The sequence below is a fragment of the Emys orbicularis genome, chromosome 13 (genome assembly GCF_028017835.1).
Source record: "Emys orbicularis isolate rEmyOrb1 chromosome 13, rEmyOrb1.hap1, whole genome shotgun sequence".
Lineage (NCBI taxonomy): Eukaryota > Metazoa > Chordata > Testudines > Emydidae > Emys > Emys orbicularis.
Window position 1 is genome coordinate 12,089,903 of NC_088695.1, and position 60,948 is coordinate 12,150,850.

The following is a 60,948-nucleotide window of genomic DNA, read 5'->3' on the forward strand; positions in this document are numbered from 1 at the left end:
CACGGGGCAGGGGCCCGATGAAAAAGTCTGGAGGGCTCGGAGTGGAGGGTGGGCGGGGCGTGCCCTCTCGCAGGACCCGGTCGAGATAGTCCCGAGCAGCGGGCGGCAAAGCGGCCCTCACCTCCTGAAGTACGCGCCGGGGAGTACGAGGTCTGGAGAGCCCCATGCGCTGAGCGAGCGTCAGGGGATCCAGCCAGTCTCCCCGGTCGTAGTCCAGGAGGTCTCCGACTTTGGTGACTTCTGCCAGGACCAACCTCTGGCGCACCATGGGGGACTCCGCCACCTGCACACGAAGCTGGGGGTTGTGTAGCAGGGGCTCCGCGAGGAGATCTGCCCCCACGGTGGCCGCCACGGACCTGGTCACTGAAAACAGTTTCCAGGTCCGGAGGAGGTCCTGGTAGAAGACCGGCAGCTCGGAGAGGCCTCGCGGAAGACCTCTCGGATGGAGACAAAGGAGCTGCCGGTCATATCGGAGCCCTCGGAAGCGGCGCAGGAAGGCGTGCGCCAATACGCTCCATGCCGGACTACCTGCACCATAAAGGAGCCTCTGCAGGGCCTGGAGGCGGAAGACGTGGACCAGGGTGTTGAGCCGGTACCAGAGCATGGACAGGACTAGTTGATTGAGCACCAGTGCTCTCCCTCGAAGGGAGAGACACCGGAGCAGTCCTGTCCATTTCCGGAGCCGCTCCGACACCCCGCCCTCTAAACCTAGCCAGTTCTCCGGCGGAGACGGATGCGTGGCAGAAAGGTAAACGCCGAGATAGACCAGCGGACCCACGCTCCACCGGATGGCCTGAAGCGCGGGTGGGAGGGAGCTCGCCTGCCACCCGTCCCCTACCACCAGGCCAGAGCTCTTGACCCAGTTGACCCGGGCGGAGGAGGCCGCCGAATAGATGGTCTGGCAAGCCTCCACCCGCACCAAGTCGCCCGGGTCCTGGACCACGAGGAGCACGTCGTCGGCGTACGCTGACAGGACCAGCCGCAGCTCCGGCTCCTGCAGCACCAACCCTGCCAACCTCCTACGGAGGAGACGGAGGAAGGGCTCAATCGCCAGAGCATACAGCTGGCCCAAGAGGGGGAACCCTTGACGTACTCCTCGCCCGAAGCTGACCGGTTCGGTCAGGGTCCAGTTGAGCCTGACCAAACACTCTGCGGAGGCGTACAGCACCTGGAGAAAACCCACAAACTGGGGCCCGAAGCCAAACGCTCGCAGAGTGCCCAGGAGATACCCGTGGTCCACCCTGTCGAACGCTTTCTCCTGATCCAGGGACAGGAGGGCGAACGACAGATCATCCCTACACCCGAGTTCCAAGAGGTCCCGGACCAGATACAAGTTGTCGAAGATGGTGCGGCCCGGGACGGTGTAGGTCTGGTCTGGGTTGATCACGTCCGCCAGCACGGACCCTAGCCGCAGCGAGATGGCCTTCGCTACGATTTTATAGTCCGTGCTGAGGAGCGAGATGGGATGCCAATTCTGTAAATCGCGGAGGTCCCCCTTCTTCGGCAATAAGGTGAGCACAGCTCACCTGCACGAAAGAGGGAGGACCCCGCCCTGCAAGGACTCGGCCCAGACGGTGACAAGGTCCGGGCCGAGGATGTCCCAAAACACGCGGTAGAACTCCACGGTCAGCCCGTCCATGCCCGGAGATTTATTGGTGGGCATGCGGCGGAGGGCTTCCGAGAACTCGGCCAGAGTGAGAGGCAGCTCCAGCCGGTCTCGGTCGCCCGCGCTGACCGTCGGGAGTTCATCCCAGAGCATTCTGCAAGCGTTAGGATCGGTCGGATCCGGGGAGAAAAGGCCTGCGTAGAAGGCCCTGGCCCTCCCGCACATTTCCGCCGGATCCGTGAGGGGGGTGCCGTCCTCTGCTAGAAGGCAGGTGACGTGCTTCTTGGCCCCCCTCTTTTTCTCCAGGGCATAGAAGAAGCGGGAGCCGCGATCCATCTCCCGAAGGAGGCGGATGCGGGATCGAACAAAGGCACCTCGGGCCCGATGGTCCTCGAGGGTCCGGAGCTCTTCCCGCTTCTCCCGGCACGCTCCGCAGAGGGATGGATCACCGGGGCTGGCGGCCAGACGCCTCTCCAGCTCTAAGACCTCCCGTTCCAACTGCCCTATCGCCGCATCCCTCCGTCGGCTGGCGCCCCGGGTGTAGTCACGGCAGAAGAGCCGGGCGCGCACCTTCCCCAGGTCCCACCACCGCCGCGCCGAGGGAAAGGCACGCCGCTGCCCTCGCCAGGCCAGCCAGAACTCCCGGAAGGACGCCACGAAGCCCACATCCTCCAACAAGCTATAATTAAAGTGCCAATAGGCCGGCCCCGGCCTCTCCGCGCAGAGAGAGGCTGTCACGGTGGCTAGATGGTGATCTGAAAAAGGGGCCGGCCGGACGCTGGAGGAGTGGGCCCGGGAAAGATGGAAGCGTGACATATAGATGCGGTCCAACTGGGAGTAGTACGACCGATGGACCTCCACCCGGACAAAAGTGAATGTCGAAACGTCATCCGGGTGGTGGTCGCGCCAGACGTCCACCAGGGAGTGATGTTAGACGATCTCCCGGAGGACATCCGCGGCGGCCGGGTGCTGCTCGGTCCCCGAGCGGTCCCGTTCCTCAAGGGTGGCGTTAAAGTCCCCGCCCAGGACCAGGCACTCGCGAGGATCCAAGGTGCCGAGGAAGGCGGACGCCTGCTGATAAAAACACAAGCTCCTCGGGCCCAATGTCGGGGCGTAAACGTTTACTAGATTAACCACAAGCCCCTCCATGCGGACCCGGAGGTGCAGCAGGCGGCCTGGCACAGCCTCGGCGACCCCCAGCACCTCGGGCCGTAGGTCGGGGGAGAACAGGGTCGCCACTCCAGCCGTACGAACTGTGAGGTGGCTAAAATAGACCCTGTCCCCCCACTCCAGCCGCCAGCTAGCTTCAGCGGCCGGATCCGTATGGGTCTCCTGCAGGAAAATCACAGAGTACCCCCCCTCCCGAAGGAAGGAGAGCACCTGGCTCCTGCGGAGACCCATCCTACAGCCCCGGGTGTTCAATGTTGCGAAGATGATCGGTGCCATAAGGAGGGCTGGGGGGGATCCTCGCCGGCAGAGACGCTCACGGCCTCCGTCGGGCCGCGCAACAATCCATGACCTACCCCGTGGGCGATTAAGGAGTCACGGAAGAGGCGGACCCGTTGGTAGGCCGCAGCGGCCTGCCTCCCGGTTCTCTTACCCTCCCCGATGAGGGCCCTCGCGGCCCGGAGGATCTGATGAAAATCCTCCCATCGCTGGAGTGCAAGCTGTACCTTGTTGCGGGAGCCACGGACGTCCTCAAGGAACTCCCGTAGCTCCTCTCTCAGCGTATGGGGGGGGTGGGGTCACTGATCTATGGCTTTCCCCCAGTGGGGCCCCTGTCACAGCCCCGTGGCCCACCGAGACGGGCAAGCAGGGGGCAGACCCTCGACATGGCGTCCGATGGGCCGACGCCACGTGGCCCGCCACAGATCCTGGCTCAATGGGGGGCAGCGGAGGGAAAATAGCAGCCCCTGGTGGGTCGGGACAGGGAAAAACAAAGGCCGCTCCTTGGGGGTCATCCTCTGGGATATAGGAGACAGCCCCAGGGGCGGCAAAAGCATCACGGGAAGTGGAGGGGACAGGGACGGGGTCAGTGTCAGGGGTAGGGCTGGAATCAGGAATAGGGACAGGGGAAGGGGCGATATTGGGATCGGGGGTCCCAGCAGCCAGGCCACTGGGTGGGGGGGGGGGGGTAACACCCCGCAAATGGGCTCAGGGATTTGCGGGGAGGGAGGTGGGCCCTCGGCGATGCCAGGCTCGTGCTCCAAGGCAGATGGTAAGGCCATGGCATCTGTAGGTGGAAAATCAACGAGGGGGCCCCCACCCGGGTAGGAGGTTGGCTGCTCCTCAGCCACGAGGGAGTCCCCTGGTGACTCGGGTCCCGGCTGCGTGGCACTGGCCTTCGCCTCAAGAGGCTCGGCGGCTGCTAGCGGGGTGCCATCTGCGGCCTGGTTGGTGGAAGAGTCCAGGGGCTCCTCGGACGCGAGAACGGAGGCAGTGGATAAGGGGACGGAACACGGGGAAAGGGGGGCCGAGGCGAGGTCGTTCAAATCGAGGCCCACTGGCAGAGGGTCGTCCTCCCCCTGGGTAACCGGGGTCAGACCCAGGGCCTCGATCTCCTCATAAATGGAGGGGAGATCACCTTCCACCACCCCAGGGTTCTCCCCGCCAGCACCCAAAGCGACGCTCGCCTTGGTGCTTGCAGGGGCTTCAGATTGTAAGGGGGCGAGAGGGGCCCCAGCAGGGGCTTCCATAGGAAGGGACTCCGGAGGAGGGGCGATATTACCTTCCAGTGCTGCCACGGCATCCCCAGCCGGCACCATTGAATTGGAATCGGCAGGGGGCAAAGCGGAAGGCTCGGCATCGGTGCCCCCCTTCCTGGTCTTCCGGGGGGCTACCGCATCAGGTGGGAGGAGCGGAGCTCGAGCCTTCTGCTTGCCCCGCTTCCCCTGTACTAAGGACCAGCCCTCCATGGCATCATCCGGGGGTTGGCTAACAGGAGTCGGGTCAGGGAGCAAGGACGAAGGCTCAGGGACTCGGGGAGGCAATGGTGGGGCAGCATGTAGGAGGGAGGAGCCACCCTGGGGCATGCTCTTTTCTATGCCCGGCGGTATCCCTACCTCACCCTCCTCCACAGGCCCCGCCAGATCGCAGGCAGCAGAGGCGGGGCCCTCCCGCTTGTCTGGGCACACTAGTGGAGATACCCCTTGGGCCCGAGCGGGAGCGTTGTTGGGCCGGAAAGGAGGAGAGGCGGCTTCGGGCGCCGGGCAGCCAGGGGCACCAGCGATGACGGGGCCGGCACCCTGCCGGGGCTCGGGGGTCCCGGATGCCCCTCCGTGCCGGGCCAAGGGGCAGTCCCTCCGGACGTGCCCCATCGCCCGGCAGAGGTAGCACCGGGCCTCCCCCGTTGAATAATGCACCCGGTAGCGGGCCCCCTGGTAGGGGACCAAGAAGGACCCCTCGAGCGCCTCACCGTCACGTGCCGCCGGCGGCAGTTGTAACTGTACCTGCCGGCGGAACGAGAGGACATGACGGAGGGCGGGGTCTTTGCAGCCCAACGGGAGAGGGCTGACCACGGAGATCGGCCTCCCCAGGGTAGAGAGGGCAGGTAACAGGGCGGCATTAGGAAGGAAGGGAGGGACAGAAGTCAGGACCAGTCGGGCGCCCATGTCTTCTAGCGGCTCCAGGGGGACGAACACGCCCCCCACCGCCAGGCCCTTCTCCACCACCTCCTGGGCGGCGGCTTCCGATGCTAGGAAGAAGACGACCTTTCCGTACATCTTGGAGGCCGCCACAATGGCCGTGGGCCCCACCACCCTCGCCAACGCCCGCACGTAGGTTTCCACGTGGGGCGAGGCGGGTACCAGGAGGCAACGGACGCCGTGCTTCCTAGTCAAGGTGGGGAAGGGGCCCCGGCCACTATAGATGGTAGCAGAGGCGGTGGTTGATTGAGATGATGATGCAGCAGCAGGCGGGGGGGCCGCCGCTACCTGGGCATATGCCCTGGGGGCCGGGGGAGGGACACCTACAGAGCTGGTGGAGGGAACAGCGGGGAGGGATGCCGCGGCCGATGGCGGGGCCGTGGTAGTGGGGGCAGCCCCCGCCATGGAGGGCCTGGCCTTCTTGTCGGGGCCTTTACCTTTCTTTGTGCCCTGGCCCTTCCTGCCGGCTGGGGGGGCTCCCCCAGAGTCGGAGGGAGCGAGGGACGTGGTAGCAGCGGAGGTCACCTCGGTATCTGCCGCTGCCGGCGCTCCAACAGGGGCGTTAGCAGGTGGCACGGCAGCGGCGGTTGAGGTAGAGGCTAGGGGGGACGATGGTGGGGCGGGTGGAGGAGGGGCAGCAGGGTCTGCCCGAGAGGTCCCACTCGCCTCGTCCCCTGCCATAATGAGGACGGGGGCAGAACAAACACCAGAGGGGGCAGGGAGAGGGGAAGCAGGTCGACCACTTCTCCTCGCTAGGCTGCAGGCAGGGGAGGAGGGCGCCAAAAAGGGGTGGGCTGGATGGGAGCGGGACTATCAAGGGCTAGGGGTCAGTCACTGACTCGGGGAGGGTTTCCGGCTCCTCTAGTCGCACCAAGGAAGGGGGAATATAACAGCATTGGGGGGTGCAGTGAGACAAGATCAAACTAAAACAGGAAGCGGCACAAGCGCAAGGGAGGGGACATGGGCGCACGAGGGGAGGGGCTAATCAGGGCAAGGGGACCGCAGGGGGAAGGGAGCAACCAGGCGGGAAATGGGGCAGAGGAACCACGGGGCTAGCTTCAGAGGCTGGGGCGGGTCAAACAAACAAAGGCTGCAGAGGGAAAGGGCGGGGCAGGCAAACAAACTGGAGCTAGCAAGGGGCTGGGGCAAGGGGGAGGGGCAAAAGGCAGCAAGGGGCAAATGGGTAGGCAGCAGGGGCAAAGCTGGGGGCTTGCTGCAGGGGGGAGGGGGTCAGTCCAAAAGGGGGGGGAACGTGCACCCACGTGCGCTTGTAACAAAAGGAAAGTCTTTGGAAGCTGGCTGCCGTATCAGGCCCAATGGTGGCAACAGGGCATAGCAAGCCTAGGTGAGCAGCTGAAATCCCAGAGGCAGGAGCTCAAGGTAGATGGTAAGTAGCCAGTGGGGGTGGTGGAGGGGGCAACGATGATGGTGGTGGTGGGGATTGGGGGGGGGACACAGATGGACCAGGGGGCAGGCTCCACGCCACACCCTCTGTGTCCCCACAAACACAGTCTAGATCCCCACCACAAGAGCACAGTTCAAAAGTTACTCAGTCCGGGAGGGCCCCCTCCATGGTGGTCTGTAGAATTCCTACGCGCTCCCCCACTGGCAGATGGTCCTCTTCTTCTCCTCAGGGCTCCAGCAGCTCCCCAGCAGCAAACGCAGCAGCTCCAGGCGGCAGTCTGGTGGCCAGCAGGAAGGACCCTTCCCAGATGGAGGTGGTGGTGGCATCCCCAGCAGCAGGAGCAATGGCTGGGGTCTCTCCCTCCCCTCCTCTGGGGAGTGGGCCAGCAGGCCCCCCCCAAGGGGCTGTAGCTGTAGCAGCAGCAACCAAGGGTGTGGGTGGGTCTAGCAGCCAGCCAGCAAGCAGGTAGCAGAGAAAGAGGAGGAGCAGCCCCCTACCTCCCTCCCTCCCTCCAGGCCAGAGGGCTACAGGAGAGTGATCTATTAATCCCAGGTCAGACAGGGTTTCTGTTCCCTGAATGACCAGAACAGGGGCTGCACTAGAGTAATCAGGAACCTGCTAAGGCAGGCAGGCTAATTAGGACACCTGGAGCCAATTAAGAAGAATCAATTAAGATTGCTAGAATCAATTAAGGCAGGCTAATCAGGGCACCTGGGTTTTAAAAGGAGCTCACTTCAGTTTGTGGTGCGAGTGTGAGGCGCTGGGAGCAAGAGGCGCAAGGAGCTGAGAGTGAGAGGGTGTGCTGCTGGAGGACTGAGGAGCACAAGCGTTATCAGACACCAGGAGGAAGGTCCTGTGGTGAGACTAAGGAAGGTGTTTGGAGGAGGCCATGGGGAAGTAGCCCAGGGAGTTGTAGCTGTCATGCAGCTGTTACAGGAGGCACTAGAGACAGCTGCAGTCCACGGCCCTGGGCTGGAACCTGAAGTAGAGGGCAGGCCTGGGTTTCCCCCAAACCTCCCAATTGACCTGGACTGTGGGTTCTTCCAGAGGGGAAGGTCTCTGGGCTGTTCCCCAACCCACATGGTGAATCTCTGAGGCAAGAAAATCCGCCAATAAGCGCAGGACCCACCAAGATAGAGGAGGAACTTTGTCACAAATGGTACCAGAAGTGGGGATCTGATCCCTTGGCCCCTGTGAGAAGAGGCCTGAGGGGAAGAGACTCCCCAAGAGAATCATGGAGATGGAGAGACTGTTTAAGCTGCTGGCCGAGAGTCAAGAGCGACAGCAGGCCGCCCACATACAGCAGCAGCAGCAGGCCTCTGCCCAGCTGCAACATCAACAACAGCAGGCCGCTGCCCAACTCCAGCAGCAGCAGCATGCTGCTCAACTCCAGCAGCAGCTCATTCAGCAGCTTGGAGACCGGATGCAACAGCTCGTGACAGCGCTGCCGCACCCCATAGACCTGCAGCCATGGGATGGGGCTGGGTCGCCCTGCACCGCCGTCCCGGTGCGACTCACCAAGATGGGTCCCAACGATGAACCCGAGGCATTCTTAGTAACATTCGAATGGGTGGCGCTGGTCGCGGGGTGGCCCCAGGACCAATGGGCCACTGTTTTGGCCCCCTACCTAACGGGGACTGCCCAGACGGCATACAGGGGGCTGACTACAGAAGAGGCAAGGAATTATAGCCGGGTGAAGGCCGCCATCTTGGATGCCTTAGATGTCAGCCCTGAGATTTTCCGGCAGCGGTTCCGAAGACAGATGTACCCCACGGGCACCAGACCCAGGCTGGTGGCCCAAGCCCTGAAGGAGGCGTGTAGGCGGTGGCTACAGCCAGAAACGAGGACGGCGGAGGAGGTTACGGAACAAGTCATCCTCAAACAGTTTGTGCACATCCTCCCGACGCGAGGACGGGCCTGGGTGCTCCGCCATCGGCCGGCGATGTTAGCCACGGCCGTCACGCTGATGGAAAACTTCCTCGTGGCCGAAACACCAGTGGGGCCCGCCCTCCGAGCCCAAAACCTCGGGCCGGAATGCCCGAGCACGGAAAGGAAAGGGGACACCCCGACCGGACTGTGGAACCTTGGCCGCGGGCAAGAGGCCCGCCCGCGACCTTGGCACAGACGCCTGGAACCTCCCCCTTGGCCCGGACCATTCAACCCCGTGCCAAATGTCATGAGGGTTCCCCGGAGTCCCCCTAGGAATCCGAGAGGAGCCCCCACCCGCGGCGGTCGCCCTGAACTTGGGCCCTGCTTCCGTTGTGGGAAGTCGGGACACTTGCAGCGGGACTGCACGTAAATGGACTGCAGCTTCGGTCAGGTCTGTGCACGGGACACCAGGGCCCGGCTACCACAGGCTCCCAAGATCACGGTCCCGGTAGTTGTCGGCGACCACCCCACTCAGGCCTTGATTGACTCCGGCTGTGGCCAGACACTGGTTCGCCAGGCTTTGGGACCTCAGGCGGCCCCCCACTTCGGAACAATTCACCTGCAATGCATCCATGGGGATGTCCGGCCTTACCCTAGTGCCTGGGTCCGGTTAACAGTGGCTGGCATGACCCGACGAATCGTTGTTGGCTTAGGCCCTCGACTTGCGTACCCGGTAATCCTGGGGCAGGACTGGCTCGCATTTGAGGTGATCCTCCGGTCGACCCCGGCCTTGGAAGGAGAGTCCCAGGAGGCCCTACCGGAAGAGGAGCACGGGACTCCAGAACCCGAAGCAGGAACCGGAGAAGCCGGCAATATCCTGCCGGGGCCCGCGGTCAAGCCCGTTCTCCATATCGATTTCTGCCGTGACCAGAGAGCTGACCCTACCCTTAGTGGGGTCTATGAACAGCTAGCGGCAGTCGATGGGACCATCATCGACCCCCAACACGCAACCCAGTGGCCCCACTTCGAACTATGCCGGGACCGTCTGTACTGGATCGACCGTGACTCCCACACAAAGGAGCCTCAAACACAGCTGATGGTACCGCAGTGTCACCGGCGAGCCGTGATGAAGCTGGCACATGACATCCTGGCTGCTGGGCATCTGGGCCAGGAGAATACCCTGGCCCGGATTTTAACGCGGTTCTTCTGGCCCGGTGTTCACCAGGAGGTGAGGAACTATTGTAGCTCCTGCCCGGAGTGCCAGTTAGCCGCTCCGCAACAAGTACCCAGGGCACCCCTTGTTCCCATGCCTATAATAGAAACACCATTTGAACGAGTGACCATGGACCTGGTGGGGCCCCTCCCAAAAAGTGCTTCAGGGTTCCAGTATGTCCTGGTCATCGTGGACTACGCCACCCGTTTCCCAGAGGCCATTCCGTTGCGGAGCACCACTGCCCGGACCATCGCCGGGGAACTGGGGAAGGTCTTCGCTCGGGTGGGCCTGCCCCGAGAAATCCTAACAGATCAAGGCACTAATTTCACCTCACGACTGTTACAGCAGGTCTGCAAGCTTCTGGGGGTCAAACAGTTACGGACCTCTGTCTACCACCCGCAGATGGACGGACTGGTGGAACGATTCAACCGGACCCTCAAGGAGATGCTGTGGAAGTTCCCCCCGGAGGAGCTACGCCGGTGGGACCAGTTGCTCCATCCCCTGCTGTTAGCCATCCGCGAGGTACCCCAGTTCTCCACCAAGTTCTCCCCGTTTGAACTGTTGTATGGGCGCCGTCCACGGGGCCTGTTGGACTTAATGCGGGAAACTTGGGAGCAGTCCCCCTCTCCAACCCAGGGACTCCTGAAATATGTCCTCCAGTTGCAGGAGTACTTTGCTCACGCCGGGGCCCTGGCTCGTGAAAACTTAAAAGCTGCACAGGACAAGGAGGAACAAACTTATAACCAGGAGGCGCAGGTGCGTGACTTTGAACCTGGGGATCGGGTCCTGCTCCTCCTGCCCTCGAGCGAGTCGAAGCTGCTGGCACGTTGGCAGGGACCCTTCGAGGTAGCTCGGAAGGTTGGGCCCGTCACCTACGAGATCCACCAGCCCAACCGGCGCAAGAAGACTCAGTGATATCATGTGAATTTGTTGAAACCGTGGCGGGAGCGGGAGGGCCTGCTGATTAACCCATACCCGCCGGAGCCGGAGTTCGGTCCCCGCGCACACCAGACCAAGGACCCCGTGGCTCCCCTGCTCGGCAACACTCTCATGGAGGAGCAGTGCAAGCAGACCAAATGTCTCCTGCAGGCTTTCCAGGGAACCTTCACGGCCCTACCTAGCTACACGACCCTGGTCTACTACTCTGTCCAGACCGAGCCAGGGAAGGTAATCCGAGAAACGACCAGGCCACTGCTGTACCGAATGCGCCAGGAGGTGGAGGAAGAAGTCCAGGCCATGCTGGCCTTGGGGGTCATCGAGCCATCGCAGAGTGAGTGGCGTAGCCCGGTGGTCTTAGTACCCAAGCCCGACGGCACCCGACGCTTTTGTATAGACTTCCGACGGGTGAATGCCATATCACGATTCGACATCTACCCGATGCCCCGTGTGGACGAGTTGCTGGGCCGCCTAGGGGAGGCCCAGTTTATTACCACCCTCGACCTCAGTAAGGGGTACTGGCAGATCCCACTCGATGACCCCTCTAAGGAAAAGACAGCGTTTGCCACTCCTCCGGGACTTTACCAGTTCACATGGATGCCGTTCGGCCTCCATGGGGCCCCGGTGACGTTTCAGCGACTGATGGATCACCTGCTATGGCCCCACTGAGACTATGCGGCAGCTTATCTGGATGATGTCGTGATCTATAGCTGCCACTGGGAAGACCACCTGGAATGGTTAGCGGCGGTCCTAAGATCCCTGTGACGGGCAGGACTGATGGCCAACCCGAAAAAGCGCCGCATTGGATGGCAAGAAACCACGTACCTGGGGTACACTATAGGGGGAGGTCGAGTGAAGCCCCTCGTCGGGAAAGTACAAGCCCTGGCAGCCTGCCTGACACCAACCACGAAATGCCAAGTCCGACAGTTCCTGGGGCTCGTCGGGTGCTATCGGCGGTTCATTCCCCAGTTTGTGTCCATTGCAGCTCCCTTAACCGGACTATTGACAAAGAACAGCCCCCGGCAGGTGCGGTGGTCCCCAGACTCTGAAAACACCTTCCGGACACTCCAAACGTGTCTCTGCCAGGAACCGGTCCTATACAGCCCGGACTTCCACAGGGGGTTCATCCTGCAAACGGATGCCTCAGAGGTAGAGCTGGGGGCCGTCCTATCCCAAGAAATTGATGGAGAAGACCACCCGGTTCTATACCTAAGCCAAAAATTATTCCCCTGTGAAAAGAACTACGCTGTGGTCAAGAAAGAGCCACTCGCCATAAAATGGGCCTGTGACGCCCAAAGGGGGCGCCGTTCACGCTCGTCACGGACCATGCTCCCCTCCGATGGTTGATGAGAATGAAAAATAACAATGACCGATTACTGTGGTGGTATCTGGCCTTGCAACCCTACGCTTTCACCATCTAGCATAGGGCTGGTAAGGAACATGCAAACGCAGACTTCCTGTACCGCCTCGGGGGGATGGAAGAGCCTGGCCCCGACGAGCGGGAGTCAGACTTGAGGGGTGTGTGTGTGTGTGTATGTGTGTGTGTGTAGTGAGCCAGTGTGGTTCACCGCCGCCCCGGAGGGGGAAGAGCCCATCCGGAGGCCAGAATGGGTGGAGCTAGGGAGCTCAGAGCCCGCCCCCCAGAGGGTCCGGCGGTGACCCGGAAGTATAAAGGCTGGCCCTCAGAACTCAGTGAGGCCCCAGCCGCCAGAGAGACCAGACGCCTCCAGCCTAGCTTGTGGCTGGGAAAACTCCGCGGCCCGGAGTGGCCGCCAGGAGCCGCCAGGCCTGCCCTGCGTCCGCTATCCAGAGGAGCCACTGGGCCTGCCCTGCTCCCGATATCCGGAGGAGCCGCCGGGCCTGCTTACCAATCCCTGCCCTGACGAACCCATGGTCCTGGATCCCTCAGAGGCAGATACCAGCACCCAGGTAGGCCCCGAGGAGGAGTGTGGAAGTAGCCCGGGGGCAGCCGACCCCAGTCTGGCTGCAGCACTGCCAGAGCCGATGTCAGTGTGTTGTGGCCAGGATCCCCACTGACTAAGCAGCGGGTCTTCTGCTGCTGCTAGGGCCCCGGGCTGGGACGCAGTGGAGTGGGAGGGCCTGCGTCCCCCCTGCCACCCAACCTGTGGGTGGCAGTCTCCCCCTCTCCTATGCCGTTTGAGGCTTGGGCCTACTGGTGTCGCTCAGCCCTGACTGAGGGCCTGAGCCCCTGACTCAGCGTTTGTTGCCCCGCCCTGACCTAGGGCCCGGGATTAATACCTTGTACTATTGTTGCTCAGTCCTGACTGAGGGCCCGGGCTTAATACTTGGTACTCGTTTGGTGCTCAGTCCTGACTGAGGGCCTGAGCTCCAGACTTAGACTTATTGCCTGCCCTGAGCAGGGCCGGGCTTACCGTGTTCTTCCAGTTACAGCAAGAGTTGCCAAGGGAGACCTCACGGCCGGACGAGTTTCCCAAGCTCACCGGTGTGTAGTGAGCCGGTGTGGCTACCCGCCGCCCCGGAGAGGGTCGAGCCCCGGCAAACTCTTGTACAGACCCTTTAAGGCTTTAGCTGTCAATTAAGTCAGATAGCTAGAGCCAGTCAGAGAAAAAAATCAGTGCAAAGCTTTGACTTTGAATCAGATACCCAAAATCAGGATTTGGCAACGAAACATGTATTTGTTTTTAGCAAAATACTAGTGTTAAGTGAAGATGTTACGTTGCCAACAAAAAAAATGTGAGGTTTTCAGTTTAAAAAAAAATTGTTTCAAGTATAGCAGAAACTTTCCCTGGACATTTTTGTTTAGTTTTAAATCCCATTTTAAAAACAAAAATGGGCAGAAAACCTCCGACTGCCCCTAACTGGAAATTGAGCTTTAAACAAAGTTGGGAAACATTATTCTTATATTTAATGATAAAGCCATTTCAAACCTGTCTGTTCTATTGCAACCGTGTTTATTTCTGTCTCAAAGAAATAGTTATGGGAAGATTAAAAAAACAGTATAGCAGCAAAGCCTGCAGATTGTGTTTTATAGAAACTGACACCTGTAAACTCAGAATCAGCGTTGCACCAGCCACCTGAAGCCTGTATATCTCAACCCTGCCCAAGGACACAGAGGAAATGAAGGGGGACAGAATCAAGACCTCCTGCTCTATCCCCATATCCTCTGTCCCACACTGCTGCCAACTGAACACCAATGCTGTAAACAGGTGTACAAAACATACACATAGTAAAACACAGGCCCTCCCTAACTGAGATCACAGTCCTAGTAGGCAAGGCAGAGAAAAGGGGGGAGAGGAAACAGAGGCAACTTGCCCAAGATTATCCAGAAGGTCAGTGGCAGAGACAAGAACATAACCCAGGTCTCCTGATTTCCACTGACCTGCAAAGCACAGACATGAAGGTAGAGAGGGAAACGATAAACCATAGCAGTAGCAGAGGGATGCTCCTAGCCCATTATACACAGAGATACAGGTGCAGCAGGTATCAGGGGCCATGAATCAATCTGTAAGCAGGTAGCAGGCCATCTCTGCACAGAACTCGGTGTGGAATCATCACAGACGAGCTGGTGCTCAGGGCGCTGGGTATGTCAGTGTCGTGTTTCCCTGGGAAGAGGGGATCAGGCTGTGCCGCTGGTTTAGAAGTTTAGTTTCCTGTCCAAGTTGTTTGTCCAAAGGAGAAATGACTGGAAGGGACCTGGGTCACCGAGTCCAATCGCCTGTTCTCACTGGCAACCCAGTCATATAATCCCCACCCTAAACCTACACAGCTCTGTGTTAACACCAGTTAGGTTGTTTGTCCACAACGGCTCCTATTGGGAGGCTGTTCTAGATTGTCCCTCCTCTGATGGGGACAAACTTTCTTCTCATTTCCAAGCTGAATTTACTCCTGGACAATTTATCCCCATTCCTTCTTGTGCCAACATTGTCCTTTCGCATCAATAGCTCTTCTCCCTCCCTGGTGTTTACCCCCTCGATGTATTTATAGAGATATTCATAACCCCTCTCAGCCTAACCCTCTCAGCATTATGCTGGGTTAAATTACCCAAACTCTTTTAGGCTACATCCACTCAGCAAGCTAGGGCTGTGATTCACCAGCTTCCATACATGTACTCGTGTGCTAGCTTGGTGAGCATAAATAGCAGTATACCTGCACTAGCCATACTGAGTATAAACCCACCTGAACCCTGGGGCTATATACTCAGCACAGTTTCCCCTCCTGCTATGGCTATACTACTTCTCAGACTTGTGCTAACCATCCTCGAGCTATTGCAAGTAGTGTATGTGATCTGGGAATCACTCCCCTGGCTCGTAGTGTAGATGTAGCCTTACTCTTCTTTCCTAAACTAGCTCTCCATTGTTGCAATAGGATGACCATCATTCCTAAGATTGTTGGGTTTGGGTTGTAACTTGTTTCATATTTACACTGTGTTTTATCAAACCTCATCTTGGACCAGCTCCTCAGATGGAGGAAACGGACGCCATCCGTTAACTGTAAGGGAGCTGTGGCAATTTACACTGGTGTGACAATGCTCTTCACTAGTGGTATGATTGTCAGAGGTGAGGACGTAGGAGGACTCTAGCCTGACCCTTGCCCTTTCCGTTCCTTCCACAGGCAGTCCATGATTACTGAGAAAGAAAATGTCCAACCGAACCACTGTGACCGAATTCCTTCTCCTGGGATTCTCTGAGGTTCGGGAGCTGCAGATTTTACACTCGGTGGTGTTTCTAGGGATTTACCTGGCAGCCCTAATGGGAAATCTCCTTGTTCTCATCCTTGTAGCGGTCGACTACCACCTTTACACCCCCATGTACTTCTTCCTGATGAATTTGTCCATACTAGACCTCGGATCCATCTCCGTCACTGTCCCCAAGTTCATGGCCAACTCCGTATTGAACACCAGATTGATTTCTTATTCTGGGTGCATTGCCCAAGTCTTTATCTTCATTTTCTTCACTGTGGCTGACTTTGCTTTTCTCACCATCATGGAGTACGACCGATACGTCGCCATCTGCCAACCACTGCATTATGACACTATAATGAACAGGGGAGCTTGTGTCCAAATGGCAGCCAGTGCCTGGATCAGTGGAATTCCCGTTTCTACTATGCAGACTAGGAACATATTTGCATTACCTTTTTGTGGCGGCAACAAGGTGAATCAGTTCTTCTGTGAAATCCCCCAGCTGCTCAAGATCGCCTGCTCTGACTCATACCTCGGTGAAGTTATTATTTCTTTTCTCTTATTCTTAGGCTTAAGCTGCTTTGCTTTTATAATGGTGTCATATGTTCAGATCTTCAAAACAGGGCTGAGAATCCCTTCTGAGCATTTCCTTGTTAGAAGCATGAGTTTAGCTGAACTTGACCTTCTGGACAGGCGTGAGCTGTCACTGGAAAACCTTAACTCTGTGTTAATTAAGTTTTTTGCCATTTTATTTCCTAGTTTTTTAACTGGAAGTAAGCTTCTTCGTCAGAGTTAGTGGTCATTGTGGCAGCTGTAGGTGGCCATGGATATGTCTTTGGTGCCTGGGAGCAGGGGGGGGCAGTGACAGCGGGACTTGTCAGTGCTAGCTGCCATGCCCCCTGCTTAGGGCCCTGAACACAAGTGCTTAATTAGCTCACTTATGAGGCATATTAAGCCCGGATGCAGCAGTCAGTGGTGTCGCACCTGCATCTCCCCATCACCACCACCTCCTCCACCCAAAGTTATGTTTCCTAAATACATTTTTTGAAAGCTGCATTTTCTACTTTGGTACAATAATGTTTACAAAACTTTGGGGCGGGGTGTGGGGTGGAAAATTGCTGGTGCCCATCTTTGGCAGGGAGAAAGGGTCACTGAAACACACACACTTTACCACAAAGGCTACCACAATCCAGCCTCAAGTTCCTACCCCAATTTTCACACCTGGGCTCTCCTCCCATCCCTCCTACTGTCCCCATCCCACACAACTAACCCCCTAACAAAGGCTCTCCTCAATCTCCCTGCTACTGCCCACTCCCAACACACTTTCACCCCAGGGCTGTCACCTCCCTCTCTTCTACTACCCCCTTCTACACACACACACACACACACACACACACACACACACACACACACACACACTGAGCCAACCACCACCTTCAACCCAGACTCTCCCCTCCCTCCCTCCCTCTGCCCCCTGCCACACCAACCCCCACCTTAACACCCTGCTTCTCCTACACCCCCCACACGGAGTCACCGCCAGCTCCCCCATCCCACACAGACTTGCCCCACAACTGCCCCTTTCCCCCAAAACTGGGCTGCACCCCCTCCCCTCCCTGGAATGCAGGGAGGTAGTTTCTGAGCATTCCCACTGGCAGGGGGCATGGCAGCTAGCACTGACAAGTCCCCCTGTCACTGCCCCCCCTGCTCCCAGGCACCACAGACAATCCGTGTGTGAGCGGGTGCTGAGGAGGTGTGAGGGGAGTGCAGGGTCAGGGCAGGGCCAGGGGCCCAGGGGGCTGGGGGGGTGCAGGGGTTAGGGTGGGCAGGGGGTTGCAGGGGTTAAGGTGGGCAGGGGGCTGGGGGGTGGGCTGGGGTCAGGGGGTGCTCACGCAGGGGGCTGGAGGGGGTATGCCCCAATTCCAGCCCCTTCCCCAAGGCCTCACCCCAGCTCATCTTCTCCTCTCCGGAGTGGCGTGCTGCGGCTCGCTCCTCCTTGCCCCCCTCCTGCCTGCAAGACTGATCCAACTGACCAGCGGGGGGGAGGGGGAGGAGGAATGTAGTACGCTGGGGAAAGAGTCGGGGGAGAGGCCTCATCCCCACCTCTTCTTCTCCTCCTCCCCCCTGGACTCGGAGCAGCATGCTGCGGCTCCCTCCTCCCTCCGGCAAGACGTACGTAGCACACTGGGGAAAGGGGCGGGGCAGGAGCCAGGCTGCAGGCAGAGGCTGCCACGGAGCCGCAGCAGCCCGCAGCACCAAGTTCTGATCCCCCAGGAGAGAGCGGGGGGGGCGGAGGAGAGCGCACTAGGGCCCCTTTTGACCGTGGGCCCGGTGCCATGGCGCCGTTATAAATCCGGTATTGCTGAGCACAGGTGTTCCTGCACTCTCAGCTTTTAACCCCTCAGGGGAATGGACAATGGACCAACTTCATATGTTGGACAGAAAGTAGCCTAAGAAAGATAAGCATAGGTGAGAAAAGGGGAGTGGATGTGAGCTTTCTTGGTTCTTAGATGTTTTGGCTGGTTGTGAGAAGGGCAAATTGTCAACACAGGCTGGGAGGCTCACTGCGGCCAGCTGTTTAGACATATCCTTAGAGGTGTTTTTGAAAAATCTGTCCTGTACTGCCATTTTTCCCAATGGTTCTACACAGCATAAATCGTCGTCTACATGGTGCCATCAGACAACCCTTCAATAGAGGTCAACAAATTCTTTTCTCTCTTTTACTTGGTCTAATTCCAATGGTTAAATCCCTTATATATACTCTGAGAAACAAAGACGTGAATGAGGCCATGAGGAAATCCATCAGCAAATGGGCTACCACCAATGGAAATCTGACTCTCCCAAACTATGTCTTTAAGTTGCAATAAGACAGTGATATGGGTTGGTGTTGTCAAAGGTGCTTAAGGGAATTAGATGGCCTTTCAAAAATCCCAGAACTTCCGGAAGGACGCCATGAAGCCCACATCCTCCAGCTAGCTGTTATTAAAGTGCCAGTAGGCTGGCCCTGGCCTCTCCACGCTGAGAGCGGCTGTCACGGTCACCAGATGGTGATCTGACAATGGGGCCAGCCGGATGCTGGAGAAGTGGACCCATGAAAGTTGACAGTGTGATAGTAAATGCGGTCCAACCAGGAGTGGTGCGACCAATGAGTCTCCACCTGGACAAAAGTGAATGTTGACACCTCGTCTGGGTGGTGGTCGTGCCAGTCGACAATCTCCCGGAGGATGTCCACAGCGGCTGGACACCGTTCAGTCCCCAAGCAGTCCCACTTCTCAAGGATGGTGTTAAAGTCCCCACCCAGGACCAGGCACTCAAGAGGATCCAATGAGCCGAGGAAGTCTGACGGCTGTTGAAAAAAATCACAGCTTGTACCTGAGAAAGCATAATGGGTTTGAAAAGTCTGAAGAAAGACTTGCCTCCTCATACAGCTGTTATTTATGACAATATCGGCACATTTGTTTCTGCTATATTGGCCTACCTAATAATTTCAAATTATTATTTATAAGCCAGGTATGAATGAGCTCTCCCCTGACAAATCACGTAAGTATTAAATGTGGGGGTCATGAAATGTTTTATCCTTATTGTATGAGTAAAGGGCAGCATAACTGTATGTAGCCCGCCTGAATGAGGGAGTCTCCCTCAGTGCTTAATTTGTGCTAGGGCTTGCCAGGGCTGAGCTCCAGCACCTCTAGGCTCAGCAGTTCATAGCCCTGGGACCTCTGGGCTTGTCACATCAGTTATGAAAGTAACAAACTTGTTTGTGCCCCAGCACCTATTTCATTACAAATTAAGTACTGGTAACCCTCAACTGAACTGCACTCAATAAGCAGGAGGTTTGCATGCCATATTCTAGTGAAGAGCGAGAGAGGGTGAGGCACAGGTGTTTTGCTTGGTGGTGTGGACTCTGCCTAAGAGTCACAGGCACCATTTGACCTGCCTCTCTCTCCTGTTTAGAGATAGAGCTGATTAGGCTCCATAGAGAGTCTTTTGGTTTGTTACGTGACTGCTAGAGCTGAAATCACTGATAATTAGGTCTAAGTGCTTAGTCCTGCTGTGGGACAGTGTGTCTGTGGAAAAGACAGCCCAGCCTGCGCTAGAATCATAGAATATTAGGATTGGAAGAGACCTCACGAGGTCATCTAGTTCAATCCCCTTCTCAAAGCAGGAACAACACCAACTAAATCATCCCAGCCAAAGCTTTGTCAAGCCGGGCCTTACAAACCTCTAATGATGGAGATTCCACCACCTCCCTAGGTAACCCATTCCAGTGCTTCATCACCCTCCTAGTTTTTCCTAATATCCAACCTAGACCTCCCTCACTGCAACTTGAGACTATTGCTTCTTGTTCTGTCATCTGCCACCACTGAGAACAGCCGAGCTCCATCCTCTATGGAATCCCTCTTCAGGTAGTTGAAGGCTGCTATCAAATACCCCCTCACTCTTCTGTTCTGCAGACTAAATAACCCCAGTTCCCTCAGCCTCTCCTAGTAAGTCATGTGCCCCAACCCCCTAATCATTTTAGTTGCCTTCAGCTGGACTCTCTCCAATTTGTCCACATCCCTTCTGTAGTGGGGGGACCAAAACTGGACACAATACTCCAGATGTGGCCTCACCAATGCCGAATAGATGGGAATAATCACTTCCCTCGATCTGCCTTCAATGCTCCTACAAAAACAGCCCAATATGTCATTGGCCTTTGTCAAGGTTCCTTCCCCACTCTGAACTTTAGAGTACAGATTTGGGGGACCTGCATGAGAAGCTCTAAGCTCAATTAACAGCTTAGATCTGGTCTGGCTGACACCACTCCCAAGCACTAATTCCCTTCCCTGGGGTAGCCTTGAGAGACTTCACCAATTCCCTGGTGAACACAGATCCAAAACCCCTTGGATCTTAAAACAAGGAGAAATTAACCATCCTCCCTCCTTTCTCCCACCAACTCCTTTCTCCCACCAATATGTTTGGCGCCGGGCCCACAAAAAGTTAATCCAGCCCTGGTGCTCAGGGTCACAAACTGAGCCCAACCGAAGGCACTGAAGCAAACTCAATTGGTGTTTCAGCTTCCTCCCTCAGAATCACAAGACCAACACAAAGAAAACTCAAGAGCAACAAGCCTCCGCTGCTTTCATTTACCCAACCACCCTCTCAGCAGCCTACCTGCACCCTCTTCCGGGAAGGACACGCAACTGGTAGGAGCGCTAGCATAGAACTAAGGGAGGGGTGTTGCTCCCTCTCGCTGTGAGCTGATAGCATTCTGACTCTGTGTAACGGGGCTCTGAACATTGCCATGTTGTGAGTTCTGTGCCCTCAGGAAGCAACCAAAGTGCTGAACCCCCGTGCTTCTCTTGGGCCCCTGGGAACATGGTGTTTGCACAGCAGCTGCAAGCCCTTCTTTCCTGTCTTTGTCTTCCTCGGTTACCCTGGCCCCTTCCCCAAAAATGGTTTCATCAGACACTGGAGGGACCTAAGGACCTGCAGGTTTCCCTCACCCACCTCCTAAGGCAAACAGTCATTCCCTTCTCTGACATTCCTGGAGCTGCGCATCCTTGGAGGAGTTTTACCCCAGGGGGATCTGATTCCCTGCAAAAATAGGCGTCTGGCAGTCTGCGGGGAACTGTCTTGTCTGGCTTCTGTTTGGGAGCAGAGAAGCTTTTTCAGACTCTCCTTCACTGGATGAGTGCAACAGAAACTCCTCCTGGTGGGAAAATCCTAAATTCCAACCTTCCACAAAGGTTTCTCTGAGCAGCTGCTAGACCACTTCTCTGGTCTAGACGTCAGCATTTAACCAGCCTTGTAACAGGCCCTGTTTGCTAGCTGGAGAGGGAAGGAACCAGGAAAGAAGGCAAATGTCAGAAAATGAATCTCAGCATGCAAAGAAACTGCCTTAGGGCTCCTTCTGCACTTTCTGTGCCTTTGAGAAGCCTTCAAGCACACCCTGTCTAGCTCAGTTGGTAGAGCATGTGACTCTTAGTTTTAGGGTTGTGGGTTCCAGCCCCATGTTGGGCATTTGAACTTGCAGCCTTAGGGTATGTCTATACTATGAAATTAGGTTGATTTAATAGAAGTCAATCTTTTGAAAACAATTTTATACAGTCCATCGTGTATGTCCCCACTAAGCGCAGTAGATCTGCGGAGTGTGTCCTCAATACCATGGTTAGCATCGACTCACGGAGTGGTGCACTGTGGGTAATTATCCCACAGTCCCTGCTGCCCATTGGAATTCTGAGTTAAGCTCCCAATGCCTGATGGAGCAAAAACATTGTCACGGGTGGTTTTCGGTACATGTCGTCAGATTCCCCTCCCTCCCTCCTTGAAAGGAATGGCAAAAATAGTTTTGCACCTTTTTTCCTGGGTTATCTGTGCAGACACCATAGCATGGCAAGCATGGAGCCCACTCAGCTGAGCACTGCTCTTGTGAGCATTGTAAACACCTCGCACATTATCCTGCAGTATGCGCATAGCCTGGCTAGGAGCCACCAGCACGAGGATGATTGTGAGGAGAACATGGACACAAACGTGGAACAGGTTGATACAGTGGAAGGCTGATTCTGGGCCTGGCAAACAAGCACAGATTGGTGGGTCCGCATAGTGTTGCAGGTATGGAATGATTCCCAGTGGCTGAGAAACTTTTGCATGCGTATGGCCACTTTTCTGGAACTTTGTGAGTTAGAAGCATAGAATCATAGAATATCGGGGTTGGAAGGGACCTCAAGAGGTCATCTAGTCCAACCCCCTGCTCAAAGCAGGACCAATTCCCAACTAAATCATCCCAGCCAGGGCTTTGTCAAGCCGGGCCTTAAAAACCTCCAAGGAAGGAGACTCCACCACCTCCCTAGGTAACGCATTCCAGTGCTTCACCACCCTGAAGCACAGGAATACCAAGATGAGACCTGCCCTGACAGTTGAGAAGCGAGTGGCGATAGACCTGTGGAAGCTTGCAACACCTGACTGCTACCGGTCAGTCGGGAATCAATTTGGAGTGGGCAAATCTACTGTGTGGGCTGCTGTGGTCCAAGTAGCCAAAGCAATCAGTAACCTTCTTCTAACAAGGGTAGTGACTCTGGGAAATGTGCCTGTCATAGTGGATGGTTTGCTGCAATGGGGTTCCCTAAATGTGGTGGGGCAATAGCCAGAATGCATATCCCTATCTTGGTACTGGATCACCTTGCTTACAAAAGAGACCTAATGCAGCTAAATTCAACCTAACCTCGTAGTGTAGACCTGCCCCTAGTCCCTTATAGCTCTGCTGATTCTCAGGGCTGGGGTTCAGACACTCCAGGGCCATGCATGGGGCTCGGTCCCCTTGACCCTGTGCCCACATGAAATGTCAGTGGTGGGTGGGATGGTGGCATGGGACCCCTGCTCCCTCCCAGAAGAGGCAGTGGGTGACTCTCCCCCACCCCTTGCGATCAGCAAGGTGCCCACAGACAGGCTGAGGGCAATCGTGGTCCCCCCAGTCCTTACATTCCTAGTCAGGGTGTATCTGCTTTGGTGATGGGGTCAGGACTGCTGTGCTCTTCCCCTCCCTCTCCACACTGAGCCCCCTGATGGGGTGGGGTTGTTGGGGTCCTCAGAGAAGTGGGGCTGAGAGTTCAAACCCCATGGAGATTTGTGGGGCAGTTCCCCTCTTCCAGAGCCATTGTCTCAGGCTCTCAGCAGACTCAGGCAGTGAATGCTGCAGCTGATGCACTGGGGGCAGATCTCCCCACTTTCCAAACCTTTGTCCAGGCTGTGGGTGGTGCATCATCTGGGGCTGGCCCCAGTCAGACCCAAGGCACTGGTCTCTGGAAATTCCTATGTTCCTGTGGAAAACAAGGAAAATCTGCTTGAAAAAAATAACATGACAAATATTTCACCCAGATCTGTGAAAATTCATTAAAAGCTCAAACAAAACGGAATCATGGATCAGCTCTAAATAAATGAGTCTTTATGAATTGTTCTTCCTATATCAGTTAATATCTCTCAGATTAATTGTTTTGGTAAACTGAGGCACAGAGAGTTGAGGTAACATAGTGCATACTCAGGCTTAGATCACAGGAGCTCCCGGTGTCTTGACCTCCTTTCCCTAGCCACTGCTGACTGCTGTACTTGCTATCATTTGAGGTCGCAATTCTTAAAGTAGTCTTAGGGAGTTAGAAGTCCAAGATGTACATGTGTTACTCCCTTAGGCTCTTTTGCAAATCCCTGCCGTCATTTTCTGGAATTGCAGAGAAGCCCAGGCCTTGGAAGTCAACAAAATAGATGCAGTGCCAGGATTACAAAGGGGTTTAGGCACCTAAAGAAGCTGATAGGTGCCTACTGGGATTTACAATAGCAACAACAGTTTAGGCACCTAACTCCGATTGAATGCCCATGGGATTTAGCCACTTAGCTCACATAGGAGCATTGATAAATCCCAATCAGTGCCTATCTTCGTCTAATTAGACGCTTAAATCATTTGTAATCCTGGCCAACAGATAACACAGAAGCTGGGCTGGAATGAGGGAACCTTGGGGGAGATTGTAGGCCCTGTGCTAGGCAGGGGATCAGATTAGAGGATAAGAAGGACCCTTTTGGCTTTATCACCAAGGAATCTATGCACTTGCCTCTGGGCCTTTGCTGCTGAGCTGTGCAGGGCTACAGGGAGTGAGTCCTGCTAGCCCTTAGGAAATAGACATGAATAAATCACCTTCCTGCAGCATGGGTCCTTTAATGCCAGTGCAAATCAAAGCCAGCTACACACAGATTGCCTGCAGAGACCAGCAGGTCTGAGTCTAGTTCAATCACAGAGTGATTCCACAAAGATCAGCACAGTAAGTTTGTTATTTCAATTAAATATGTTTGGGTATCAACATACAGGGGGAAATTCAGATGATAAATATGAATTACAATATGAACACGTTAAGACTTTACTCTCAGTTTAATCAATTATCTACTGCTGATAGGAATTTTTCCGCCTCTCAGGAAAAGGTTGACTTTTCACTGAAAACGCAAAATCTATTTTTTTTTTTAATTTTTGGAAAATGAAAACTTTCTACTGAAAACTGGATGTTTTTTTATCACAGCAAAAATGTTTGTTTTTTGAGTGTTCAGATTGTGTACGCAATAAACCCAAAATGTTTGAGAAAAGCAGACAGATTCTGAAATTTGTTGTTGTTTAGCTGAAAAAATGATCTCCATTATAAAAGACACAGCTAAAAATTTCCAAGCAGCCGTAAACTTTAAATAAGTTGGGGGAACATTAATATTCTCTGGTAAAGTATTAATTTCAAGTCCATTTATTCTATTGCATCTGTGTGATTTCTCTTTCAAAGGGATAGTTGCAAGAAGGTAACAATTGAATAACTGGTAAAGTTGATAGCACACAGAGTGCGTTTAGTACAAACTAGCCCCTTTTAACCCTGGGTTAGAGTTGAACCAAGCTGCCAAAGCCTGTCTATCCTGACCCTGTTCAAGGACATACGGGAGCTAACTGGGAGTAGAACCCTGAACTCCTGGCCTAGCTCCATACTGCTGCTGGCTGAGTATATATGGTGTAAATGGGTGTGCAGAACTTACACATAACAAGACCCGGGGCTATGTTTCCAAAGGTATTTCGGCCCATAGTGGGATTTTCAGAAGCACCTAGGAGCTCACAATTCATTGATTTCAATGGATGTTGGGGGCCTAGATGCTTTGAGAATCTCACTAGGTGCCTCAATACCTTTGAAAATCTGCCCCACAGCCCCTTTCCAAAAGCCCTTACAGTCCTAGCAGACACAGCAGAGAAGGGGGTGGGGAACAGAGGCAGAAAGAGGGGTAATGACTTGTCCAAGGTCACACAGCAGTTCACTGGCAGAGACAAGAACAGAGCCCAGGCGTCCTGACAGCAACTGCACCACGCTGCACAGAGTAAACAATACAACATGATGATGATGGAGGGATGCTGCTAGTCCATTGTTACACGCAGGCAGAAGTGCAGCTGGGAGTTGGTGCCATAAATCAGTTTGGAAGCAGGCAGCCGGCCGTCTAGGCACAGAGCTTGGGGTAGAAAAATTACAGATAGACTCCTACAGCATCGCAAGTAGCAGCTCATGTCATATTGCTCTGAAAAGTGGGAATCAGGTTGTGTTGGCATTTTAATCTATTAATTTCATAACCAAACTCTGAGCTTGGTGATGCAATAGAGGGACCTTCTTTGAGAAAACTGTTGGGTTTGGAGTGTGCTTTGTTCCATCCTTCACACTGCATTTTATCAAACCACACCTTGGGCCAAATCCTCAGATGGGGTAAAGTGACAAAGCTTCATTGACTTTGAAGGAGCTGATCCAATTTACATTAGTGTGGTAACATGACTGATTAATTGTCAAAAGCAAGGAGCACTAGCAATACATAATCATTGCAAGTGACGAGTTCTGTGTACCTTTGACATTCACATAATGAGATATTAGGGTAAGGAGAAACAGGGCCATTCTCTCTGTCACTCTAATCCTGATCATTGTCCTTCTCATTTCCTCCACAGCCATCACACAGTGTACTGAGGAAGAAAATGTCCAACCAAACTGCCGTGACCGAGTTCCTTCTCCTGGGATTCTCTGACGTTCGGGAGCTGCAGATTTTACACTTTGTGGTGTTTTTACTGCTTTACCTGATATCCCTGCTGGGGAACCTTCTCATCATCACAGCCATAACCCTCGACCGCCACCTTCACACCCCTATGTACTTCTTCCTCATGAATCTGTCCATCCTAGACCTCGGCTCAATCTCTGTCACCATCCCCAAATCCATGGCCAATTCCCTCATGAATACCAAATCGATTTCTTATTCTGGATGTGTTGCCCAAGTCTTTTTCTTTGCCTTCTTTGCTGCAGCAGATTATGCCATACTGACCGTCATGGCGTATGATCGATATGTTGCCATCTGCCAACCACTGCACTATGAGACAGTGATGAACAGAAGAGCTTGTGTCCAAATGGCAACCAGTGCCTGGATTAGTGTTATTCCCTACTCTGCAGTGCACACTGGAAACACATTTGCAATATCCTTTTGTCAAGGCAACGTGGTGGATCAGTTCTTCTGTGAAATCCCCCAGCTCCTCAAGCTTGCCTGCTCTGACTCAGACCTCAGTGAAGTTGGGTTTCTCATCTTCAGTGTAGTCTTAGGCTTAAGCTGCTTTGTTTTCATAATTGTTTCATATGTTCAGATCTTCACCACAGTGGTGAGAATCCCCTCTGAGCAGGGCCGGCATAAAGCCTTCTCCACCTGCCTTCCTCACCTCATTGTGGTCTCCTTATTCCTTTGTACTGCCACTTTTGCATACCTCAAACCCATCTCCAGCTCTCCATCAGTTCAGAATCTCTTGGTGGCTGTTCTCTATTCTGTGTTCCCATCAATGATGAATCCAATCATCTACAGCATGAGGAACAAGGAGCTCAAAGGTGCACTGAGGAAACTGATAGGTTGGAGGTTATTCATTAAGAATTAAATGTCCATATTTATCCTTTGATCATGATTTCATTCTGTGTTTCTTTATAAATATAATTATCTGACAATATTATTGTCTCCATGAAAACATAACATGCTGTTTATACAGAATTGGGTATTTACACTAGTAAAAATCCAGAGAAAATTGACTGAAGAAAAAAAAGAGTTATTATATGTTTACATGAATGTAAATAAGATCAGAATCTATCTATCTATCTATCTATCTAGTATTTATAGACTGTTACCCATCACCATGCTATATGAGCACCTTGCAGATAATATCAGTAGCCATAGCAAAAGTCCCTAGTGGGGTCTATGGCTCTTCTTATTTTGGGTGATGATAAATCTGATTCAGATGTCATTGCATTTGTTGTTTGTTTCTCTGTTTTGTAATTTCTTTTTGTTTAGCTGGTTGGTTGGTGGTTTGATTTGTTTCTTTGTTCCAGGTGGTTTTGGAGGTGGAACAGCCCAGGGACACAGTAAGTGTTTGGTTTGACAGGTTTTTCAATGTTTGTCCTCTCTCAGGAGTGCCCATATGTCATCTCTTTGATGGGGTTTTTCTGAGCGCGCTGAAGGTTTGCTTCCCACAATGATAAAAGGGTGCAAAAGAGGTTTCTGCATGCTGGAGCTCCTGCTGAAATGATTATGTTAATACTGTTGGGGTATTATTGTATTATTAATGATGTGTTGGGGAACAAAGAGCCTCGGAGAGGCATGTTTTTATCATTTTAACTTAAATGATTATTTGAAAGCTGTGTCATTGGTGCTGTGGTGGAAATGCTGTTCTGAAGACAAACTTTTTCCAGTGTCTCCTAAAGAGAATCTCACTCGGGATAATGAGGCCAAAATTGGATCCCATTCAAGCCACTGGGGTCTAGCCCTCACTTCAAAGAGATCAGGATTTGGCCAATGGCCAGTAAACACAAGGATCCAGATTTGGCTGATAGCACCCTGGAAAAAGTGAGGGTGACAGAGATGTAAGGGTCACATTTTCCAACTCAGCTAGACCAGCACCAATGCAGATTAGATCCACTGACATCACCAATATAATACTGATGATGTTCTGGCCCAAAGTGTCTGGGCTACACTCAATAGTAATATAAACACTAGTGTAAGTTACTTGTCTGGGGTCATTTTTTCTAGCCTTGGTGTAAGTGGAAAAGTGCCATCACATGCACACATCTGGTGTTCCATATGCCATCCAGTGTAGATCTACTCACATCCAAGCTGAGAAAGGATTTCAGAAGTTATTAGTTTTAGAATACCATCTTTGTGCATGGCTGTGAACACTACATATATGATAGTCAAAGGCAGAGGTTGACAGTGCGTTGCGTGAAAAAATACTTTCTTGTGTTTGTTTTAAACCTGCTACCTATTAATTTCATTTGGTGGCCCCATGTTCTTGTATTATGAGAAGGAGTAAATATCACTTCCTTATTTACTTTCGCTATATCATTCATGATTTTATAGACATCTATCATATCTCCCCTTAGTCGCCTCTTTTCCAAGCTGAAAAGTCCTAGTCTTATTAATCTCTCCTCATATGGCAGCTGTTCCATACCCCTAATCATTTTTGTTGCCCTTTCTGAACATTTTCCAATTCCAATATATCTTTTTTGAGATGGTGTGACCACATCTGCACTCAGTATTCAAGGTGTGGTTGTACCATGGATTTATATAGAGGCAATATGATATTTTCTGTCTTATTATCTATCCCTTTCTTGATGATTCCCAACATTCTCTTCACTTTTTTGACTGCCGCTGCACATTGCGTGGATGATTTCAGAGAACTATCCACAATGACTCCAAGATCTCTTTCTTGAATGGTAACAGCTAATTTAGACCCCATCATTGTATATATATATAGTTAGGATTATGTTTCCCAATGAATTCTTCGCATTTATCAGCATTAAATTTCATCTGCCATTTTGTTGCCCGGTCACCAAGTTTTGTGATAATCCTTTTGTAGCTCTTCATAGTCTGCCAGGGACTTAAAATAATAAATGGAGATATCCCATCTCCTAGAACTGGAAGGGACCTTGAAAGGTCATTGAGTCTAGCCCCGTGCCTTCACTAGCGGGACCAAGTACTGATTTTGCCCCAGATCCCCAAGTGGCCCCCTCAAGGATTGAACTCACAACCCTGGGTTTAGCAGGTGAATGCTCAAACCACTGAGCTATCCCTCCCCCCCCACTTAATTATCTTGAGTAGTTTTGTATCAGCTGAAAATGTTGCCACCTCACTGTTTACCCGTTTTTCCAGATTGTTTATGAATATGTTAAATAGGACTGGGCTCAGTACAGATCCCTGGGGACACCACTATTTACCTCTCTCCATTCTGAAAAATGACCATTTATTCCTACCCTTTGTTTCCTATCTTTTAACCAGTTACCAATCCATGAGAGAACCTTCCCTCTTATCCCATGACTGCTTATTTTGCTTAAGCGCCTTTGGTGAGGGACCTTGTCAAAGGCTTTCTGAAAATCAAAATACACTATATCCACTGGATATCCTTTGTTTGCATGCTTGTTAACCCCTTCAAATAATTCTAGTGGATTGGTGAGGCATGGTTTCCCTTTACAAAACATGTTGACTATTTCCCAAAAAATTTTGTTCATCTATGTGTCTGACAATTTTGTTCTTTACGATAGTTTCAACCAATTTGCCCGGTACTGAAGTGAGGCTTACCAGCCTGTAGTTGCCAGGGTCACCTCTGGAGCCCTTTTTAAAAATTGGTGTTACATTAGCTATCCTGCAGTCATTTGGTATAGAAGCTGATTTAAATGATAGGTTACAGATGACAGTTAGAAGTCCTGCAATTTCACATTTGAGTGCCTTCAGAACTCTTGGGTGAATACCATCAGGTCCTGGAGACTTATTACTGTTTAGTTTATCAATTTGTTCCCAAATCTCCTCTAATGACTCTTCGATTTGGGACAGTTCCTCAGATCTGTCACCCAAAAAGAATGGCTCAGGTTTGGGAATCCCCCTCACATTCCCTAGGGACCATTCCCGGTCCTAACACACAACCTCCTTTTCTCATAAAGATGGATTTTTATTTGATTGTGAATTATGTTAGCTAGCTAGATAGCTAGATAGATAATTTATGAACATTATTGTGTTTCTTTTCCTGTTAATGATTGTCTGTGTCCAGAGCATGATTGTCCTATAAGTAGTCCTTATTAAATGTTATTTAGTAAATATTTTTATGACTATATCTTACACCATCGCTCATTTACAAACAATTTATCAGAAGTACTTGTTTAAACTTTTAGCAGTTTTGATTGGATACATTTTAAACGTGATCTCTTTCGCTTCTCTGAATAAATGGAAGTATCACACTTGGGATCCTTAAAAATCAAGGAATCAGTCCTCTGCAGGTATACATGGTCCTAGCTCTACTGAAGTCAATAGAAATCTGAGAATTTACATCAGCTAAGGATCTGCACTGAACAAAACTCACTTCCTTTGAATATTCTATACAAAGGCCTTGATTCCACAAGCCGCTTCAGCACATTCTTAACATTAAACACATGAGTAGGCCCACTGAAGATTTAAAGATAAAGCCATGTTTAAGTCCCTGTTGTATATGGGCTAGGATTATGGATAGGATTTAAGGCTAATACCAAACGGGTGTCAGACTCGGACACTTCCCCAGTTTCTATCCTTTCTCAGTCAAACAAAGCCCTACAATTGATGCATTGAAATTATTCTCCCCTTCTGGAGTCTGGAGTATTAACGTAAAATAACAAGTTAATCTCAAACCCAGAATCTCTGGGCCTTCTTCTCCAGACTCACCAGTCCATTATGTCCCTTCATCACCAACTTCTCCCTCCTGGAGGGCCTGCTCACCAGCATGCTCATCTCCAAGATATTGACCAATATGGTGAATGAGAGGAAGACCATTTCCTTCTCTAGCTGCCATGCCCAGGCCTACTTCCTCTTCCTGGGAGACTCCATGGAGTTTTTCCTCCTTGCTGTCATGTCCTTTGACCACTATGTGCAGATACCCACTGCAATATGCCACCATTGAGAGCACTCATGTCTCCCTCTTGCTGGTGGCTGTCTCATGGACATGGGGGTTCCTGGCCTTGATTTTGCCCACTCTCTTGGTGGCCTGGCTGCAACATTGTGGCCTCAACCTCATTGACCATTTTTTCTGCTATGTGGCGCCACTCTCAAGCTCTCCTGCTCTAACACAGCCCTTTCCTGGACAGTCCAAATATATTAAATCCGTTGTTCCTTTAAGAGAATAATATATCATCTTATTATTTTAAATAGTTATGCAATTTAAACACACTGGATTAGATAAAACAATAAAATAAATTTATTAACTACAAAGAGATAGATTTGAAGTGAGTACCAGTAATGAGGTATAAAAGTCAGAAATGGATATACAAGAAAAATAAAGATAATATGCTGCCTAACTTAACAAACTTTATTAGATTCAAAGCAAAGTTTTCTCATCACATGCTTCCAGCAGTCTGACTGACCAAACCCCTTAAGTCAGCATCCCTCCCCCAGAGTCCAACCACAGCTTCCTTTGTTTCCTTAGGTGCCGTGAATGCTATGGACAGGGAGAGAGAGAGAGAGCAGTGTCTTGGGGTGTCTGACCTTTCTTTTTATAGTCCTGTCCCCTTTTTGAGAAGCATTTCCAGCCAGGAGCAAGGCAACAGGCAGTCTATGTGGAAGGGAAGTCCTTACTGTTTCTTTGCTAAAATGTAGAATTTTGCCCCTGTCCCCTTTCCTGCCAAAGCATGGCCACTTAGCAGATAATGGCCCATCAACCTTGTTGACACTTGGCTGAGGCGTCGGCTTATTCTTTGTCTTTGAGGAGCTGGTTTGTCCACTCCTCAGGCTTATCTGGAAAACATACTTTAAGTCATGAGCTAATCTTATGTTTATAACTTCACATATAACGCTGCTACGTGCATTTTGCCATGATATTATTGGTCAACAAATTATGAGTTTTTAAATGATACCTCTCCTGTGCTTGCAATTTTTCAGTTTTTCTTTAAAAAAATGAAATATGAAAAAAAAAAACATTTTGGCTGAAAATTTAATTTAATGGTTTTGGGCAATTTTCAGACAAAAATGTTCAGTTTTAGACTTTTTTTTAAGAAAAAGTCAAAATTTTCATAAAGAACAAATATTTCCAAACACCTCTGTTTTAACCCCTACCTCTTTACTGTATTTATCCTCACCCCACCCCTATAAGGCAGGGCCATGCTATTATAACCATGTTACAGATGGGAACTGAGGCCCAGAGAGTGATGTGCCCAAGATCACACAGGAAATCTATGGGAAAGCAGGGAAATGAGCTGGGTCTCCCAGATTCCAGGTTAGCATCCGAATAAATGGACCATCCTTCCTCAGTCGTTCCAACATGACTAAAGGACTGGGACTCAGTACACCTGAGTTCTGTTCCTCTGAGCAGCTGTGTGACCTCAGGCCAGTCATTTCCCCTCTCTGTTCAATCTGAAAAATGTGACTGATGATACCGACCCTGCTTGATAAATCACTTTGAGATCGACAGCTAAATTTTATTGTTGTCTACATGTACATGGTGACCAGACACAGATCACAGAAGAATACTTGAATAGTAAAGTTGGGTGGGAAATGAGTTTCCTGTCCTGCAAGACTTGTCAAGATTTTGAGAGAGACAAGGTAGGTGAGGTAACATCTTTTATTGAAGCAACTTCTGTTGGTGGAAGGCGCAAACTTTCACACTTCTCAGAGCTATTCCTTGGGTCTGGAGAAGAGAACCAGAGTGTCTAAGCTAAATACAAGAGGGGACAGATTGTTACACTAAGGAGATCACACATGTTGTATAAGACCAATTAAAATGCAGTGGACAATTAACATGAAGTAGGTGATTAACACCTCTGCAGAGTAGTCATCATGGACGCAGACTCCAAAGGAGCTACAGCCAATTTACACGTGCTGGGCAACTAATATGAATTATGGGTTTTTAAAATGACATGCAGCATTGCATCTGCAGCCCAATGAGCCTTTCAGTTTAGTGCTGTCTGCAGTAAGAGGAAAAACAATGTAAATGTTGAAAGAAAGAAAGAAAGAAAGAAAGAAAGAAAGATTGATTTTGGGCCGTTCATCCCACAGAAGTTGAAGATCAAGATACAGAAAATCTTAGCAACACTGAATTCCTCCAAAGTTCTATCCAGGGGCGGCTCTATGTATTTTGCCGCCCCAAGCACGGCAGGCAGGCTGCCTTCAGCGGCATGCCAGCGGGAGGTCCGCTGGTCCCATGCCTTCGGCGTACCCGCCGCCGAATTGCCTCTGAAACCGCGGGACTGGTGGACCTCCCGCAGGCATGCCGCCGAAGGCAGCCTCACTGCCGCCCTCACAGCAACCGGCAGGCCACCCCCCGTGGCTTGCCGCCCCAAGCACGCGCTTGGTGCACTGGTGCCTGGAGCCGCCCCTTGTTCGATCCCAAGTGGAAATGAATCTCTCCATCACCATTAAAAGTTTCACTTGTAATTAATCCCAGAGGGCAAAGAGCTAAGAAAGTGCAGACAGGTTAGGAACTTTGGAATCAGCTTCAGATCACTTTCACATGCAAAGAATATAGATTTGAAACTCTGTGGTGGGCCAGATCCCCAGCTGGTGTAAACCAGCATATATCCATTCAAATCACAGGACCAGATTCCCAGTTGGAGTAAATAATCCTAACTACTGTGAAGTCAATGGAACTGTATTAATTTCCACTGGCTTTGTACCTGGCCCTTAGTTTTTAGTCTTTGCCTCAGGGTACCTCCTAGTGACCTGCTTCAAGCAACCAGGTCAGCCTGAGCAGCAGGTACCTCTGGTGGCTGCATCCGAAGAGTTGTTGGTGCAATGCAAGAGAAAAAAATATCTCTGTTCTCCCAGAGGTAATTGTGTACGTTTAATGAAGAAACAGGCTATTCTAGGCCAACTGAGGCTCTGGTGCCACTGGTCTCTTAGCTATTGCAAGTCACATGTCTGTGCTATATATTTTATTTCTGCAAACACCTTGGGGTACCCTTACAGACTCTGCCCTGCCTTGTTTTTACCCAAGGGTTGTTCCAGGGATGCTGTCATCATGAGAGATCCAGGGTGGATGCTTTTTCACCTTTGTGGGTTAGGATCAGGTAGGGCAGGTTGTCAGGATGGTTTGTTCCTGTGCTGACATCAGAGCTGGGCTCACAGCCCTGGAGACTGGATTCAGCTGTTTAACCCCTGAGCAGGAACATCCTGGGCTGTGACCATGTCTGAAGCCTGCAGAAGCTGGGATCAGCTCTATAGCTGGGGGGGGGGGGAAAGGGGGCTTTCAGTCCCTGATTCCATTTAGTCCATCACCTCTTAGCCAAGCCTGTCCTAGGAGGGGCACAAGGAGCACCCACGTGTGGAATAGATGCTGGTCTGCTAGGAACTGCGGAGAGAGCCAGCAACTCAGGACATCCAGCAAGGGGACAGCAAAGGGCTGCTGGATAACACAATGATAGATAGACAGATAGATAGATAGATAATGTCCAAACAATTCTGATGCCTGAGAATCAACTGCACCACAAGCGGAGACAAATTCCACAAACACCAGTAAGTTTGCTATTTCAGTTACACATTTTGGGCTATTAATATTTAAGAACATAAATGTGAAATTAGAATCTGAACTGTTTTCGGGCTGGTCTACACTACCAAGTCGATCCGCGATACACTACTTATGTTACATAGAGAACATAACTGAAATCAACATAGCTTAGATCCACTTACCACCGTGTCCACACTACGTTGTATTGAAGGGAGACACTCTCCTGTCGAGATAGCTTCCGCCTCTCGTTGAGGTGGATTACCGACCACGACTGGAAAGTGCTCTCTCATTGATTTAGCGCTTCTTCACGAAACCTGCTAAATTGATGCCACTGCATCACTTAGTAGCTTTGATCAATCCTATTGGGTGCCTGTCTTCATCTTTAGGTGCCTAGATCCCTTTGTAATCCTGGCCCACAGAAATGACAGAAGCTGGGCTTCTGCAGCAGATCCTAAGCCCTGTGCTATGCAGATATCAGACTAGAAGATCATAATGGCCCCTTTTGGCTAGAAAATCCATGAATTCTTGACATTTTGCCTCTGGGCCTCTGCTTCTGAGCTGTTTAGGCCCCAGGGTGTGAGTCCCGGTAAGCACTTAGAAAATAGACATGGATAGACAGCCTTCTACAGCATCAGTCCTCTAATGTCAAGGAAGCTCAAAGTCAGCTACACACAGCTCATCTACAGAGAGCAACAGGTTTCAGTCTAGTTCTGTCAGTTCATTCTCAGAGTGAGGGGTGAAAGGGCTCTTACGTAGCTGTGTCTGTGGCTACTAGATACTAGAGTGGTAGGGAAATGGAAATAAAGAAATAATGATCAAAGAATCCTGGTGCTGGAGGATCAAATGCATCACAAGTTGGGGAAAAATGCACAGTGACCAGCACAGTAAGTTCACTATTTCAATTAAATATAGTCGTGATTTAAAATACAGAGCAAATGTAAGACTCTAAACGTGAATTATCATTTGGACTCTTTAAGGCTTTAGCTGTCAATTAAGTCAGAGAGCTAGAGCCAGTCAGAGAAAAAAAAACAATGCAAAGCTTTGACTTTGCATCAGATACCCAAAATCAGGGGGAAAAAATCAGGATTTAGCAACCAAACATGTCTTTGTTTTTAGCAAAATACTATTGTTAAGTGAAAATGTTACATTGCCAACAAAAAAATGTGAGGTTTTCAGTTAAAAAAAAAATTGTTTCAAGTATAGCAGAAACTTTCCCTGGACATTTTTGTTTAGTTTTAAATCCCATTTTAAAAACAAAAATGGGCAGAAAACCTCCAACTGCCCCTAACTGGAAATTGAGCTTTAAACGAAGGTAGGAAACATTATTCTTATATTTAATGATAAAGCCATTTCAAACCTCTTTCTTCTATTGCAACTGTGTTTATTTCTGTCTCAATGAAATAGATATGGGAAGGTAAAAAAACAGGATAGCAGCAAAGCCTGCAGATTGTGTTTTATACACACTGACACCTGTAAACTCAGAGTCAGCTTTGCACCAGCCACCTGAAGCCTGTCTATCTCAACCCTGCCCAAGGACACAGAGGAAATGAAGGGGGGTGGAATCAAGATCTCCTGTTCCAGCCCCATATCCTCTGTCCCACACTGGTGCCAGCTGAACACCAATGCTGTAAACAGGTGCACAGAACATACACATAGTAAAACACAGCCCCTCCCTATCCGAGATCATAGTCCTAGTAGAATAGGCAAGAAAGGGGGGAGAGGAAACAGAGGCACAGAAACGGGAAGCAACTTGCCCAAGATTATCCAGAAGGTCAGTGGCAGAGACAAGAACATAACCCAGGTCTCCTGATTGCCACTGACGTGCACAGCGCAGACATGAAGGTAGAGAGGGAAACGATAAACCATAGCAGTAGCAGAGGGATGCTCCTAGCCCATTATACACAGAGATACAAGTGCAGCAGGTATCAGGGGCCATGAATCTATCTGTTAGCAGGTAGCAGGCCATCTCTGCACAGAACTCGGTGTGGAATCCTCACAGACGAGCTAGTGCTCGGGGCACAGGGTATGTCCATGTCATGTTTCCTTGGGAAGAGGGAATCAGGCTGTGCCGCTGGTTTAGAAGTTTAGTTTCCTGTCCAAGTTGTTTGTCCAAAGGAGAAATGACTGGAAGGGACCTGGGTCACCGAGTCCAATCGCCTGCTCTCACTGGCAACCCAGTCATATAATCCCCACCCTAAACCTACACAGCTCCATGTTAACACCAGTTAGGTTGTTTGTCCACAACGGATCTTATTGGGATCTAAATCGTCTAAATTAAAATCGTCCCTCCTCTGATGGGGACAAACTTTCTTCTCATTTCCAAGCTGAATTTACTCCTGGCCAATTTATCCCCATTCCTTCTTCTGCCGACATTGTCCTTTTGCATCAATAGCTCTGCTCCCTCCCTGGTGTTAACCCCCTCGTTGTATTTAGAGAGAGTGATCATAACCCCTCTCAGACAGCATTATGCTGGGTTAAATTACCCAAACTCTTTTAGGCTACATCCACTCAGCAAGTTAGGGCTGTGATTCACCAGCTTGCATACATGTACTCGTGTGCTAGCTTGGTGAGCATAAATAGCAGTGTACCTGCAATAGCCATGCTGAGTATAAACCCACCTGAACCCTGGGGCTATGTATTCAGCACAGTTTCCCCTTCTGCCATGGCTATATTACTTCTCAGACTTGTGCTAGCCATCATCGAGCTATTGCAAGTAGTGTATGTGATCTGGGAATCACTCCCCTGGCTCGTAGCGTAGGTGTAGTCTTACTCTTCTTTTCTAAACTAGCTCTCCATTGTTGCAATACGATAACCATCATTCCTAAGATTGTTGGGTTTGGGTTGTAACTTGTTTCATATTTGCACTGTGTTTTATCAAGCCTCATCTTGGACTAGCTCCTCAGATGGAGGAAACGGATGCCATCCATGGACTCTAAGGGAACTGTGGCAATTTACACTAGTGTGACAATGCTCTTCACTAGTGGTGTGATTGTCAGAGGTGAGGACGTAGGAGGACTCTAGCCTGACCATTGCCTTTCTTCTACAGACAGTCCATGATTACTGACAAAGAAAATGTCCAACCGAACCACTGTGACCGAGTTCTTTCTCCTGGGATTCTCTGAGGTTCGGGAGCTGCAGATTTTACACTCTGTGGTGTTTCTAGGGATTTACCTGGCAGCCCTGATGGGAAATCTCCTTGTTATCATCCTTGTACTGCTTGACCACCATCTTCACATCCCCATGTACTTCTTCCTGATGAATTTGTCCATACTAGACCTCGGATCCATCTCCATCACTGTCCCCAAGTCCATGGCCAACTCCGTATTGAACACCAGGTCTATTTCTTATTCTGGGTGCGTTGCCCAATTCTTTCTCTTCATTTTCTTTGCTGCAGTTGACTTAGCTTTTCTCACCATCATGGCGTATGACCGCTACGTCGCCATCTGCCAACCACTGCACTATGAGACTATAATGAGCAGGGGAGCTTGTGTCCAAATGGCAGCTAGTGCCTGAATCAGTGGAATTCCTGTTTCTACTATGCAGACTGGGAACATATTTGCATTACCTTTTTGTGGCGGCAACAAGGTGGATCAGTTTTTCTGTAAAATCCCCCAGCTGCCCAAGATCACCTGCTCTGACTCGTACTATGGTGAAGTTGTTATTACTTCTTTTCTCTTATTCTTAGGCTTAAGATGCTTTGCTTTTATAATTGTGTCATATGTTCAGATCTTCAAAACAATGCTGAGAATCCCCTCTGAGCAGGGCCGGCATAAAGCCTTCTCCACTTGCCTCCTTAACCTCACTGTGGTCTCCTCATTAGTTTGCACTGCCACCTTTACCTACCTGAAACCCACCTCCAGCTCAACATCAGGTCTGGATGTCATGGTGGCTGTTTTTATTCCGTGATACCTCCGGTGATTAATCCAGCCATCTACAGCATGAGGAACAAGGAGATCAAGGGTGCTCTGAGGAAACTGACTGAGGGGAAGTTATTCAAAAAGAATAAAATTGCCAGATTTCTCCCATGACCATGTTTTTATTCTGTGCTTCTTTACAGATATAATCAACTGATGACATTATTGTCTCCATGGGAATGTGATGTGCAAGCTTTTTATGCAAAAATGTTGTGTTCACAGTAGCAATAAGGCAGACTAAGTTCACTGAAGCAAGTGGAGTAACTCTACTGTGAATTAGATAAGAATCTATCTATCTAAATTATGAGGGCATTTAATTCAATTCTGCATTTCTTTGTTAGAAGTGTGAGTTTAGCTGAACTTGACCTTCTGGACAGGCACGAGCTGTCACTGGGAAACCTTAACTCTGTGGTAATTAAGTTTTTTGCCATTTTATTTCCTAGTTTCTTAACAGAAAGAAAACTTGTTGGTCAGAGTTAGTGGTCATTGTGGCGGCTGTAGGTCGCCATGGATATGGATGATGAGTGAAGTAAAAGGCTCCTTTAAGAATCATCACATTTTTCTGGAAAGGAGCTGTATTCTGTGCACTGCTTGGCCAATCTGGGTTCCCCTCACATCGACCCCACACCCCCAAATCTCTCAGTAAGTGCAGCACAAAGCTGGACACAGCCATCTGCAGCAATACAGGCTCAGAGATATTTAAAGTGACCTGTTCATCTTAATGAGCTATTCTCAGCGGAGTGAGAAACACCTGCAGGAGATGATAGAGCCTGAAACAATCGCTCGGAGAGGTGTGAACTGCTCCACTCATATCAGTCACCCATGTGCCAGCAGACTGTTCAGTGTGTTGTGGGTTCATGTCCCCCTTTGCCTCTTCTCAGCTTCACACCCTGATGGACGGCGCTTCCGGAGACCCTGGCACACATTGGGAGGGGTGATTAGGGAGACAGGCTCAATTCCTCCTCCTGCCACAAGGCAAGGAGAAAGCCCCCAAGATCACAAAAGCTGGAGAGGGAGGGGTATCAGACACACATAGATGCATCGAGAGCCCCCTGATACTAGCACACACAAGGGAGATGAATGTGGGGCTGTTGGGTGCCCTGCCCATTGTTCTAGTTCTGGGTCAAGCAGAGAAGGAGATAGACACACAGGCGCAGAGAGCGCTGATGGAAACACAGCTGGGTGCTGTGCTCGCTTTATTGTTCCCGTTGCAAAACTGAAGCTAACAGGAAAGTGAGGCTTTGCATTGGGGAGGGGAGAGAGCTTAGAGCCCTCTGAACATTGAAAGAGACAGGATATCACACCCCTCTGTTCTCCCAGTCCCCCATCACTCACCTGCATGTCCCCTCTTCCCAGTGTCCCACCGCTCCTCATCTTCTGACCCCCAACTCATCTCCTAGCCACCCAGGCTATTCGTCCCCTTCCCCATAACCCCCCTCACCCCGCTGCCCCCCAAACCTCACTCCCGCAATTCCCACCAGGTCTTCCACCCTCATCATCCTCCCCTCCCAGCAGGTAACTGCATTTCAAAATTTGTTTCATTATCTTCTAAATATCCTGCGGTGCCCAGGTGACATTTCCCCACAGTTCGAAACCCTCAGACAGAGCCAGGTGCCTCCTTATTCTGAGGTTCAGATTTTGGCTCAGGATTAGATCTGAACTCAAAGTGCCCAGAGGGCATGTGGGTTTGTCAGCCACTACTGGACATTCCCCCTTCAAGGACTCACAGCCTGTGAGCCAGAGGTAGCTTTCAACCAGCTCATCCTCTCTCCATGCACGTGATCAGCATAATCCATTTGGCGCGACTCCAAGCACTTCGAAGGCTGACAGGCCTAACTGAGAGCTAGACCCTTTGGCTAATAACTGTCTCTTTATTTCCTCCAAAGAGCTGGTGAGTGGCCCTTGAGCACTGGAAACGCTCCCTGCTGTGAGGATCTGAGCCCTGGTTTGATCTCTGTCTGTGCACAATAAATCAGCACCAAAACACACCAACATTAAGAAAAGTTAGAAGTAACTTCTTTGGAGTCAATGGGGCTGCTTCCCTCTCACTCACCCTGGTGTAATCATTGGACTCAGTGGGGCTGATTTCCCCCTCACTCACCCCAGGGTAAGTCTATGGTATTACAATGGAGTATGCCTGGTCTAAGGAAGAGGAGATTCAGGTCCTTTGACTTCAGCCCCTGCTGAGGTGTGGCCCTTCTGTGTGTGGTCCTGAGCCCTTCTGTAGTAGTAGGATTTTATGTTTGTATTAATATAATTTAGAATGAAGGATAACGAATAATAATGTAGCACGTATTAAATGTATTGGTGTATGATTTGATCATATCCTGCCAGCCACCCTTTTTGAATAACAGAAAGGAATGGCCTGATGGGCCATTGGTAGAGATACAGCAGCCAGAAGCTGTCTGGACTGATTTCAAGGTAGTGACAGACCTTTGAGGGTCACTAATTTGTTGTAGGTTTAGCATTTTAAAATAAGTAAAAGAATGCAATGATTGTTTTTCTTTTGTGTTACAATTTGATGCTCCTGTTCAAAATGTTCTGTGTAAATTAATTCTGTTTTGTGTGTGAATGAGGAATGTATGTGTTAAGCGATAAGGGTGAAGGCCATCACTGAACCAGATGTAAGAGGGAGGAACTAGAGACAGATGCAAGGGCGCTAGGACGCTGCCACACACGCCTATTGAAATGTCAGAGGAGGGCATATTGATGACCCTCAGGTAACCAACCATGTGACCCAACCTTTTCATTCCCCGGGAATTTTAAAAATCCCCTTCCTGTTTGCTCAGCCCTGCGTGGCGTGGTGTGCTATCAGTGAATCTTTCCAGGTGACCATGCCTCCACGCGCCAAGCGAGCCCCAGCATGGAGCAATGGTGAGTTGCTGGACCTCATCAGTGTTTAGGGGGAGGAAGCTATCCAGTCCCAGCTGCGCTCCAGCCATAGGAATTACGATACCTTCAGGAAGGTATCAAAGGACATGATGGAAAGGGGCCATGACCGGGATACCCTGCAGTGCAGGATTAAAGTGAAAGAGCTGCGGAGTGCCTACCGCAAAACCTGCGACGCAAATGGCCGCTCGGGTGCTCCCCCCACGACCTGCCGATTCTACAAAGAGCTGGATGCGATACTTGGGGTTAACCCCACCTCCACTCCGAGCACCACCATGGACACTTCAGAGCCAGTGTGGGGGGGGGGGGAGGAGGAGGAGGAGGAAAACGGGAGTGATGGTGGTGGGCCAGCTGGAAACACCCCGGAATCCCTGGAGCCATTCAGCCAGGAGCTCTTCTCGAGCCAGGAGGAAGGTACCCAGTCGCAGCGGCCGGTACTTGGTGGAGGACAAACAGAAGAGCAGGTTCCCGGTAAGCGGTTTTTTTGGGGGGGGGGGGAAGGAATTTTTTCGGTGCGGGCTCTTTGGGAGAAGAGGGTTAGGCATGCATGCCTAGATGCGGAATAGTGCATTGATGTGATTTATCACATCGCGGTAATCGGCCTTGGTAATCTCCTCGAATGTCTCATCCAGAATGTGTGCAATGCGCTTGCGCATGTTTATCGGGAGAGCCACCGTGGTCCTTGTCCCAGCCAAGCTAACGTGTCCGCGCCACTGTGCCGCGAGGGGTGGGGGGACCATTGCTGCACACAGGCAAGCTGCATATGGGCCAGGGCGGAAGTCGCATTGCAGTAGAAGACCCTCCCTTGCTTCCTAGGTCACCCTCAGCAGCGAGATATCGTCCAGGACAAACTCCTGTGGAAAATGTTGGGACAGTGTTCAGTGTAGGTGTTCCCTGAAGCTGTTGGCTCTCCCCAAGGCACAGAAACCCAGAGGACAGTGCAGCCCTGAAACAATCAGTCCCCCTTACTCACCATTTTGAGGATCCCGTGGGATATGTTTGCTGTTTCGGATGGGAAAATTATGCTATTGTGTAGACCCTGTGTGTTTTCTACTCCTTAAGTGCAGTGGGAATCATTACTCTGTCTGGTATAAACAATGCTGCCTCTGTTAAATGTTGCATTTTGCCTATACAGCTGCATCAACCTTGAGACCTCAGCCGTCCCTCTTATCGCCTGCTCAGAGACTGCAAAGACTCAGGAAGAGACCGCGAAAAAGCGAAGAAGACATGCTGCAAGAAGTGATGCGGCAATCTATTAAAGAGAATGAGAAAGCACAGAACTGGAGGGAGAGAGAAAGCAGGATCTGCCAGGAAAACGCTGTGCATCGGCGGCAATGCACGGAGCACCGGCAGCAAAGCACGGATCGGCTCATAAGCATCCTGGAGCGCCAAGCAGATGCTATCCAGGAGCTGGTATCCATGGAGAAAGAGGAGCAGTACCGCAAATGCAAACACCATCCCCCCCTACAGCCCTTGTCCCAAAACTCTTTCCGTTGTGCCCCACTGTCACCTCCAACCCACTTCCCCCAACTTCCGTGTTCTTCACGCCACCCACTGCCTCCAACACCAGTATCTTCACCACCCAGCCCTGAAAACCATGACCCTTACCCTCTGCACTCAACCCCCATCACCGTGCAGTATAGCTATCCTGAAGTGCAGCACTCACTGCACAGCACACCAGACAGGACATACGTAAATCTGTGATTGTACCGTTCCCCACTCCACCCCCTTGTTTCTTTTCAATAAATAATTTTTTTTTCTTTTCACTAAATGGATTCTTTGGCTTTGAAAACATTCTTTATTATTGCATAAAGTAAAAGACTCCTTAGCCCAGGAACTAAACAGGCACTGCAAGTCTGCTTGTCTGCTTAGCAGACACTGATTCCTAAAGATTGGAACTACTGCACTTCACTCCCGTGCAAGGCACCAGATATCACTGCTGGTTTTCAGCCTCAAATTGCTCCCTCAAGGCATCCCTAATCCTTGCAGCCCCATGCTGGCCCCCTGTAATAGCCCTGCTCTCTGTCTGTGCAAATTCAGCCTCCAGGTGTTGAAACTCAGAGGTCCATGCCTGAGTGAAGCTCTCACCCTTCTCTTCACAAATATTATGGAGGGCACAGCACGCGGATATAACCGCGGGGATGCTGTTTTCGGCCAAGTCCAGCTTCCCATACAGAGATCACCAGCGGCCCTTTAAATGGCCAAAGGCACACTCCACAGTCATTCGGCACCGGCTCAGCCTGTAGTTGAACCGTTCCTTGCTGCTGTCAAGGCTTCCTGTGTAGGGTTTCATGAGCCACGGCATTAATGGGTAAGCGGGATCTCCAAGGATCACAATGGGCATTTCAACTTCCCCTACCGTGATCTTCTGCTCTGGGAAAAAAGTCCCGGCCTGCATCTTCCTGAACAGCCAACTGTTCCGAAAGATGCGTGCATCATGCACCTTTCCAGGCCAGCCTGTGTTAATGTCAATGAAACACCCACGGTGATCCACAAGCACCTGGAGAACCATAGAGAAATACCCCTTCCGATTAACGTACTCGGATCCTAGGTGGGGTGGTGCCAGAATAGGAATGTGCATCCCATCTATTGCCCCTCCACAGTTAGGGAACCCCATTTGTGCAAAGCCATCCACTATTTCCTGTACGTTACCCAGAGTCACGGTTCTTCTGAGTAGGATGTGATTATTGGCCTTGCAAACTTGCATCAACACGATTCCAACGGTCGACTTTCCCACTCCAAACTGGTTTGCGACCGACCGGTAGCTGTCTGGAGTTGCCAGCTTCCAGATTGCAATAGCCACCCGCTTCTCCACTGGCAGGGCAGCTCTCAATCTCGTGTCCTTGCGATGCAGGGTGGGGGCAAGCTCCTCACACAATGCCATGAAAGTGGCTTTTCTCATCCGAAAGTTCTGCAGCCACTGCTCGTCATCCCAGACTTCCATGACGATGTGATCCCACCACTCGGTGCTTGTTTCCTGAGTCCAAAAGTGGCGTTCCACGGTGCTGAGCATGTCCATGAATGCCACAAGCAATTTCGTGTCGTATGCGTTACGCGGCTCGATAGCATCATCGGACTCCTCACTGTCACTGTCACTTTGGAACTTAAGGAATAGTTCGACAACCAAACGTGACGTGCTGGCGAGATAAGTCATCATACGCCACAGCAGTTCGGGCTCCATTTCCTGCAGACAGATCGCACTGCACAGAAACCATTGAAAGATGGCACCAAAGGTGAATGGAAACAAAGGGATTTCTGGGATGCGAAGCGATGCATCACAGGGCATTGGGACAGGACCCAGAATGCCCCGCACCCATGCCCCCTTCCCACAACCCACGGCGCCAGAATGGGAAAAGGTGCTCTGTGGGATAGCTGCCCATAATGCACCACTCCCAATAGCTCTGCAATTGCCGCAAATGTGGCCACGACAGTGCGCTGGGCAGCTGTCAGTGTGGACAGACTGCAGCGCTTTCCCTACTCAGTTGCACGAAGTCAGGTTTAACTCACAGCGCTGTACATCTGCAAGTGTAGCCAAGGCCTTTGTTTGTTCTCTCTTGGGACAGAGAGAGAGACCAAGCACGTAAATCAGCTCCTATAAAGATACCTGAAAGATACCATCTAAAATTTCAGAAATTGTAAGTAAAGGCAAGGAAATGCATTAGATTATCTTTAGTTTTAGCTTGTGAATTTTCCCTATGCTAAGAGGTAGTTTTATTCCTGTTTTTTATAACTGTGAAGTTGAGTCCAGAGGGGAGTCCTCTGTGTCTTAAATCTTTTATTACCTGTAAGGTTACCAACTATCCTAATTTTGCAGGTGTGATTCTTTTACTTTTTTCTTTATAATAATGTTATTCTTTTAAGAACCTGATTGGTTTTTAGTCTCCTAAAAACCAAAGGGTTTGGTCTGTGCTCACTTTGTTATCCTATTGGTTAGTATATTATTCTCAAGCCTCCCCAGGAAAGGGGGTGAAGGGGCTTCGGGAGATATTTTGGGAAAATAGGGACTCCAAGTGGTTCCTTTCCTGAATCTTTGTCTAAATCACTTGGTGGTGGCAGCAATACCATCCAAGGACAAGGAAAGGATTTGTGCCTTGGGGAAGTTTTTAATCTAAGATGGTATTTATAAGCCTAGGGGATCTTTCATGCGGGTGCTCACATCTGTACCCCAGAGTTCAGAGTGGGGAGGGAACCCTGGCAGATGCAAAGAATACACTTAGTTTCTCCACAATGGCCTTATCTTCCTTGAGTGCTCCTTTATTGTCTGCCTGAATCTGAAGAGAGCCTGAGACAATGGCTCTGGGAGCGGGGAATTGCCCCAGGCATCTGCATGGGGTTTGAACTCACAGCCCCACTGCTCTGGTGGACTCCACCAACCCCACCCCAGCAGGCTGCTCTCTGTGCAGAGGGAAGGGAAGAGCACAGCAGTCCCAACCCCCTCACCCGAGCAGACACACCCTGGCTGGGGAAGGAAGGACTGGGGGACTATGACTTCCCCCTGCCTTTCTGTGGGCACCTGCCTAATCCCAAGGGGTTGGGGGAGAGTCACCTGCTCCTCTTCTGGGACAGACCAGGGGTCCCATGCCATTGTCCCAGCCTCTCTTTGAAGCCCCCCAATCCCACGCATGGTTTTGGAGTGTCTGAATCCAGCCCTGAGAGTCAGCAGAGCTTTAAGGGACTAAATGTGCCTCTTTCCACAGGCTCCTGGGAACAGCCCAGTTCAGAGATGTGACTCCTGGACGGACCAGCACCAGCTGCTGAAGATAGAGGGACAGGGACCCCCCAGTGGCCAATTCTGCAGTGAGCTCCGTGTCAGGGAGGTTCCCTCTGAGTTAATGGCTGGCTGGAGACCTGCACCATGGCAGTTTAATTCATTCTCTGATCTAATGTAACCATGAAGGCTCTCGTGATCCATGCCAATGTCTCACCCCGCTGGTGATTTTGTCTCAGCAATATCTTGTGGAAGTGAGTTCCCCAGGTTAGCTGTGTGCTGGTTGGCAGTGGGCAGAGGCCACCCTGTAAATACTGTTCAGAAAAGGGGCTGGGCCAGGAAGAGGAAGGAGGAGAGTGGGGAAGGAAGTAAGTGGTGGCCAGGGCTTGCCAATGGGGAGAAGAGAATGGGCAGGTGTTTGGAGCTAGGGATGGGTGGCAGTTCCCTGGAGCTGAGGCCAAATCAGGGGACTGGAGCTGAGCAGAGGAGAGGACTGGTGGTCAGAAGAGGGGACTGGTGAGCAGAGGGGTTAAGCAGGGATCTCTGACGAAGCTGAGTCAGGAATTCTGGGTGAGGAATTGACTCTTGGCCATGGGAAAGGGGAATCTCAAAGAACAGGGTCTGAGAGGGTCTGTGGGGTGCGGATTGTGAGAGGGGTGGGAGAAGATTAAGGGCTGTGGGTGTTTGCTTGGGGATCTGGAATAGGTGAGAGAAAGGGAGGGAAACACTCAGGGTCTAAGGTAAGATGGGTTCAGTGGGTGAATCATGGATCATATCTAAATAAACATTTCTTTATGAATTTTTCATCCAGTCTCAATTATTATCCCTCAGATTTTGGTAAAGAGAGGCAGAGAGAGTTGAGGTAACATAGCTGCATAGCTGGGCTTTGATCACAGGAGTTCTTAGCATCTTTATCTCCTTTCTCTAGATGCCTGGTTGTCCTAGTTATCATTACAGGTTGGGAATCTCAAGGGCGTCTAAGGGAGTTAGGAGCCCAAGATGTACATGCCTTACTGCCACAGGCTCCTTTGCGAATCGCAGGCACCATTTTCTGAAATTCAGGAGAAGCCCAGGCCTTGGAAGTTAACAAGAGACACAGGGCCAGGATTACAAAAGGGTTTAAGCACCTAAAGAAGGAGATAGCTGCCTATTGGGATTTACAATAGCATCTAAGCAGGTTAAACTCCTAACTCCCACTGAATGACCATGGGACTTAGCCACCTAGCTCATTTAGGAGCATTGATAATTCCCCGTAGGTGCCTGTCTCCAGCTTTGTTATCCTGACCCACAGATAATACAGAAGCTGGGCTGGAATCAGGGAACGCTGGGGGAGATCGTAGGCCCCGTGCTATGTGGGGTTCAGACTTGAGGGACAGAATGGCTCTTTTGGCTTTATCATCTAGGCCTCTATGCACTTGCCTGTTGGCCTCTGCTGCTGAGCTGTGCAGGGCTCCAGGGAGTGAGTCCCGCTAGCCCTTAGGAAATAGATATGAATAAATCACCTTCCCACAGCATCGGTCCTTTAATGCCAGTGATGCTCAAGGCCAGCTACACGCAGCTCATCTGCAGAGAGCAACAGGTTTGAGAGTAGTTCTGGCAGTGCAATCTCAAAATGAAGGGGGAAAGGATTCTCAGATGCATGTGCCTTTAGCTTCTAGATTCTGGTACATAGATAGATATTGACAAAAGAACCCTGGTGCTGGACCGAATGGATCATACGTTGGGAAAAAATCTACAAAGATCAATACAGTAAGTTTGTTATTTCAATTAAATATGTTTGGGGATCAACATACAGGGGGAAATTAAGATTTGAAATATGAATTACGGTATGAACTCATTAAGATTTTTACTCTCAATTTTATCGGATACCTGCTGCTGATTGGAATGTTTCCACCATTCAGGAAAATTTTGACTTTTCACTGAAAACCAAAAATACATCTCCCCTCCCCCCTCCAATTTTTGGCAAATGAAAACTTTCTGCTGAAATGTGGTGTTTTTTTTTAAATCACAAACCAAAAATGTTTGGTTTTTAAGTTTTCAATTACTTTACAAACCAATCACAAAATGTTTGGAGAAAAGCAGACAGATTCTGAGATTTGTTGTTTAGCTGAAAACCCACTCGCCATTAAAAAGAACACAGCTGAAAATTTCCAACCAGCCTTAAACTTTAAATGAATTGGGGAATATTAATATTGCCTGATAAGACCTTAATTTCAAACCATTTATTCTATTGCATCTGTGTGATTTCTCTTTCAAAGGGATAGTTGTGAGGAGGTAACAACTGAATAACCAGTAAAGTTGACAGGGCACAGACTATGTTTTATACAGACTAGCCCCTTTAAACCCTGGGTTAGAGTTGAGCCAAGCAGCCAAACCCTGTCTATCCTGACACCATTCAAGGACATACAGGAACTCACTGGGAGTAGAACTGAGAGCTCCTCTCCTAGCTCCACACTGCTGCCAACTGAGTGTAAATGGCTGTGCAGAACTTACACATACCAAGACATGGGGCCATAGTTCCAAAGGTATTTAGGTGCCTAGTGGGATTTTAAGAAGCACCTAGGTGCTCACAACTCATTGATTTCAAGGGGTGTTGAGGGCCCTTTAGCTTTTGAGAATCCCACTAGCTACATCAATACCATTAAAAATCTGCCCCACAACCCCTCTCTGAAAGCCCTCTGTGAACAGTCCTAGTACACAGAGCAGAGAAAGGGAGGAAGGGAGGGGAAACAGAGGCAGAAAGAGGGGAAATGTCTCTGCCAGTGACCTGCTGTGTGACCTTAGGCCAGTCAAGAGTAGAGCCAAAGTGTCCTGACAACCCCTCCACTGCACAGCACAGAGTAAACGATACAACATAGCATGACAGAGGGATGCTGCCAGTCCATTGTTACACACAGGCTGAAGTGCAGCTGGGAGTTGGTGCCATAAATCAGTTTGGAAGCAGGCAGCAGGCCATCTAGCCACATAGCTTAGGGGAGAAAAATCGCAGATGAGCTGCTACTTATGACGCTGGGTGAGTCCACATTATATTGCCCTGCAAAGTGGGAATCAGGCAGTGTTGGCATTTTAGTCTATCCGTTTCATGGCCAAGCTGTGCGCTTGGTGATGGTCGCAACACAGGGACGTCCTTTGGAAGAATTGTTGGATTTGTATTGTACTTTGTTCCATCCTTCATACTGCAATTTAACAGGCCACATCTTGGGCCAAATCCTCAGATGGGGTAAAGTAACGAAGCTCCATTGACTTTAAAGGAGTTGACCCAATTTACACTAGTGTGATAATGTAACTGACTGATTGTCATAACGGGACTGATTGATTGTCAGATGCGAGGAGCACGAACAACACCTAATCACTGGAAGTGACGAGTGCTGTGCACCTTTGACATTCATATAATAAGATATTAGAGAAAGGGGAATCAGGGCCATTCCCACTGTCGCTCTAATTCTGACCATTGTCTCTCTGATTCCCCCTACAGCCAGCACACCGTGTGCTGAGGAAGAAAATGTCCAACCGAACCACGGTGACTGAATTCCTTCTCCTGGGATTCTCTGATGTTCGGCATCTGCAGGTTTTACACTTTGTGGTGTTTCTAGTTCTTTACCTGATATCCCTGCTGGGGAACCTTCTCATCATCACAGCCATAGCCCTCGACCACCACCTTCACAAACCCATGTACTTCTTCCTGATGAATCTGTCCATCCTAGACCTCGGCTCCATCTCTGTCACCATCCCCAAATCCATGGCCAACTCCCTCATGAATACCAGATCTATTTCGTATTCTGGATGTGTTGCCCAAGTCTTTCTCTTCGTCTTCTTTGCTTCAACTGATTATGCCATACTGACTGTCATGGCATATGATCGATACGTCGCCATCTGCCAACCACTGCACTATGAGACTGTGATGAACAGGAGAGCTTGTATCCAAATGGCAGCCAGTGCCTGGATCAGTGTCATTCTCTACTCTGCAGTGCACACTGGAAACACATTTGCAATATCCTTCTGTGGAGGCAACATGGTGGATCAGTTCTTCTGTGAAATCCCCCAGCTCCTCACGCTTGCCTGCTCTGACGCAGACCTCAGTGAAGTCGGGTTTCTCATATTTAGTGTGTGCTTAGCCTCAAGCTGCTTTGTTTTCATAATTGTTTCATATGTTCAGATCTTCACCACAGTGCTGAGAATTCCCTCTGAGAGAAGCCGGCATAAAGCCTTCTCCACCTGCCTCCCTCATCTCATTGTTGTCTCTTTGTTTATCTGCACTGGGACCTTTGCCTATTTGAAACCCACCTCCAGCTCTCCAACAGTTCTAAATCTCTTGGTGCCTGTTCTCTATTCTGTGTTGCCACCAATGATAAATCCAATCATCTACAGCATGAGAAACAAGGAGCTCAAAGGTGCACTGAGTAAACTGATAGGTTGGAGGTTATTCTCTAAGAATAAAATGTCCTTATTTCTCCTTCAGGAACAATTTCATTCTGTTTCTTTATAAATTTAAACAGCTGATGACATTATTGCCTCCATGAGAAAATACTGTTCAATCTGTTTATGCGGAATTGGATATTTACATTGGAAAAAATCCAAACAAACATGACTCAAGAAAAAAGGAGTTACTATAGGTTTACACCAATGTAAATAAGATTGAATCTATCATATACTGCTACCCATCACCATACTATCTGAGCACCTTGGCCATAAAATCAGTAGCCATAGCAAAGTCTTTAGTGAAATCTCTGACTCTTATTTTTTTGGGATAAAAAATCTGATTGAGGTATTAATGAATTTTGTTTAACTGGTTGATTTGTTTCTTTGTTTCAGGAGGTTGTGGAGGTGGGAAGGAATGGGGAGATGGTAAGTATTTCATTAGACGGGATTTTCAATGTTTGTCCCCTCTTGGAAGTGCCAATATGTCATCTCTCTGATGGGGTTTTCTAAGTGAACTGAAGGTTTGCTCCCCCTCAATAATAAAAGGGTACAAAAGAGGTTTCTGCGTGTCTGAGTTCCTCCAGAAATGATTATGTGTATACTGTTGGGGTATTATTGTATTATTAATATGTTAGAAAAATAACAGTCTCAGTTAGGTATCTTTTCCATTATTTTTACGTAAATGAATATGTAAACCTGTCATTCTTGCTATGGTGGAAAAGGTATTTTGAAGAGAAACTTTCCCCTGAGTTTCCTAAAGAAAATCTGACTCAGGATAATGAGGTCAAATTTGTATTCAATGGAAGCCACTGGGGTTTAGCCCATCACTTCAAGGAGATCAGGATTTGGCCAATAGCCTCTATACACAAGGATTCAGTTTTGGCTGACACCACAATGGAGAAAGTGAGTGTGACAGAGAGGTAAGGGTCAGATTTCCCAACTCAGCTAGACCAGCACCAATGCAGAGTAGACCCAATAACATCATATGTTTACTACTAATGAGGTTCTGGCCCAAAGTCACTGGGCAGCACTCAGTCGGGACATGAACACTGGTGTAAGTTTCTTGTCTGGGGTTGTTTTGTTCTAACCTTGGTGTAAGTGGAAAAGTGCCATCCTTGCACGGATCTGGTGTTCCATACACCATCCCATGTAGATCTATTCACATCCAAACTGAGAAAAGATCTCTGAAGTTGGCTTGTTATTAGTATTAGAATATCATCTTGTGCATGGTTGTGTACACTACATGTGATAGACAAAAGCAGAGTATGTGATTAGATAGGGAGAGACAGACAGACAGGACCATACCTCGTCCTAACACACAACCTCATTTAGTCATAATGATAGATTTCTATTTGATTGTGAATTATGTTAGCTAGCTATCTAGATAATGAAATTATTGTGCAAATTATTGTGTTTCTTTTCCTGTTAATGATTGTCTATGTCCAGATCATGATTTTCTTATAAGTACTCCTTATTAAACATTATTTAACAAAGATTTTTATGGCTATATCTTACGCTGTCATTTACAAACAGTTCCTCCTAAAATACTCGGTGTTTGAAATTTGAGCTGTTTTGACTGGATATATTTTTAACATGCTCTCTTCTGCTTCTCTGAACAAATGGAAGTATCACACTTGGGATCCTTAAAAATGGGGAATGATCTCCTGGTCAGTGAAAAGGGAAGAAGTCTAATTTGGTTAAGGCAAATTGTATGGATTGTGAATAGGGAATAAGGAGGAGGGAAGGTCTGTGATTGTTGTCAAGTGCAGAAGATGGTGGGTGTTGAAGGGCAAAGAGATCTATGGCTGGTTCTGCTGGAGAATGTTTTGGTGGGTGAATGGAGGATAATCTAATAATTGGTAGGGGGCAGAGGAGTCTATGGGTGGTGAAGGACAGATTTGTCTGGTTAGTGGAGGGCAGAAAAGTCTATAGCTGGTTGAAGGAGGAGAATGTTCTAGTTGACTGATGGGGGAAATTCTGCCATTGGTTAATGGTGAAAAATTACAATGTGTTAATGGGAGAGTTTAATGCTGAAGGAAGGAGAATGTTACCCAGGATGAATGGGAGAGGATTTGGTGGACCAAGTCAGTGTATTTTGCATATATTCTTACAAATACTGGGCAGAGGTCTAGTGTTTGGACTTTCTTACCAGTCCAAATGAACAAATAATACAAATATTGCTGTCACTTGAGTTTAAAGCATTTCGCATCTGAGAACTTGCAAGGAGTTTCCAGACTTGGAGTTGTGGGTCTCGCAAGGAACAGCACAAATTCAGCTCTTATGTAAACTGACAGGGCAATGTTACCTACATTACGGCTGTGCCCTCTGACACCAGTGCTCGATTTGGCTCACTGAGTGTTACAGCACCGGTAGTATCCCATTTCAATAGAGGGGGGAGTCATTCTTCCACTCTTGCTGGCTTCTTTCAATAATTAGGATTCCGGGACCTGGTGTGTCAGTGACTTTAGACACCACACTGATGAATGGATTAGAGAGAGAGAGATCATCACTGACAAGTGCTTGCATAGAGAAAGGATCCGGTGCCCCGTCCATGTCATCAGTGTTAGGGGTATTCTGGTGTGAGGCTCTCACAATCACTCCATTTGAAGCTGTTCAACTCTGGATAAATAATTGTTAGGTTTTTCTGATTTCTTTATGGTGGCCTGTATGAAATGCACTGGGGATCTTTGTCCAGTTCCCAGAGGATGTCTCCCCATCACACTAATATCAACATTACTGGCCATAATTTGCACCTTTGTGGTCCATTACTAAGGAAGCATGCAGGGATATACATAAAAGGAGATTCCCTTTTCCAAAGAAAGGGTCCTTCCAGGGCAGGGTAGAGGCACATTTCCAGAAACTGTTGAGTGGGAGAAGATTGCAGAGCTGCCACTTGGGCTTCTGTGTGCTCTGTTTTGTTCTACGACCGGAGGAATGTTAATGTGACACTTCATCTTGAATGGTCCCTTGGAATATGCGCTAACTACTTATGCTAAACTATCTGTTCTACCTCATATTTAGCTGCGACACTGAGGCCTTGTCTACATTACACAGTTTTGTCAACAAAAGGGAGCTTCTGTCAATGAAACAGTGGTGATGTACACACTGCAATTCTCAGCCCACTGATGTAACTCTCCTGCTACGCCAGCATAATAAAGCCAGCTCGGCGAGAGGCGTGGAGTTTTTTGCGACATAGATAGAGCGACACAGCGTCAGTGTAGATATTACATTCCTTACATCAGCATAAATGGCCTTCAGGAGGTACTCCACAATGCCCACCGTGACTGCTCTAGTCACCGTTTTGAACCCTGCTACCCTGCATCCAGCTACACTGGTGTGCGCCCCTTCCCTTTCAAAGCCCCAGGAAGTTTTGAAATTGCTCTTCCTGTTTGCTTGGTGTGGAGAGCTCACATAGCTACTGCCCAGCTGAGCATGCTGACTCCCTGCAACAAACACACTGCTGCCTGGACTGCACAGGAGGGGGTGGATCTCCTGGGTTTGTGGGGAGAGGAGGCTGTGGGTCTGTGGGGAGAAATCACTGTAGGGAGGCAGTGGGAGATAATCACATGGACCTCCCTACACTCCCCCCACCATTCTTTTCCCCAGTAATTGAAATTAGGGGGAGGTGTTGGCATATTCAGGGGGGTGAGGGCAAACGAAGGTTGAGACTGTGAGTGCAAAGGTGAGCTGTATGGCAACATAGTAAAAACTGAAAAAATGTCCATTTTATTAGATTTAACTCATGTTTCAAAATCATCATAAATATTAAAGTTGGCTACTCAAGCCTTCTAGGAAGCACAACATCTACATCCGTCTTGACTTCTTGCACTCTTTGGTGTCTCCTTGTGTGTCCGTTACTTCTAGTCTTTCATGACATGCTGATGATCAGGCAGAAGGCAACTTCTTTTAGAACACAAAATTCTATTTAATGAGGAAAAAGAACACTCAACTGTAGCTGTTGTGACTTGGAATAGAAAGAGATGAATTCCTACATCTTTCATCCCAGGAACCACTAGTGATGATAAAGAAGTTGAAGTTAACTCTTCATTCATTCGTCGTATGATATTGGACTCTATGTTCAAATTCTCTATTCTAGCCTCATCACATGGCAACCCCATTGCTGGTAGTGCCTCACTCTACTCAACTGTTAGTGTTTTATAAGACAGGCATCTCTAAAAACGACATGGAGGTTGATAGAATCCAGAAATGGCTATTGTAGATTTGTAAGAATCAAGTCTGTGTACTTTTTCAGCTGGCTTAACAAACATTTCTTGTCCTCTTCACTTAAGGAGTCAATATAAGTACCTTCATTAGTCAACTTCTGAACTGAAGTCTTTGCTTCTTCTAGTACATTTTCAATGGATATCTCTGATTGATCCAAGCATAGCTTCTATTGCTGGACAAAGATCTACTACTGTTGCAGCCGATGCTTGGATGACATTGTATAATGACCCAAGTGGTTTTAACAGGAGACTTACAAGAGAGAGAATGGCAATAGTCTTCTCTGAACGTAGTAGCAAAAGTAATCCACCAGCCTCACTACTTAGATCCGTCCTATCTCGGTGGATACTTTCCAAAGCCATTAGTAACAGTTGCAGTAATTTTAAGACAACAGCCAAGGATTGCTCATGAGAAAGCCAGCAGGTTTTCCCTGGTTGGACTAATTTGAACTTCAATCCCAGTGTATCTTCTATTTGTTTCCAAGACGTTCAGTCCTTTTGGACTCTTGCTGGAAAAAAATAAGAGAGCATAAACAGCCATCATATTTATTGCTTTTTAATGTCTTTTGAAGATTCTGCAGCTTGTACTAGCACTTGCTGGAGTAGATCGCCTCTGCAGTGTGTATAGGAGAGATTAGAGTTACACATTTCTCTGAGCAAAGCTTATACTCCACTATGTCTTTCAGACATGTTTGTAGCTCCATCAAATGCACAAGCAGCCATCTGTTTGGGGTTCAATTTACATGGATTTAACTCTTCTAAGATGTCACAGATGCAGCTGATGTGTCTTCTATAATCTGAACACCTGGAATGCGTCTACTGGCCTACCACAAACATCAGTGACATACACAATGACTTAATACTTGATACTGAATACTTGATGCCTATTTGCACTGGTGCATTCATCAGCCATGTATGCACATATTTTGAATATGGTGAGAGAGTTCTTCACTTTTTCAACTGCTGAGTCTTACACTGTTACACCACATGCTTCTAGAGAGTCAGATGAGTTTTTTCAGAAAGATAGTGAGCATTTGCCAGTCCTGTTCGAAACCAGTCTCCAAGTTCAGGATTAACAAGTGACAATGCACTTAACATTGGCCTCCGGTTTGTAATGTGTGGTATGATGCAACAGCCATGTTGGTTCACATAAACTGAGTTGTGTCTCCAGCATTCTTAACAGCCTCATTAAGTTCTTATAAAATTGGATTTGACAGTGACTGCCTTATAAGGCTTTCTGCATGCTAATGCAGTCCAGAGGCATGGTGTTTTGCAGACTTTTCATACAGGTTGCCAGTATTAGTTTAGCTGATCAATCTGGCAAACCAAGCTCCTCCACTTTTACTATATAAATCCATGATATGCCCACATCTTGAATACTGAATGCAGTTCTCGTCACCCCATCTCAAAAAAGATATATTAGAATTGGAAAAGGTAGAGAAGGGCAACAAAAAAGATTAGGGGTATGGAACAGATTTCATATGAAGAGAGATTAATAAGACTGGGACTTTTCAGCTTGGAAAAGAGACAACTAAGAGGGGATATGATAGAGGCTTATAAAATCTTGACCGGTGTGGAGAAAATGAATAAGGAAGTGTTATTTACCCCTTCACTTAACACAAGAACCAGGGGTCACCCAATGAAATTAATAGGCAGCAGGTTTATAACAAATAAAAGGAAATATTTTTTCACACAACTCACAGTCACCCATGGAACTAATTGCCAGGGACGTTGTGGAGGCCAAAATTATAACAGGGTTCAAAAAAGAACTAGATAAGTTAATGGAGGTTAAGTCCTTCAGTGGCTTTTAGCCAGGATTGCAAAACCATGCTCTGAGTGCCTGTAGAGGGTTGGACTCACCCCTGCGGCGCCTCCTGCTGGTTGCTTTGGGGAATCAGCTCTTCCAGCGTCCTGGAGTGCCCCCTGCAGGCCAGTGATCCGCCTTGTCCTCTACTGGCTCCGTGTCCCTCTCAGGACCCCGGTGCCCCTTGCTCTGGGTGCTGCCCCCTGGCAGTACCCACCCAGTACTAGGGTCTCCCCTCCCTGGGGAAACCCCACCCACTATCCCTACCTCGCCTCAGAATAAGGCCACTGCCAGTCACCAACTAGCCCTCGCTCCCTGGGGCAGACTGCAGTATAGGCCACTCATCACAGGCAAGGCTGGGTTTGGACCTGCTGCCTTGGCCTACCCCTGGGCTGCCCTCTGCAACCCCCAGTATCCCTTGGCCTTCTACTAGGCCACAACCTGGGGCTTTCCAGGCTGGAGCTCCGCAGCTCCTTAACCTGTCCCCAGCCCCACTCCACTCAGTTACCCTGTGTCTAGTTCCCTGTAGCCAGGCCCTTCTCTCTCTAAGTGCAGAGAGAGACTGTTTGGATTCCTGGCTCCCAGCCTTCTTATACAGGCCAGCTGTGGCCTGATTGGGGCATGGCCCAGCTGCAGCCTCTTCCCCCAATCAGCCAGGGTTTTACCTTGCCCAGCCCTCTGCAGGGCTTTTCCAATCCCTCCAGGGCCGGAGCGGGTATTCACCCCGCTACAGTGCCCCTAGTCTCTGTTTGCCATAAGCTAGGAGTGGACAACAGGGGATGGATCACTCCATGATTCCCTATTCTGTTCATTCCCTCTGAAGCACCTGGAATAGTCACTGTGATCTCTGCAAGTTGGTTCTCGAGGTTCCACGCAGCTCTCTGTGATTTCAGCTCTCAGTGGGGGAACCTTGCTGCCAGATCTAATGCATTCAAGGGTGCTGAGGGAATTGGCTGATGTGATTGCAGAGGCATTAGCCATTATCTTTGAAAATTTGTGAAAATCAGGGGAGGTCCAGGATGATTGGAAAAAGGCAATTATAGTGCCCATATTTTAAAAAGGGAAGAAAGAGAACGCGGGGAACTACAGACCGGTCAGCCTCACTTCACTAGGCTGTTCTCAGTGGTGGCAGATGACAGAACAAGACTCTTAGGCAGAGCCAACAACACCAAGCAAAACATCTGTGCCCCACCCTCTCTCTCTTCACTAGAATATGGCATGCAAACCTCCTTCTTAGAGTGTGCAGTTCAGTTGAGGGTGACCAATGCTTAATTTGTAATGAAATAGGTGCTGGGGCATAAGCAAGTTTGTTACTTTCATAACTGGTGTGACAAGCCCAGAGGTCCCAGGGCTATGAACTGCTGAGCTCAGAGGTGCTGGGGCATAGCCCTGGCAAGCCTTAGCACAAATTCAGCACCGAGGGAGACTCCCTCATTCAGGCAGGCTAAGAACAGTTATGCTGCCCTTTACTCAATAAGGATAACAACATTTCATGATCCCCACATTTAATACTTACGTGATTTGTGATCCAACACTAGCCAAAATTGATCACTTGGACAACACAGCTGTCTGCTGGATACCTAGGCAGAGTAGGTGCGTTCATGTAAATAAGGTCTGGTCCTGAAGCCTTTACATCCATCCCTAATTCATCACTAGATGTCAGGGGAGAGTTCATTCAGACCTGGCTTATAAATAATAATTTGAAATTATTAGGTAGGCCAATATAGCCAAAACAAATGTGCCGACATTGTCATAAATAACAGCTGTATGAGGAGGCGTCTTTCTTCAGACTTTTCAAACCCATTATGCTTTCTCAGGTACAAGCTGCGATTTTTTTCAACAGCCGTCAGACTTCCTCGGCTCATTGTATCCTCGTGAGTGCCTGATCCTGGGCAGGGACTTTAACACCACCCTTGAGGAGTGGGACTGCTCGGGGAGTGAGCGGTGTCCAGCCACCGTGGACATCCTCCAGGAGATTGTTGACCATCACTCCCTGGTGGACATCTGGCATGTCCACCACCCAGACGAAGTGTCAACATTCACCTTTGTCCAGGTGGAGACTCATTGGTCGTGTCACTCCTGTTTGGACCACATTTACTATCACACTGTCAACTTTCATGGGTCCACTCCTCCAGCATCCGGCTGGCCCCATTGTCAGATCACCATCTGGCAACCGTGACAGCCGCTCTCAGCGTGGAGGGGCCAGGGCCAGCCTATTGGCACTTTAAGTACAGCTAGCTGGAGGATCTGGGCTTTGTGGTGTCCTTCCAGGAGTTCTGGGATTTTCGAAAGGTCATCTAACTCCCTTAAGCACCTTTGACAACACCAACCCGTATCACTGTCTTATTGCAACTTAAAGACATAGTTTGGGAGAGTCAGATTTCCATTGGTGGTAGCCCATTTGTTGATGGATTTCCTCATGGCCTCATTCACGCCTTTGTTTCTCAGAGTATATATATGGGGTTTAACCATTGGAATTAGACGAAGTAAAAGAAAGAAAAGGATTTGTTGACCTTTATTGAAGGGTTGTCTGATGGCACCCTGTAGACAATGATTTATGCTGTGTAGAACCATTAGGAACAATGGCAGTACAGGACAGATTTTTCAAAAACACCTCTAAGGATATGTCTACACAGCTAGCCGCAGTAAGCCTCCCAGCCTGTGTTGACAATTTGCCCTTCTCACAACCAGCCAAAACATCTAAGAACCAAGAAAGCTCACATCCACTCCCCTTTTCTCACCTATGCTTATCTTTCTTAGGCTACTTTCTGTCCAACATATGAAGTTGGTCCATTGTCCATTCCCCTGAGGGGTTAAAAGCATAGAGTGCAGGAACCCTTGTGCTCAGGGTCACAAACTGAGCCCAATCGAAGGCACTGAAGCAAACTCAAATGGTGTTTCAGCTTCCTCCCTCAGAATCACAAGAGCAACACAAAGAAAACTTCAGAGGAACAAGCCTCCGCTGCTTTCATTTACCCCAGTGCCACCCTCTCAGCAGCTGACCGGCACCCTCTTCCAGGAAGGACATGAAGATGGTAGGAGCTGTGGCATAGAAACTAAGGGAGAGGTGTTGCTCCTCCTCGCTGTGAGCTGATACCATTCTGACTCCATGTAACGGGGCTTTAAGCATTGCCATGTTCTGAGTTCTGTGCCCCCAGGAAGCAGACAAAGTGCTGACCTCCCCCCCCCCCCCGCTTCTCTTGGGCCCCTGGAAGCATGGTGTTTGCACAAGAGTTGGAGACCATTCTTTCCTGTCTTTGTCTTCCTCGGCTACCCTGGCCCCTTCCCCCCAAAATAGTTTCATCAGACGCTGGAGGGGCCTAAGGACCTGCAGGTTTCTCTCACCCACCTCCTAAGGCAAACAGTCATTCCCTTCTCTGACATTCCTGGAGCCACGCATCCTTGGAGGAGTTTTACCCCAGGGGGATCTGATTCCCTGTGAAAACTGGCATCTGGTGGGGGACTGTCTTGTCTGCCCCCTGTTTGGGAGCTGAGATGCTTTTTCGGACTCTCCCTCACTGGATGAGTGCAACAGCACCTCCTCCTGGTGGGAGAATCCTAAATTCCACCCTCCTGCAAAGGTTTCTCTGAGCAGCTGCTAGATGAACCCTACTTCTCTGGTCTAGACACCAGCATCTAACTAGGCTTGTAACAGGCCCTGTTTGCTAGCTGGAGAGGGAAGGAACTAGGAAAGAAGGCAAATGTCAGAAAACGAATCTCAGCATGCAAAGAAACTTCCTTAGGGATCCTTGTGCACTGTCTGTGCCTTTGAGGAATCTTCAAGCACGCCCTGACTAACTCAAATGGTAGTGCATGGGACTCTTAATTTTAGGGTTGTGGGTTCGAGCCCCATGTTGGGCATTTGATCTTGCAGTCTTAGGGTATGTCTATACTATGAATGTGGTTGATTTAATAGAAGTCAGTCTTTAGAAAACAATTTTATACAGTCCATCGTGTATGTCCCCACTAAGACAGTAGATCTGCGGAATGTGTCCTCAATACCATGGCTAGCATCGACTCACGGAGTGGTGCACTGTGGGTAGTTATCCCACAGTCCCTGCTGCCCATTGGAATTCTGGGTTAAGCTCCCAATGCCTGATGGAGCAAAAACATTGTTGCGGGTGGTTTGGGGTACATGTCATCAGTTTCCCCTCCTTCCCTCCCTCCCTCCTTGAAAGCAACAGCAAAGAAGAGTTTGCACCTTTTTTCCTGGGTTATCTGTGCAGACACCATAGCACGGCAAGCATGGAGCCCACTCAGCTGAGCACTGCTCTTGTGAGCATTGTAAACAACTCGCACGTTATCCTGCAGTATGTGCATAGCCTGGCTAGGAGCCGCCAGCACAACCACGATTGTGAGGAGGACATGGACACAAATGTGGAACAGGTTGATATAGTGGAACGCCCATTCTGGGCCCGGCAAACAAGCCCAGAATGGTGGGACCGCATAGTGTTGCAGGTATGGGATGATTCCCAGTGGCTGAGAAACTTTCGCATGCGTAAGGCCACTTTCCTGGAACTTTGTGAGTTGCTTTTCCCCACCCTGAAGTGCATGAATACCAAGATGAGACCTGCCCTGACAGCTGAGAAGCGAGTGGCAATAACCCCACAGAAGCTTTCAACGTCTGACTGCTACCGGTCAGTCGGGAATCAATTTGG

The 60,948-nt window shown here is 49.7% G+C and overlaps 3 protein-coding genes across 3 annotated transcripts; all 3 read left to right on the top strand.

Moving 5' to 3' along the window:
• Nucleotides 1–15,292: 15,292 nt before the first annotated feature.
• Nucleotides 15,293–18,658, top strand: LOC135887421 (olfactory receptor 14A16-like). The gene is made up of 2 exons (XM_065415187.1): nucleotides 15,293–15,869; nucleotides 18,537–18,658. Exons 1-2 carry the CDS (start codon nucleotides 15,293–15,295, stop codon nucleotides 18,656–18,658), a joined length of 699 nt encoding a protein of 232 aa, XP_065271259.1.
• Nucleotides 18,659–25,834: 7,176 nt separating this feature from the next.
• On the top strand, nucleotides 25,835–26,770 carry LOC135887939 (olfactory receptor 14I1-like). The gene has a single exon (XM_065415740.1). It carries the CDS (start codon nucleotides 25,835–25,837, stop codon nucleotides 26,768–26,770), a length of 936 nt encoding a protein of 311 aa, XP_065271812.1.
• A 22,579-nt stretch (nucleotides 26,771–49,349) lies between these two features.
• On the top strand, nucleotides 49,350–50,333 carry LOC135887422 (olfactory receptor 14A16-like). Its single transcript, XM_065415188.1, has one exon. It carries the CDS (start codon nucleotides 49,350–49,352, stop codon nucleotides 50,331–50,333), a length of 984 nt encoding a protein of 327 aa, XP_065271260.1.
• The last annotated feature ends 10,615 nt before the right edge of the window (nucleotides 50,334–60,948 follow it).

Bases quoted from the DNA above. Each gene is read 5' to 3' on its own strand.
- LOC135887421 (XM_065415187.1), top strand. From the start codon at position 15,293: ATGTCCAACCGAACCACTGTGACCGAATTCCTTCTCCTGGGATTCTCT. The intron at 15,870-18,536 runs GTGAAGTTATTA...TGGTCGTGCCAG, and splicing joins CTGCTCTGACTCATACCTCG to TCGACAATCTCCCGGAGGAT.
- LOC135887939 (XM_065415740.1), top strand. From the start codon at position 25,835: ATGTCCAACCAAACTGCCGTGACCGAGTTCCTTCTCCTGGGATTCTCT.
- LOC135887422 (XM_065415188.1), top strand. From the start codon at position 49,350: ATGTCCAACCGAACCACGGTGACTGAATTCCTTCTCCTGGGATTCTCT.